Raw genomic sequence first — 71399 nt, forward strand, 5'->3', positions numbered from 1 at the left:
GGACACATGAGACGGGAATGCCGCGAAAGGCAAACAGATGAGAAACAGTTTCGGGACTAGGGGTGTCAGGGGCTCTTCTTGCTGGGGAAAAGAGAAACAACGGAGCCCCTGGTAAAGCTTAAAATCGGTCCCCAGCAACAGGTATACGAATTCCTTGTGGATTCGGGTGCCGAACGATCTACGGTACAAACTCTCCCCAAAGGATGTAATTTGTCTGCAGAAGGAGTGCAGGTAGTGGGAGCTAAGGGGGAACCCTTTGGTGTACCTATGATAAAAGATGTGGTAATTGAAGGGCCTTCTAAAATAGGAATAGGGTCCTTATTGTTGGTCCCATAAGCCAATTATAATCTTTTGTGGCAGGACCTTATGATTGAATTAGGAATAGGGATAGAGATAATTGAACATAAATTAAGAGTAAAATTATGCCCTTTAAGGATCAGTGACGAAGAAGAAATTAACCCAGAAGTTTGGTACACTCCAGACACTGTAGGCAGATTGGATATTTCTCCTTCGAGGTAACCATTAAAAATCCCGAAATTCCTATCAGGGTAAAGCAATACCCCCTATCCAGCAAAGGGAGGAAGGGATTAAAACCAGAAATGGAACGGCTATTGCAGCAGGGGTTGCTTGAACCTTGCATGTCACCCTTCAATACTCCCATACTACCTGTTCAAAAATCGGATGGGAGCTATAGGTTAGTACATGATTTGAGAGAAATTAATAAAAGAACAGTTGAAGGTTCCCTGTGGTAGCTAATCCATATACCTTACTCAGTAAACTGGGGCCTGAACACAGATATTACACAGTGGCAGACCTTAAGGACACATTTTGGGCTTGCCCACTTAAGGAAACATCACGAGATTTTTTTGCATTTGAATGGGAAGACCCAGACACACACCCCAAGCAACAACTTCGATGGACAGTATTGCCCCAGGGATTTACAGAATCCCCTAATCTGTTCGGACAAGCTTTAGAACAGATCCTGCAGGAATATCACCCCAAGGAAGGGACCACCTTAATTCAGTATGTGGACGATTTGCTAATAGCAGGAAAAGAGGAAGAATCAGTTAGAAAGGGAAGTATAAAGCTGTTAAATTTCCTTAGTCTAAAAGGGCTAAAAGTTTCAAAATCTAAATTGCAGTTTGTAGAAAAAGAGTTAAAATATTTAGGACACAGGTTAATTGAGGGAACAAAAAAGTTGGATCCTGACAGGGTCCAGGGTATACTCTCCCTTCGTGCCCCAAGGAGTAAAAGGCAAGTTAGACAACTGTTGGGGCTATTTGGATATTGTAGACAGTGGATTGAAAATTTTAGTAGGAAAACCAAATCCCTGTATGATAAGCTCACAAAGGAGGGACTAGTTAAGTGGTCTAAAGAAGATGAGGAACGACTGGACACATTAAAGACGGAGCTGGTGAACGCTCCGGTTCTCAGCCTCCCAACCTCAGAAAGCCTTTTTATCTGTTTGTCAATATGGATGAAGGTATTGCATATGGGGTATTAGCACAAAATTGGGCAGGGAGTAAAAAGCCTGTGGCATATCTTTCCAAATTATTGGATCCTGTTAGTCGGGGATGGCCAACTTGTCTCCAAGTAATAGGGGCAGCAGCGCTATTGGTGGAGGAAGCCAGCAAGGTTACCTTTGGAGCAGAGCTGCATGTACCATCTCCACGTAATATTAGGGGAGTTTTACAACGAAAGGCTGAAAAGTGGATCACGGATGCGAGGCTCTTGAAATATGAAGGGATACTAATAGCATCCCCAAAATTAAAATTAGGCACTACATTCCTTCAGAACCCAGCCCAGTTCCTTTACGGGGAACCTGAAGAAGAACTCATTCACGACTGTCTGCAGAACATCGAGGAACAAACAAAAGTTCGCCCTGACCTAGAAGAAGAGGAGTTAGAAATGGGAGATAGGCTGTTTGTGGACAGATCCTCTCGAGTAGTGGAAGGGAAAAGGTCAGGGTATGCAATAGTGGATGGCAAAACCCTTTCAGTGGTAGAATCAGGACCCTTGAGCCCTAGCTGGTCAGCCCAGGCATGCGGACTCTACGCTGTCTTACGAGCTTTGGAATGGCTTAAGGGCAAAACCGGAACTATCTATACAGATTCTAAATATGCGTTTGGCATCGTGCACATCTTTGGAAAGATTTGGGAGGAAAGGGGATTAATCAATTCCCAGGGCAAGGGGTTAATTCATGAGGAACTAATACGATGAACCCTTAAAGCCATAAGAGGCCCTGCAGAGATAGCGGTCGTGCATGTTAAGGGCCACCAAACAGGAATTGGAGCCACTACCCGAAGGAATAATTTAGCGGACCAGGAAGCTAAAAGAGCAGCTTTGATGACACTCCAAGAACGTAGTATTGTAAGATCTAGAGAAAATTGTTCTACATGTGGTAAAGATTTAGAGGAGACCGCCTGTTATGCTTGCTGGAAGACTTTTGGGACCGAGGCTATAAGGTGTTCTTGTGACAACCCAGAGAAAATCCATTGTTGGTATCATGGCTCAAAATATATCCTAACTTTCTCTGCAAAGGAACAGGAAAAATTAAAGCAGATGGGAATACAAGAAAAAGAAAGGAGTTGGTTGTTGCAGGATGGGAGGGAAGTGGTCCCAAAGGCCTTAGCCCTAAGAATACTCCAGGCAATACATGAGAAAACACACTGGGGCACACAAGCATTAATTGATCAGTTTGCTATAAAATACATGTGTATCGGGTTACATAACTTGGCAAAGCAGATTACTCACCGGTGCCTCACCTGTCAGAAGGTTAACAAACAGCACCAGAAGTCCCGGGTAATGGGAGGAAGGGAGTTGGCCCATAGACCGTTCTCCCATGTACAGACAGATTTTACAGAATTACCTAAAGTAGGACGATACAAATACTTATTGGTCCTGGTAGATCACCTGACCCACTTTGTAGAAGCCTTTCCCACTGCTCAAGCAACAACTCATGTGGTGGTTAAAACAATACTTGAGGAAATAATTCCTAGATATGGCTTAATTGAAGTAATAGATTCTGACAGGGGCCCTCATTTTGCTTCCAAGGTAGCAAAAGAAGTTTTTACTGCTTTAGGAACACAATGGCAATATCACACCCCATGGCACCCTCAGAGTTCAGGCAGAGTAGAGAGAATGAATGGAGAAATAAAGAGACAATTGACTAACATAATGATAGAAACAAGAATGTCCTGGCTCAAATGTTTACCACTGGCCTTACTGAATATCCGTACCCAGCCACGGACAGATGTAGGGATTTCCCCATTTGAGATGTTATATGGAATGCCATATGACATGGAGGCACCGGCAGATCATCCTTGTCTGGAAAATGTACAGATAAACCAATATCTAACCCATTTGATGAATAGGAGAAGGGAGCTCCGGGATAAAGGGTTACTAGTGCAGAGACCCCCTTTAGATGTTGCCCTCCATCAAATCAAACCTGGGGATCAAGTGTTGATTAAGACCTGGAAAGAAGCTTCCCTAACACCTTGTTGGGAAGGTCTGTATGTGGTATTGCTTACCACAGAAACTGCCATTCGAACGGCTGAGAAAGTGTGGACTCATGCTAGTCGAGTAAAGGGACCAGTTGAATCTGAGCGCACATGGAAAGTAATGAGTCAGCCCGGAAATCTAAAGGTTCAGCTCAAAAGAGACTAGTCCTCACCTAGATCAAGAGGACCTTTTGGTTCTCCCCAGCAGGAACTGCAAAAAGAAAAAAAAAACCAAAACAAAAAGCCAGGAACCAGCATAGTGAATGTGTTGGACAGATTTCGGCCAGTTTGGCTTGGACTCTGAATATTAAGACATTGTACCCTAGAGACTTTGAAACAAAACAACCATATGGACAAATGGAACTACCAATGTGGCAGCCTGCCCTACTTGATGATAGAGTGTGTCCAGAGGCACGTGAGAGGGAGCAATTTTGCTGGAATCTCTTGGAAGAACGAATCCTCCAATGGTGTAGGGATATGCTATCTTTAGAGTCTGAAAGGGTAACCCTTCAAGATATACAATCAGAATATTTTACAAAACAATTCAAAACATTTAAATATTTAAAATGTACAAAATGCACCTTTGTACCTCTTGGATCCAGTTCGAATGTGGTAAATGTAGAGCACTAAAATGGATTTATGCTAGACGTTTATTTTATAATTTATGTGCGGAGTTATCACGAACACCGGAGGAACTCTATGTGGGAAAGACAATTAGAGTGGTTTATTGGTGGGCCCAGGTCTGTTCAGAATATACATCAATTATTCGAGAACAGAGAACAGGCTTACCGGGCAGTCAACGCCAACGAAATCTGCACATATGTTACTCTTTTAGTTTATTGTAAGAAATCACACATAATCACTTTTGAGTGTGATAAAAACGTATTTGTGCCTTATCCTTATTCTGTACTTAGCATTAAGTGGTATGCCGAGAACGAATATTGGCACCATCGTCGTCTACGGGTTTATTCCCGAAGACCAACAAAAAATTATGGATGCTAGATATATTGCAGAATTTGGGGGTGGGAATGTTATCCTTTTGTATGCCTTTGTTTGCAGGATTTGCCAAAAACGGTGGTGGGTCCAATACCGCCGAGAAAGGCCTGAGGCTGGTATTTATAGAGGGTGTTAAAAGGGGAATTAACAGAAACCATTCTAAGATTAGGGGAGCTTTGGGGGAGTGGGTAAGATATGAATTTTTACAGGCTATAGGGAATCTTTACTAAGGGGTCTAAATTCAGAGGCATGTTGCTCTCATGCTAGTTAACCCACTCCCTTTGTAAAAAAAAATACTGCTGGAAATAGATGCCTGGTATTATTGCAGTTCTCCTTTGAAAAAGGAATTGGGAACCGTATCGAGAAAGGCAAGAGCAAAAGGGATCCCTGAGCAAATACCTCTGCTGCTGAGAAGATGGTTCACCCCGTGGCCCGATGCAACCGGATTGACGGGTGAGGCAGAGAGGAAAAGGTAAAGGGACCTGCGACCCACAGTGGAGCGTGCTTACTGCCTCTCGAATACTGAAGTTCCCTTGAGGACTAACACACTCCGGGAATCCAAAAGGACAGCTCTCCACTCTCCAGGGAAATCAAAGAGTATGTAAAATCTTTAGAATAGAACCTCACCCTTTTTGGCAAATCTGTGATAGGGAACATAGGAATAAGTAACTAGAAATATAGAGGGGGGAGGAGAACATCTAATTCAAGTAGATACGAGATTCACTTAAATCTATTATAAGGGTTTTGTTTGCAGGACTGGATTCTTGAATGCTCCCACAACCCATATATCCCAGTTTTTTTAAGAAAAAGCAGCCAATCATCAAGCAGATCAGCAACTTTCAAGGAATCTTACAATAAGATCCAAGCGGCAATGGTACCTCTATGTGATCTTATTTTCAAAATTAATCAGCAGAGGGCAGACTGATACAGAATACGACCCTTACCAGGCATTTAAGTGGGTTCTACACCATCTTTCAGACGAAATTGTTATCAAAGAAACTATTACATCAACCGACCCATCTTTTGAATTTAGATTAAAGGACATTTTTCCCCTGCGACTGGGATTTCCTCGTTTTGGAGAACAAGCACTGCACCAAACCTATTGGTGTCCTGCTTCTAACCCAGGCAAAAGTTACTGTAATTATCCTGGATACGGGTACTGTGGATATTGGGGTTGTGAGACTATTGTAACAAGTAATAGATGGCAACCACACAACCTGATAAGTTCCTGCAAGTCAAGTACGCTCCCCGTGGCTGTCGCGAACCACTGTTCGATAGCAGCAAACAGATACATACGCCCCGGGATGGGAGAAAGCACACTTGCACGGGTTATACTATGACAATTCTGCAACCAACCCATAAGAGTTGGGCCACGGGAAGAGTATGGCCGGTATTTGTTCGCGCCTTTCGTGATATTTGGGTGAACTTACAAATTGTCCAACTTTCACCATCGATACCCTGACCAATTGGACCCAATCCAATTCTTACAGCAGGTGGGCCCAAAAAGGGAGCCACGGCTAGTCACAATGTTACTTTTAATAATCCCTTAGAGACTTCAGCTTTTTATGATCTGTTTCTTAATGTATTAAATGCTCCCTTTTTATCACTGAATCAATCTAACCCAAACCTTAGGAAATCATGCTGGCTATGTTATGATGTGAAGCCCCCCTTTTATGAAGGTATCACCCTCAATATCCCCTTTAACTACTCAACAATGGAGAATCCACATCAGTGCAGGTGGGACACTCCCCGGAGAGGAACTACCATAAGTCAGGTCACAGGCCAAGGCAAATGTTTCGGTAATGCAGCCTCAGCAAGGCGGATGGGCAATTTCTGCACCAAATTTATCATGCCTAAGAGTAAGAACTATAAATGGGCAATTCCGGCCACATCAGGAATGTGGGTTTGCCAGCCATCTGGGGTAAGCCCCTGTATACTCCTTCATAGATTCGATAATGCTAACGACTTTTGTATTCAAGTCTTAATGGTCCCAAAGGTCCTGTACCACAAGGAAGAGGAGATGTATCACCCCTTAGAAGAACCAGACCGAATCCAAAAAAGGGAGGTAATAACGGGAATAACCATAGCAATGCTCCTCGGTTTAGGTGCTACCGGCGCAGCCACAGGTATCTCAGCCCTTGCAACTCAACAGCAAGGGCTCTCTCAACTACAGGTGACTATTGATGAGGACCTACAGAGAATAGAGAAATCAATTTCCTTCCTCAAAAAATCTCTCTCTTCACTTTCAGAAGTCACCCTGCAGAACAGACGAGGGTTAGACCTCTTGTTCATGCAGCAAGGAGGGCTATGTGCCGCTCTAAGAGAAGAGTGTTGTTTTTACGCGGACCATACCGGAGTGGTCCGAGACTCAATGGCTGAATTGAGGGAAAGGCTGGCACAAAGGAAGAGAGAAAGAGAGGCCCAACAAGGATGGTTCGAGTATTGGTTCAACCAATCCCCATGGTTAACCACCCTACTCTCTACAATAGCAGGACCAGCAATTATGGTAATTCTTGGGCTAACTTTTGGACCCTGCATATTTAATAAAATACTTAAGATAGTGAAAGGAAGGTTAGAGGCAGCCCATCTCATTTTAATCAAGACCAAATATGAACCAGTAGAAAATCTAGAATTGGGAGAGGAAGCCACCTTGAGTCAACTTGCATTAAGACGATTTGATGAACAAAATGGGTAAAAGAAAAAGGGGGGAATTGTAATGAGTTAATGTCTTAGTTTGTTCATCAAGACTATACTATAGAAGGGGGAAAAGCCAATAATAGAAAAACCGCAAGGATAGATGTAACCAGCTAATATGTTGCAAGATGAATATAATGGGCTAATATATTGCAAAATAAATGTCATAAGGCTTAAACCGCAAACTGTCAGAAGCTAATATGTTGAAAGGCTAACTAAGCAAATGTGTAACTATATGTAGCTATGTGCCTATATATGGTAAAGGCTATTGTAAGACCTCGAGGAAGAGGACGGGAGCCTTCGTCCAGATGACCACCAGAAGGCAGAATAAGACCCCCTAGCAACTATCGGCGCAGACGCAGAGAACACCGGAAGGACACCCAACAACAACAGATAAAAAGGAGGACTGAACTGCGGAGTGGTGTGGGCCAAAGGTGGAGTGGTGACTCCCCGGCTACACCCAGCACTCCCAGGTGGGTGCAAGCCTTTTGTTGACTTCACTCAGTGCTGTAATTTGCCTATTATCGCTTGCTTTATCAATTAATAAATTACATTTTATTTGGACTCCCTTGTCGGTGATTGGTTCCTCACCGCAACTTATAACAGTACACAAAGCCAAAGGCCAGCTGAACCTGGGATCTCTGAATGGCTCTCCACATTCTTCCCAGGAAGATGAATGGCAATCACTGTTCTGCCAGGGAAATTGCATCTGCTGGGAATGTGGTGTAGAAAATGTGCTTTCTGCTCCTCTCAGAGCCAAAATTCCTACACATTTCTTGTAAGTCCTTCTTAGATAAGGACAATGTTCAGCTGAGTGACAGTGAAGCAAAGTGGCAATCCAGGAATAAATGTTCCTGTTCACAACATCCTCCATTCACATGGATGGTTTCTCACTGGCACACAAGAGCAAGGGAGGAACCCAAATGCATCATTGTACACAAAGTCAGACATGTTGAGGGGTGAACAGATCTCCCAGGGATATGGAAACCTGCCCTGAAAAGCCAGTCCAGGGAGAGCCTGAGGTGTTTTGTGGTTCCAGGCATGAAGATGCTAAGGAGCTTCCACAGATGCTCAGGATGGTGCCTGGATCTCGCTCTGGCAATGCCAGTGGCTCAGCTGAGAGCTGTGGCAATGATTTACACTGCACTGAGAGGGGCCACAGTCCTGCAAGGGTCTTTCATCAGGAGCAAACAGCAGCCTGGAGGGTGGGGAATGCTGGATCTGTACCAGGGCTCATCCTTCACCTTCATGTGGAGCTGCCCCTAAAGTTGCCATGGATCACTTTTTATTTTTCTCCTGTTGGGTATATTTTGGAGCAGCTGTTAGATGTGGCTTTTTATGGTGATCCTGTGGGAAGCAGCCATTTGCCTGCTGTGATATCCTCACAACTAATACTAACTCCTCATTCCCTTTGGTTTTATTTGGGGTTTTTTATCTGTTGGATTGGTTTGCATGGGTTTGTTTCTTTGGGTTTTTGTCTGTTTTGGTTTGAGCTTTTTAGTTGCTTTTTTATAAATGACTGGTTAAGTTGGCATAGCCAAACTCAAGAAAATGTAAACCAGGCTCAACTTTCCAGAAATTCCTTTTGCCTGTGTTTAGCTGCACCCCTAGGCTCAGGATCACCAGTAGATTTGCAGGTTTTGCTCTGCATCATCAGCCTGTCCAGACTCTGCTTGGTGTTTCAGAAATGGAGAAGACAGTGGACATTGTGCCAAGCTTCCTTTCCAACAGAAAAACCTGGGTCAGCATGACAGAAAAGAAGAAAAAAATAAAATAAAATAAAATTCACCAGTTAGAAGAGAACAAGTGTCCCACAATTTCCCCCTCCACTGTTATTAATTTTGTACAATTTAGAGGCAAACCTGGGTCTAAAGCTTCCATCTCTCAGTTCCTGATACTATTTGCTACCCTTCAGCCTTGACATGCCCTGATCTGACTGACTGCTGTCCAGCTGGGGCTGGGGATGCTCAGCCTGGAAAGAGCCTGGGAGGCCTCACTGTGGCTGTGCAGGGCTGGAAGGGTCCCACAGGAAAGAAGGGGACAGAGTGTTCAACAGGGCCTCTGCTGACAGGACAAGGGGGATGGCTTTCAAGTGCAGGAGGCTGATTGAAGCTGGATCTAAGGGAGCTGCTGTTTTACACTGAGGGTGGTGAGGCACCGGCCCAGGCTGGGCACAGAGGCTGTGGGTGCCCCATCCTTGGCAACAGGGCTCCCCCAAGGCCTGGGGGAAGATTGCTCAGCTTGGAACAAGATGATCTTCAGGGTCCCTTCCAAGCCCAACCATCCAGGGATCCCCACTGCCCACTTCAGTTGGCCCTGGACTCCTGGGAACTGTGATGTCACATCCCCCGTTCCAGGTGGAACTGCCAGCACCCAGCAAAGAGCACAACTCAGCCACTGGCCCTTGTGTCAGCCCACGCTGCACTCTGCTCCTGTCCACCCCTGTCGCCCTTCTTGTCACCTGCTCCCTCCATCAGTCCTGAGAGCTCCCTAGTGCCTGGATTTTGTCATCCACCACTGCAGGATGCTTATGTTTGTCCTGAGGAAGGTATGGTGCCATTCCATGGAGGGGGACACCACCAGCTGCCCTGGTGGGGTGCAGCTCTGTGGCCTTGTGTAGGACAGGGACCCCACTCTGAGGTTTTGCCACCTCTGCAGGCTGTCACAGACAGAGAGGAAGAGATGGAGGTGGATATCCAGACTCAAACAAAGGAGGACGTGGAAATGGAGGAAGAGACTGGAGAGGAAGAGATGGAGGTGGATATGGATGTGGAAGAAGAAATGGAAGTGGATGTGGATGAGGAAGAGGAGATGGAAGTGGAAATGGAAGAGTACATTGAAGAAATGGACATTGATGAAAAAGATGAGGAAGAGCCTATGATCTTGGGATGAAGACCAATGCCAGCAGCAGGATAGGCATGTGGTCCCCACAGGCAGAGTGGGTCCCCTGCTGCCAGGCTGGAGCTGGGCTGGTCCCTGCTCAGGGACGTGGCACCCCGTGCGCTGGAGTCAGGTGCCATCCGCAGCCTGTCCTGTGCTTGCTCTGGGCCACACGAGCTCCATCCCAGACCCAGCCAGGCTCAGCTCTGGCAGCAAAGTCCGGCTGTGCCAGCATGTGCCAGCCTGGGGGCACATGGAAGAGTCCTCTGTGCCTGACTGTAGTGACCATGGCACACTTGCTTTTCGTCCAGGACTGATGGACATTCCAGACAGGGATGCCACCCTTTTGTACATATGTTTTACAGTTTGTCGTCTTCAGGAATAGGATTTAGGACTTTTTTTTGTCTTCTGTAAATACGTTTCATATATTTTTACTAGATAGGTTCTTATGTATATACGTTCCATGGATTGCTGTTGTTAGAAATATTCTTACGTTGTAAAAGTGTTCGGTATTGTTGCTGTTCTTCCAGAAATAAACCAATTTTCTTTTTCACATCCCAGTTCTCTTTGCATTTACTTTGGGCACAGGCAGCATTTGCAAAGTTGTGGTTTCCACTTGCTCCAGGTTTCCAGGGCTGGAGGTCCCTGGAGGAGCTGGCACAGCCACGCCAGGAGTGAGGGTCCCTGTGCACAGAGGGGTCCCACTGACTGAGGTCACCCTCTGCCTGCAGTTTCTCTGGACACACTTGGGAGCTGCAGGGGCAAATCCCAGCGTGTACTGTGCCATGGGATCCCATGTTGGAGCAGGGCTGAGCCTGCCTGCTCCTGCACAGCCTCAGCCATGGTTCTTCCCTGGGCAGCCCCAGGGCTAATGAGGGTGCACTGCAACCCCTGTTCCTGAGCACCCAGAGGGGCTGGAGCAGCCTGCAGAGCCTCAGCCCTACATGGACCAAGATTGCCCTTGGAAACCCCCTCTGTCCCCAGACTCTGGTACAAGCACAACAGGAATTGATCCTCCCAGGTAAAGGTGTTAATTGGCAAATATTTGTCCCTTGGACTTTCTAGCACAGCAAATGTCAGCACTTGGAATCCCTGTTCTGCACTCCCTGGTCAGGCACCAAAACATCTGAACCTGACAGAACATCTTGAATTAGCACCAACCTGCAGAGAGCTATGGGGGAGAACCTACCCCCAAGCACCCAGAGAAACACTTGACATTGTTAGTCTGGGGCAAGAGCTGAAACTAAAGCATTCTAATGCCAAGAGAGAGGATTTTTATTGCTGAATTCATTCTCCAAGAACAGTAATGAAAGCTTTTGGTGTCCTCACCAGCCACAGATGTGTACTGCCAAGGTTTGCTTCTGGGTTATGATTGATTTTTATTAATCTGCTCAGAACTCTGATGCTGTTCCTGGCTAAGGTGTAGAGATGATATTTCAGAGCCAGAGGAGCTCAGCACAGCTTCTGCAACACACAATTTCCAGACCCAGACATTCAGGCCATGCAAACTGATACATTTCCATCTCTGTGCAAAGATCAGTATTAGGACATCACTGACGTACCACACACTTCTCAGAGCTCTCCCTTTCATCCAGCTCTCCCCAGTCACTTCACAGACTTCACTCCAAGCAGTTTATCTCTGAGAGAGTTCAGTGGCACATGGGATTTAATCCTGGCTTTTCTTCATCTTCTCCTGAGCTGTCTCCAGACACGGTGTGTGGGCACTGTCTGACAGCAGCAGCATTAACGTTGCCACCTCCCTGACACTGAGGTTCATGTCACAACTTTTCATCCAAAGCAGCAAATCAATGATTCCCACTGTGTCCCACACAGCTCCATGGGGAGTTTGTGTGGCTGCAGTTCCAGCACCAGCCCTAATGCACAGGAATTTCAGAAGATACAGAAGGAATCAGCCATTCACAGAGAAAAACATCAGTTTGCACGGCCCAGATCCCCACAACACTGCAGACTCTGGTAACCCAGAATCTGCATTTACACTTTGGTCTCTGGGCCTTACTTTTCCTCTCACTAAACTTCTCCCATTTTCCCCTCTTGCTCAGGTTCCCAAGATAATTAAAAGCAGCATTAGGAGCAGGGATAGGTAATGGGAACTGTCCCAAGGCTTGACAAAATTTCTCTTTTCAGGCCTGACAATTCCAGCCAAGGAGAGAGGAAAAGCCCGCATGGAAGAGGTGTGAAATCAAAGCAGTAATCAAATTTAGGTAGAATGAGAGAAGCTGAAGAGGTTTTCAATGTTCAGAACAAGATTAGCAGCTCCAGGCACAGGAGGGATGCGACATTTTCCCCGCTGTAACAACTCTGTGATGCAAATTGCATCTCAAATCCTTCTCCCCAGCTCTGGGACCCGTTCAGCCACAAACGTGGTGCTGAATGTTTTAAAGCAAAGTGGAAGCTGGTCAGAGAGGTGGTTTGCAAATCAAAACCACAGAGGACAGCTTGGAAGCACCAGCTGGAGCAGAGAGAGGCAGAGCCTGGCCCTGAGGTGCAGCACAGCCTGAAACTCTAACCAAATAAAGAACTTGCCACTTGTTTTTTTCCCTCAGGAGCTACAGAAGGTGCTTGATGGAATCCCTGCCTCCTTCACACTGCATCAGCATGAAGAGGAGCACAAGAATGAAGATTACAGCACCTTCTGCTGCTGCTTCCATCTCCTGACTCAAATCTCACCAAAATCTGTCACTACTGGGCCTTCCCAAAGCCCCAGATTCACTCAGTCCTTGCAGAATTTCAGTTCTGAGGAGCAGGAAGGGAGATGAAGGCACTTGCAGACACCAGAGATGCAATTGCTGCCTGAGGTGCATTTCACTGCCCAGCTTAGTGCCTCTAAAACCATCAAAATCAGCCCCTTTGAGAGCACCAAGCCAACAGCAGGACATCAGGGCCTGCGCATGGTTGGAAATGGCATTTTTTATTATTCCTCTCCCAGTCTCTCAGTTCATGGTGCCATTGCAGGGCTTAATCCCATCATTCAGCAGCAAGTCTTGGCAATGAGCTTCAGATGGATTTTTAGTGCTCAGCAAATAAGAGGCAATTTTACTTTGTCTCCAATGAATGAAATTTCACCTAAATCGGACAAACTCTGTGTTCTGAGGCTGGCCAGGCACCAACCACTGCCAGGTCCCCAACCTGGATGTCACACTGCTCTAATATTGAAAAGTTAAATTTATTTGGCTTTGTGTACAAGATTATTCTCTCTCAAAAGAATTGGAATCCGTATCATTGCATTTCCAAGCACTAACCTCAGACCAGCCACAAAGAGCACAAGAGACAAGAAAAGAAATAGAGATTTCTAAGGAGATGGAAATTGAATGCTGAGGTTTTTCCCATGATAGAAAGTTTCATCAATTATCACCTGCCAGCTCCTTGCCTTCACTTGTGTGGCCACCACTGAATACACTCGCAGATAAGAAAATGTTTGTCCTACTGAAAACTGCCACTAGAAGCAGAAAAAGGCTCAGATATCTGGATTCAAAGACAACATAATGAAAAGAGCTGCCTTATAATAGCAAGGTATGATGGACAGCAGGAATGGCTGAAGCCAGCAGAGAGAAGTCCATGAACTATTCATGCTACAAAGATTTCTGACAAAACCCCCAAGAACCCAAATGCAACATTTTGTCTGGCAGAGCTGACAGGAACCCTGTGCATTTAATTCAGTCATTGGCAGCAAATAGAAATCAGCTTGAAGCTCCTTTGGTCCACTACTACTTACTTTTTTTCACCCAAAAATGGAATTACATCTACTTTTTGGGAAGAAATTACTGCTTTGAGTGGTTCAATGCAAAGAGTTTCTTCCCATACCCACTCCTAATCAGTCACCAAGAGAAATCTTTTCTAAAAAGATCTCTTCCAAATTTTGGAGTGACTTTCAACATAAATCACTTGGTTATTTTGCTCAAAATGCTAAGGGAATTGAATTGGGCTCCCTCATCTTAAAAAGAAGTGTTTCTTCCTAGCTCTTCACAAAGAGGAACAAAACACTTGGTTGCAGCAGACTGAAGGGAGGAAGAGGTTTCTTTCCCCCTGAGCTGCACAATAGGAGACAATTTTGTTGCCAAGAGGCCACAAAACCCAGCCAATTCCCAGTTCTTTTAGTGCAAGAGAAAAGTTCTGAGGATCCCAGCTGTGGGAGACACAGAGTGGCAGGAGCAGGGGATCTGCTGGGGGGTTTGGGGTGGGGGGCAGATGAAAGAAATGTTCAAGCAAAACCTGTGGGAGCTCAAGACTCCATCCCTCAGAGGAGAAACTGGATTTGACCCAAATGCCATTCAAATCCAGAAAACATTGAGGCATTTCCCCAAGCTCTGCTGGGCCGTCAGGTACAACCCAAATCCCTCTGTGGGACCAGGGCAGCAGATCCCTGGCACTGGACAGGGATGCTCCCCTGGGAAGCCACCTGCATTGCCCATGGCACTCACAAGACCTGCTTCTAAAGACCCAAACATCCATTATAATTGCATGGATTTGGTGCTGGCTCAACACTCAGAATGTTGACAGCACAAAGTCCAGTTCTCACAGTGACTTCTCCAAGTTTTGGACCAAGCCTGCAAAGAAGGAAACACAGCAAAGAAATTCCAAACAGGGGCCCTAATCAAGGTAATAAAATGCCACGTGCCTGTGTTTGCTGCAGGGAAGAATAGTGCTCCTTATTAAATCATTACAAACAAAGCAGCAGAGGGGAGGAAGACAGAGCTTTTGGGGCAAATTTGGAGACCTCATCTATGGGTGGATGGAGCACCTAGGATTTTCCCAATTGCTAGGAATGGTTCCCCAGGTCCTTGGTGTAAAATGTGGCTCCCCAGCAAGTGCAGATCTGCAAGACAAGAAACAATTTAGGCAATTGGTGATGCATCTTTCTAAATCGCTCTCCTTTCTCTCTTACCGTACTGATTTAGATGCACTACCTTGCTTGTTTTTGCTTGTTACTAAAATCAAGCGCACATTTTTTATTTTTATTATCATCTTACATTGTGGTTCGTTCATATTCCCAGTAAAAGAAGACCATTATTTCCAGTGATGTGTCCTTTAAATCACCTCAGTCAATTGGCAGAACACCAGGAGGCCCCTGAGGAGCAGGGGCACTGGGAAGCCCTGAGGAATTGGGTGTCAGAGGGCACAAGCCGCCCCCAGGCAGCCGCCTTGTCCCTGGCACCCGGCTGCTCTGGTGCTTCCCCAGAGCGTCTCCCAGGCCTGCGGCAGAGCCCTCCAGGCCGGGCCTCAGCAGGAGGGTGGGGGCACCCCTGAGGTGCCCAGGCTGGGCTGGCTGGGCACAGGGAGGGCAAAGCTCCCCTGCTGGGGCATGGGATGAGACAGTGGGAAGCCAGAGAACCTGAGATTTTACCCCCAAATGTTCTGTCTTTGCCCTAACATTGACCTCAGGTTTTGTCACAAAATGATCTCTATGTGCCCTCTAGAAATTACTCAGACTTTTCCTCAAAAGTTATTTTTTCCTAGAGATCACCTCAAATTTTCCTGCTCAAATATTTACTACATGTACTCGACAGTTCACCTCTGATTTCATTATTCTCACAGTCCAGTGATTACCTCAACTGGAAAGTCCAAATGTTCATTTCATGCCGTACAGGAGGCACCAGGTAATTCCAGCATTCCTGTGCTATGAAGTTCTCTCCCTGGAAGCTACTGCAGCTTTACCCCTGGCCAAGTGAAACACTCCCTGGTGCTGAGGCAAGCCTGGCCCATGCTCCTCGGTGTGTATGAGCGCAGGGCAGCCCCAGGGCAGCTCCCCCAAGGCTTCTGCAAGGCCGCCCGGCGCCCGGCCCCCCGGGGCGGCCCCAGCGGGTTCGAGTTGCCGCCCGCGGCTGAGGGGAGCGGCGGGGCGGGGCCGCCCGCGCCTGGGAAACGCTCCCTGCGGCGGGGAGCGGGCGGCGGCGGCGCAGCGGGAACCGGCCCGGCCCTGCCGTGTCCCTCAGGGCGAGCCCACGGCCCCTCAGCGGCCCTGGCGTCCCTTCAGCCAGCGGCAGGTGCGCTCAGCCACACGCGGCGTGCCCGTGTCCCCCTCACTTTCCCTCAGTGACACCGCCTCACCCTGAGGGACAAGACAGACACCCGCCTCCCCTCAGGGACTCTCGCTGGCCTCAGTGGCATGCAGGGCATCTGCATCCCATTCAGAGACTGTCATGACACCTCAGCGACCCACGGGGCATCTGCCTTCCCTTCAGTGACAGAAAGGCACCTGCAACCTGCTGGGGAAGCCTCAAGTCTGCTCAGTGACCCCATGTGCCCTCAGCATTGGGACACCCACTTTTCTTTCAGTGACCCTCACGTCCCGTCAGCAAATCAAGAGGCACCAGCCATCCTGTGGGTGACTCAGAGCGAGTGCAGTGGGTCATGGTGGCCAGGGGCAAGCAGCAAGCAGAAAGCCAGGGCTGGGGAAAAGGCTCTGCTCTGCTTACAGCATGGGCTGAGGGCCGGGAGAGCTCCATTTCCCCCTTGAGATGTTGGAGACAGGGCCTTTCACCCTCCTTCCAGGGCTGCCCCTCACTGCAGGCAGCCAAAGGAGCACGACGGCAAAAGGCCAAGGACAGCAAAGCAAAGAGCCAGCCCTGCACACAGGGAGGTGACCCAGTGCAAAGCCAGCATGGCACCCAAAGGTGCCTGCCACTCTCATGTGTCCCTGCCCTGGGAATGCCAGCAATGCCCTTTGTCCAGAGGGCCTTTCTGTGGCCCCTCTGGGCTCAAAGCTGCTGCTCTTCTGGCTCAATGGGGCCTAAAGCCACAGAACTCGGCCTCCACCATAGCAAGAGGAACAAGACTCAGAGAGCAGACAGTGGAGCTCCATGCCTAAGGCTGAGGGGCCGGGGGCTCCAGTCTGGAGCACATGTAGGGCACACGCCCAGCCCCACAACTCCTGCCCTCACAGCCCTGAAAGGCGGGGACCAGGGTTCCACGCCTGATTCCAGGGGGTCCCTCACACTGCCCACTGAGGAAGCGCCAGAGCAGCCGGCTGTCAGGAGCAAGGCGGCGGCTGCCAGGGGGCTGCTTGTGGCCTCTGACAGCCCATTGCTCAGGGCTTGCCAGCGCCCCAGCCCCTCAGGCCCTGTCCCAGCCCGGCCAAGCTGCCCGGCAGCAGCGCCGCAGCCCCACAGCAGCTCCAGAGCAGCCTCATCCAGAGGCACCTGGGAGCCCTCAGCAAGGCAGCCAGCAGCAGACGGGCAGGAGGACACGGATGGCGCTTCCTGCCTGGCACAGGGCTTGTGGCCATCTCCAGGCACCGCTCTGGCAGGGATCCCCGCAGCTCCGGCCCCTGCCCAGCCACTCTGTGGGCAGCACAAAGGCTTCAGCAGAACCACCAAAGGCCAAGGGGCTTCTGGCCATTTCCCCTTGCCCACCGCATGCCTGGGCAGCTGGCTGAGCACAAGCACCCTTTTCCCCCTCTTCCCCTCTGCCCTACAGGCCCTGGGCAGCAAAAAAAGTCTCCTGAGATTCTTTGTATTATAACACAGTCTATATTTACATAGGGTAAAAAATGGAATGGAACAACAGAAAAATCTTAAAGAAAACTAAAAATCCCCGCTGGCTCAGGTTGCCGCAGCAAAGAGAGCCTCCCACATCAGCTCTCCTCAGAGCTCCAGCAGTGCAGCCAGCCGAGCTGTGACAGACGAGGCCGAGTCATCCATGCCCTGCGCAGCTGATCGTGCAGCCTCTGGAAGATGGAATATCGCCCACTGGCTGTTGCTCGGAGGACATGCAGTGTTTGAAATGCCAGCTCTGACACAGCACTGCTCATGTCCTCTGTCAGGCTTTCAAGGGCTGCAAGAGAGAGGAACAGAGCTCTGGTAAATAGGTATGATTTGTGCTGACAAAATTGAAACAGTAATCAATATGGATGCAGTATTTAATATTTGGAAGTAATAATAAAACAGGTAAAAGTTGTAATGCCAAGAAAAAAGGGAGAGGAGGGGTTCCACCCCCCCCTCCCTGCAGATGTTCAAGGACAGGAGGAAAAAGCAAGAGATAACAGTTACTAAAAATTACAGAAAGAAGGGAAAATCTGGTTGGGTCCCAGGAAAATGCCAGCTGTAAGAGATTTATTGCTTTGATGCTTAAATGTAGTAATATGTTAGTTTTGGATTACATTGTACTGGCTTGGTGCGCATGTGTAACCCAAAGGTGAATTAAAGGACATCAAGGAAGAGGAGAGGCCTTCATCAAAAAATGACCCCCAAAGGCTTGTGCGACAACCAAAACGAGCGGTGGAGCATGCGCATTAAAGGTGGTGATGAGGGCGCAGGTAGAAGTGTGATGAATCGAAAATGGGAAGAGATGACATTGACACATGGCATAAAAGGGGGGAATCTTCACTTGGAAAGCTCATACATGACGTGGCAAGGGTCCTGCACTCCATGGCCCGCGGTTATCCTTTGCTTATGCGCTATTATTACAACCAGATTATCCCTTATTTTTAATCAAATTATATTGTCAAGATATATTTTCTGAACTATTCAATTGAAATTGCTGCTATCTCAAATATTGTTTGGTTTTTTATGATGGGATAATTGGGCAAACAGAGCCAAGGTCAGATCCCAGATCTGTGGGGAGCCAAGGAGAGCCCCCTGTCTGGGCCATCGCAGCCGGCTCCTGCCATGGCCAGGAGGGAGCAGGGAGCAAGGGGATCAGCCCGAAGCTGCTGGCCACAAATGGCCCACGTGGCCCTGAAATTTCAGGGTGCTCTGGCCCCGGGAGCACAGCCCTCCACAGCCAGGGCAGGGCTTGCAGCTGTCCCCGGCAGCCCCTGCTGTCAGCCCGCTGGCCTCACTCACCAGTGCAGATCAGCTGCAGCTCTTGCTGCTGCCCCCTCAGGTGCCGCCCGGCCATGCCTGTGAACACAGAGCCTGTCAGGGCGCCAGCGGCACAGCTCCCTGCCGGCGGCGCTGCCGGCGCTGCGGCCACACGGGCTGCTGGCCCGGCAGGGCTCAGCCCGGGCCCTTGCCGCACGCTGCCGCCCCAGGGCACGGCTGCCAGAGGGCGGCAGCAGCAATGCCCAGGCCGGGCGGGGCTCCACGGCGCCGGGCCCGGCTGGTGCTGCCAGGGCAGCAGGCAGGGCTGGGGCCGAGCTGCGGCGGGGCGGGCCGGGGGGGGGAGCCCGGGCTCGTGGCTCACCCATGAACCTGATGGCCGCCTCTCGCAGGGGCTCCTGTGCGCTCCGCAGGTAGCGCAGGGCCCGGCGCAGGTGCTCGGCCGCTCTGCTCCTGTCCTCTGCCAGCTGCAAAGAGCGGCAGGAGGGAAGGGTTGGCGCGGGCTCCGCCCCTGGGCCGGGTGCTGCCTGCGCCCAGCCCCGGCCTCCCCTGGCCGCACAGGCCTGAGGCGCGGCCTGCAGCCGCTGGCCAGGGGCTCCCGAGGGCAGGGGGCAGAGGGCCGGCTGCTGCCCGGGGAGCCGCGGTGCCGTCCCGCAGCCCCGCCGGGCCGGGGCTCCATGGGCACCCGGCTGGGGCTCACGGGAGCCTGGAGAAGAGCCCGCGCGGCTCTGGCTGCAGCAGCGGGCAGGGGCACAGCTGCCCGGCCCCGCACACTGAGCACCGCCCTCAGGAGCCTTCTCCAGGCTGAGCCTGGGGGTTCTCGGCTCCTCTTACCAGGCACTCGCCAAACCTCCATGTCTGATCCACCTGGAGCATTTCTTCGAGATTCCTCCTCTTTAGGAATCTGGCTGAAGAATGCAGTACTACACAGGAGGCCTGGAGAGCAGCAGAGAGGCACAGATGGCCCCACAGGCCAGGGCACAGGAGCATCCCAGTGCCCCAGCCTGAAGGAGGTTGCAGCCCGCAAGGTGCCAGGGCAGGAGGCAGCCCAGTCCCCTCCCAGGTGGACAGCAGGTGGCCACAGGTCGTCACCTTAGCAACAATCTGATTCTCATCATGGCAGTGCAAGTAGAGTGGCACCAGGCTCTGGCGCACATGGGACTTCAGGGCCTTTCTTCCATCTTCTGTTAATAAGTCCAGCATCTCTTGAAAGACACACATGCAGTTCAGCTGCACCTGGATATCACCCTGTATGAAAGGAAGGGCAAAAGACCTCAGCATCAGCTGCTTCAGGCCCCCCAGGGCACAGGCCTGCATCTGCACAGGGCACCAAGTGTCCGGGCAGCAGCTGGTGGCCGAGGCTGTGGGCACAGAGCCTTACGTGGTCAAAGAGTGGCAGGAGCGCCTCAGCCAGCTGCAGGGCAATGGGGGTGGCTATTGGGGCACCATTATCCAGGAGCAAATATCTGAGTAGAAGAATGGTCATCCTGATCATGTCGCTATGATTTTCCTGCAGGAGCTCCACAAGACTTTCAGTCAGGCTGCCCATTTTTTCAGCCTGTGCGGAACACAAGTTTGTGAAAGGCCAGCCTGCTGCCGCAGGGCCCAGAGGCCAAAGGCCTGTCCCAAAGCACTGGGGCAGCTGAAGTGAAGCGAGAGGCAGGAGAGCTGGGAGCAGCTGCCCCAGCGCCCCAAGCCCAGGCAAGGCCAAGCGACTGCCTTGCCCGGCCCCATGCTGCCTGCACGGCTTCAGCCACTGCCCCCTTCTCACCATCAAGGGATTCTTGCCCAGCACTACCAGGCCTCTGAGTGCCAAGTAACGCCTGGCCCTGTGCTCACTCTGCAGGTTCTGTGCCATGATCTCCAGAACACTGTCACTGCATTCCCTCAAGTCCAGGCACTCAAGGACCTGAAAGGCACCGGGCATTGACAGGGAGCCAGCCGGCAGGAGCCCGGAACTGCACAGGGCTGGGCCCAGGCAGCAGCACAGGGCACGGGCACCGTCCTGGCAGCTGTGCCTACGAGAGGGTAGAGAGCTGGGAGGCAGCGCTGGCCTTGAGGCTCACCTCCACAAGGAATGCCAGGGCAGGGAAATCCCAGGATGGCATCTCTTGGCCGAGCAGGGCGAGCAGGTAGAATGCAATCCCGGAACAGAAGTGTACGGCTGACTGGCAAATTTCTCTAAAGAGAGGAAAAAGGAAACAAGACCCTGAGCCAGTGGGGCAAATCTCTGCCAGGAGTGACTCTCAGAGTTCTCATCTTTCCCCACCACCTTTCCAGCAAGGGGACGTGGGCCATTTGGGAGTTGGTCGCTCATGGGCACCCTCCTCTGCCAGCCTTTTCCAGTCTGCTTGGCCGTCCTTCAGTGACAAGGCCCTCTGGCCCATGATCATGGGCAGTTTGGGGGACACCTGGGCACAGAGCACAAATGTCAGAGGCAGTGGGGAGAAAGGGCTCTCACCTGGCCAGCAGAGCCACGGCAAAGTGGTGGGTGTCAAGAGAGAGCAGCGTGTCCCAGCCACACCTGCGTTCCATTGCCACCACCACATGCTCACAGCGGAGAAGGCAGAGCAGGCACTTCCGGGTGCGCACTGCAAACCTGTGTGCACAGCAAAGGCCAGGTCACGCTGGCAGCACTGGCTCCTTGGCAGGCCACGTGGCAGGGACAGGAGGAGTGGGATGGAGCACCTGTTGGGGCTGGTGGCAAGGCCGTGCTCTTGCTGACATCCCTTCCAGAAGGCATCGACCTCCTCTGGCATCTCTTCTGTGCTGGAGAACACTTGGAAGAGCAGATGCACAAATAGGCGGGGGAAATACACCTTCAATATCCGTGGCAGACAGGGCACCTGCAGGATCTTCCACATCACCACGGTTGCCTGCAAAGGACAAAGCCCCCCGAGACAGCGCTCAGTGCCCAGGCGTCCTTGTGGCAGGGCCTGAGCGTGGCAGGGAGTGGCCCGGAGAGAGGCAGGGGGAGCACGGGGCCAGCTGGGCCTGAAGCTGCCCCTGGGCCAGGTTTCAGGCCTCTGCCTGAGGCAGGCAGATGTAGTGGGGGAAGGAGGATGGAGAGCTCTGGAGAGGCGGCCTTGGGGCCAGCAAAGGCCACTTGCAGAAACTCACAGCCAGGCCAAAGACACCCGTTTGGTCCCCATCGGAGGTGCACGTGCTGTACTCTGGCCAGCTCCCCAGCACATCCAGGAGGGTCAGCTGTGCCAGCTCCGCAGTCCTGGCTGAGCCCATGATGGTCTTCCACATGGCCATGGCAGCTCTGCAGGGTCAGAGCTCTGTCTCAGGGGGTCTCAGACACAGCACCGGGGGGAGCTGAGCTGGCTGCCAGTTCTGCCTCTGCCCACTGGCCCTGGCCAGCAGCAGCCAGGCAGCCCAGGCCTGTGGGGACAGAGCCCTGAGGGGCAGGGAGGGAGCATGGCAGCAGGTTTAGGGGCCGACGTGCCAGGGCTGGGAAAGGCAGCAGCCAGAGGGCCCTGGAAGTCTCTGTTGCTCAGACACCTGCGGCAGGCTGTACAGGGTGATGGGCTGGGGAGGCCTGAGCTCTCTGGGCAGGTGGGCCCCATACCTGTCACAGGACGGGGCCACACGCAGGAGCGTCAGGACTGCGTCATCTGGCTGTGCTTCTGTCAGATCCAGCAGGGCCTCGTCCAGCCTGGGCTCAGCACAGTCATTGGCCACGAGCCACTGGTGGATGAACCTCACCATGGCGGGCACCTGCAGAAGGCACAGGGAGACTTGGGAAGCTGCCAGAGGGAGCAATGTTCCCAGCTTGCCCAGAGAAGTGCTTCCCTTCCCTGCGCACTGCCATGTGGCCTCAAAGGCTCACAGCAACCAGCATGCGTGGCTTGGGAGGCCAAGCAATTCCTGGCAGGATCAAACCCTGCCCACAGGCTGCTTACTTGGTCGGGATAGTAGAAATCTTCCTGTACAAGCATAGACAGGAGGGCAGCGCTGGTCTTGCTTTGGAAAATGGGCGAGTATGCTTGGAGCCCAGTGCCCATGGCGATGGTCACTTCCTCCTGCATTCTCCTCATGAATTTGCAGATGAACTGTAGGAGAAGGGCAGGAGGCCGGGGATGTTGCATGGAGTGCTGCACTCACGGTGCTGGGCTGAGCAGGGACAGCAGGCCCAGCCCAGCTGGGGGTGGCTGCAGGTACCTGCGCTGTGCTGCGGAAGCGGCCACGGCTGGATTCCTGCTCTTGTGTGCGCTCCAGGGCTGCATCTGGCAAAGAGCGAGCACAGCCAGAGCTGAGGGGCTGTGGGAGAGGCCGGAGAACACAGCCCAGCCCTGCGCTGCCCAGGCAGGGAGAGCCCCAGGATGCCCCAGGGGATGGAGCATGGCCACTGAGGGGTGTCTGCCTGGGCCCTCTTCCGTCCTGTCCGTGGGCATTTCCCCAGGGGATTGCATGGGATGGGATGGGATGGGATGCATGGCATGGAATGGCATGGCATGGCATGGCATGGCATGGAATGGCATGGCATGGCATGGCATGGCATGGCATGGCATGGCATGGCATGGCATGGCATGGCATGGCATGGCATGGCATGGGGCCAAGTTGGCTGCAGGCTCCAGCCCTGCAGCCCAGCTCTGCCACTCACCCTCCTGCTGTGGATGGAATGGCACCACCTCCTCAGTCTCCTGTGCTGGGGCAGTTCCAGGGCCTTCTTCCTCCTCCTCCTCCTCCTCCAGCCAGGCCATCTTGGGCACTCTCGGGGGTCTCTGCTCCATGTCTCTGACTGGAGCTACTTGCAGGAGAGGTGCCCTGGGAAAGCTCCGGGGCACCAAGTCCCACGCTCTGCCCTTGAGGGCAGCTGCAGAATAGAAGCCTCGCAAGGCCACGGGTCACCGAGTCCTGTGCTCTGGCCTCGAGCTCAGCTGCAGGAACAAGGCTGCGGAAAAGCTCGGGCTCAGACGGGAACGAGCGTGCTGTGTGGGGGCTCCTCACGGCACCACACTGTCCCGTTGTGCCCTGTTGCGTGCTCCCAGCTCCCGGGCAAGCTTCTATTTCCCACGTGTCACAAAGGGCCCTTGGACACCGGGTTCCGTTCCATGGCACGGTGACCGTGCTGCAGCGTGCCACCCAGGGCCCTTGCACACACTGCCGCCTGCCCTGGGGCCGCTCCCAGCCCAGCCAAAGTGGCCCAGGCTGGAAGGAATGCCTGGCCCCAGGTGTCTAAGGCAGCCCCACAGGATCTTTAGGAAGGGCTCAGAGCATCAGCAAACGCTGCCCTGCTCTGCAGGCTCAGGGCAGCAGAAGGAGCCCCCAGGGCTGCCGACGCAGCCACGCTGGGAAGGGCCCGGGGCCTTCCAGGGAAGCTGGCACGGCCTCCTTGGGACACGTCCTGGCCCGTGGCCATCCTAAACCCACGGGTGTGACACGCACAGGGAACGTGTGGGCCCGGGCACAAATGCTGCTCTTAGCCCTGGGGCCCGGGCAGCGCTGACAGCAGCAGCTGTGGCAGAGTCCCTGCCCAAGCAGAGCTGCCAGCCCCGGAGCCCTAGCAGCGCTGGTGCCCGTCTCCTGCCCCAGAGACCTGTGCCCCCGGGGGGCTTCTGTGCCACAGGGAGCCAAAGCCCACCTGCATTGGGGGCTATGCTCCTTCCTGCAGGGGCTGATGGGCAGAGCACCTGGAGCAACTGCTGGCAACACTTGGTCTCTGTCAGATGATATTTCTCCTTCCTGAAATGTATTTTTTTCATGGAAGGCATTCGCAGTAGCACCACAACACCATCCATTTCTGAGTTTCCCAGGGCAATTAGATTGCAAAGTAATACTGTCATGTTTCCTTGTGCTTTTCTGACTCTCTTTCCTCCATTCTGGGAAAAATAGAATCTGCTCTGGCTCTGATATTCTCGGCTTCAGTTGCTGCCTGTCTGGCTGTGGCAGCTCATGTCCAAACAAAACTGTGTCCCTGCTGAGCACAGCAATGGGTGGCCACAAATAGCAAGGTTCTCCAGTGAACATGAAGGCAGACACGTGGAAGTACAGAGGATAAGGATAACTCTGGGAGGAGAAGCTGTTCAGTGTCTCTGATTATGGTGCCCGCACCCTGAAGCAGCAGCCAGGAGAAGTGCTGTAAGCAGACAGGTGCAGTTTTGGGCACCACAATATAAAAAGTAAGCCATTAGCCAGAATGCAAAGGAGGACTGCAAGGATGGAGTGTGGTCTGGAGGGGCAGCCCTAGGTGCAGCTGAGGCCACTCTAGTCTGTTCAGCCTGGAGGAGAGTAAAGGGCATCACTGTGGTCTCCAACATCCTCCTGAGGGGAATCAGAGGGGCTGCTGCAGCTCTCGTCACTGTTGGGAGCAGTGACAGCACTCGAGAAAAGGGCAGGGAGCTGGGACAGGGCAAGTTTCATTTCCATATCAGGAAAAGGTTTTTCACCCAGAGCACGGTCAGACACTGGCACAGGTTCCCCATTGACGCAGCCCAGCGGAGCCCGGGCCGGCTCTGGGGAAAACTCCGGCGCTGTGCCAGGAGTGGGGAACGGCCAAGGCGTGGGCTCTGCCTGCGGCTGAACCTGATGAGCCACTGCTCAGTGGCTCAGGATCTAATAACTGCGGCATGGAGCAGGCAAAAGAGAAGGAGGAGGCTCCTCCATTGTGAGGTTCCACAGGCAAAGGTTTATCCCAAGGGAAGGATTCAGAAGCAAAGAGCCACCAGCACTTCTGTGCACGGCATTTTATAGGGGTACAACTCAGGGGGTGGATACAAACCATTGACCAAGAAGGAATCTGCAAGGCAGGAGCGAGGGGATTACATCAGGGGCTTGGGACTAATTAGGACAGATGGGAGGAGAGGGTAGGTGCCATGGATGAGTGGGGTTTCCTGCAATAGGGGAATTCCAAAGGGGTGGTGCAGTCAGGGATTGGTCCAAGACAAAACTGACAGGGAAGGTTCAGGAATAAAGAGCTGGGTTACCCTGACAGGCAGGGAAGGAGCTGGAACAAAGAGTGGGGAATGGCATGAGGGACAACTTTGAGGGAGGGCAAAACCTAGGGGTAAACCAACTTGGGGAAAACATGGGGTACATGAAAACAAACTATTATAAGATAACTGATAAATAAACACAAACTGCAACACCCCAGGGAAATGGGCACAGCACCAAGCCCATCTGAGGTTGAGAAATCTTTGAACAACATCGAGCAGTCACTCAAGCTTTTAGACACTACATCAAAAGTCAAGGGTTGTGAACTCTAGGTTTACATGAGTATATACTCCTGAGTTTTACTTTAGGCAGTGTTTTAAGAAACTTGTTTTATGTCCAATCATAGCCCAATTCCTTGTAGATTGTGTAGAATGTGTAATCCTTTTGTTTTCATTGCTTGTTAGGACTATAGAAAAGAATATTGGTGCTGGGTGACTCAGAGACACCCAGTGTGTGTTAAGTGCAGTATACAGGGCATAAAGAGAAGGAAAAGAGAAGAAGTAGTAATACATACTGGTAAGTTTGGAAATTAAGATAGCATTAAGAATGAATAACACAAGAAGTAAAAATGTTATTAAAAAGAGTCCACTAGAATGTATTTTAGCACATGAGAAAGATTTGGGAGGAATCCCAGAGGGTAATTTTTCAAAGAAAGGTAATCTGATTAAATACTCTACCCAATGGTAGTAGCCTTGGTATCAGTTAGAAAGTGGTGAAAAGTGACCCCCTAATGGAACTTTAAATTATCATACATTGTGACAGTTGATGTTATTTTTATGAAAAGAAGAAAAATGAGATCATGTGATATATGCAGACGTGTTTTTTACCCTGGAGAATAAACCTGAGGGGCAGAAAGAATGTGGCTTTGATTTGGCCCCACAGGACCCTTTAGTCCTAACCTTGGAAAGAAGTAACAGGCAGAAAATAAAGAGATGCTGTTCAGCATGTAGCATAGGGCAGAGATGTTTGAAATTGGCTAAAAAGCATGAGGAAGATTGTGTTCTAGGTGTCCAAGAGTTACAGCCGAGTTACCCCAGGCCAGCTTGGGTACACTCCCCCTCACCCAACCACTCCGCACCCTGAATGAAACCCAAATGGCAGTGAGGATGAGATGAATAATCCTGGGGAGGGGACAATTTCAGAGACCCCAGTGACAACCAACACAAGGAATAAAACCAGGAAAGCTTTTCCTTTAGTCACCCCTTTAAGGCAAGTAGTGGGTCCCCAAGGAGAAGCCATGTGGGTGAATTTCTGCTTTTCTACTAGTGATCTGAAGAGTTGGCAGGAAAAAGTTAAAATTTCTAGAGAAAACCCCAGCAAAGTAGCAAAAATATTTGAGTTCATAGTCAAGAATCGAGACCCAGACTGAGGTGATACTGATTTCATGCTGACAGAGCTAAGAAAACCAGCAAAAGAGTTGGTGATAAAGGTAGCCAGAGCCCATGTGCAGGGACAAATTGCTAGTGGAGCCTGACAAGGTACAGTGGACCAGCTGTTTCCTACTGTAAACCCTTTGTGGGACCCGAATGATGCAGGCAGCTGTGCAATGTTAGCCAGATACCAGGAACTAGTCAAATTTGAATTAAAAATGCCATTCCAGAAGCAATAAATTGGTCAGTAATATATAATGTTACACAGGGACAGCACGAGTCACCCACTGACTTTGTGAACAGGCTCTGAGCAGCTGCACGGAAACGCACAGCCCTGGATCCCTGGTCGGATATGGGAAAGCAGCAGTTCCTTTCCCTGATGTTTGGGCAATCTAGCCCAGATGCCAGGCAGGAACTTCAGAAGCTGAAAGAGCCTGTAAAGAGAGACTTAAAGGCATTAATGAAAAAGCATAGAAGGTGTATGATAATAAAGACAGAGAAAAAGAAAAAGAACTCCCTGCAGCCATGGTGGCAGCTCTGGATCAGCTCCAGGGAGAGGACGTGGGCGGGGATGAAGCAGAGGCAGGGACCAAAATACCAGAGGCAGAGGAGGTTCAAACCAGCCACAGGCCAAGCTGGGGCCAAATCAATGTGCATATTGTAAGAAAGGACACGGGAAATGCCAGTGCCCAGAGTTAGCAGACACAGTACACAAAACTCTTGTAGCCACTCTAGATGATAAGAAATGACCAAGACTGGCAGATCTTACCCTAGCAGGCCCACTGGTTAAAATACAGCTGAAGAATGAGAAAGAAGTTGAATTTTTAGGAAATACTGGAGACACATTTTCACTCTTGAATCAAGCATTGATACCCAAAAGTGAAAACTGTCTTCAAGCAAGAGGAGCCACTGGCCAGCCAGAACAATGCATTCTTCTTAAACTGCTTAAATGTAAAATTGAGAAGAAAATGGGAATACATCAGTTTCTTGATTTACCAAACTCACCCAAATCTGCGCTAGGCAGGGATTTGCTGGAAAATTTAGAAGCGACAGTTCAGCTTAAAAAAAGAAAAATGAAATTTAAGGTACCTGAAGACAAATTGGTTTTAGCATTAGGACAGACAATTGACACAAGACCAACAAACAATAATAACTCTTTAGAGCAAGTACTGAATCAGGTGTACCCAAGAGTAGGGGATACCGATAGGCCAGGAAAATCAAAATGAGCAGACCCTGTAAAAATCAAGCTACAGACAAGAGTTAGGCCAGCAGTCAGAAAGCAATAGCCTTAAAGATTAGAAGATAGGAAAGGAATACAGGCAACAATCATTAAATTCCTGACATTAGGATTATTGGAAGAATGGGAGTCCAAATTTAATACTCCTAGATTGGCAATAAAGAAACCTAATGGAACTTAGAAACTAGTGCCAGATTTACAGGCAATTAATGATTTATGCCCGACTACCTTACTAGCTAAGCTTTGAGATGATTTAATTTGGTTTCCAGTGATAAATGTGAAAGATGCTTTCTTCTGCCTGCCACTTGCAGAAGTGAAAATATATTTGCTTTCGAATGGGAGAACCTAGCACAGGCAGGAAAAACCAACTTAGCTGGGCAGGATTACCTCAGGGGTTCAAAAACATTCCCAGTTTTTGGGAGTCAGTCGGCTGAAGAATTAGAGCTATGGCAATCACTGCCTGGGGAAGGAACACTCCTACAGCATGCAGATGGTTTGTTAATTGCTACTGACACTACTAAAGAATGTTTTGAGTGGGCAGTGAACCTTTTGAATGTTCCTGGACTGAGTGGTTATCGAGTATCTGCCCAGAAAGCCCGGCTGGAGCAGCAGCTGTGGCTGTGCCCCTCCGAGGGGGCGCTCGCAGTCCCCGGCTTGCCCTGGCACAGCGAGCGGCGGGGACACTCTCCCGCTCCTCGGGAGGCCGCAAGAGCGGCTGAGGCTTTCGCCTGCTGCGGACGAGACACCGAAGCCACGCTGGTAGGAGAAGGAGAGGGGACTCCAGCTGGGGGCACTGTCCAGCTTTATTAGAGAGCTCCAAGGAGATCTGCAACCCAGGGGATCCAGAGAACTGGAGACAGAGAACTGGGCTGTGCAAGGTGTTATAAAGGGCAGAGTGAACAGGGGAGGGGATGGCCCATCTGCCAATGGAATTCCAGGAGGGCGTGGGGAGCAGGGAAACAGACATGTAGGGGAACCAATGGGGGTAAACTGGGGAGGGGCCCCGGTGCCTGAGCCTATCACTCGACACCCTTGGGAGAAGTTTCTGGAGGGAAGGGATGGGCTGTGGAGTGACAGGCAGGACACAGGGGAGGGGTTGAGGGGATGACAAGGCAGTTTTCAGGGAACCAGGGAAGGAGGCAGCGAGATTGACATTAAAAAGGAGGGAGGAGGCAACGGGGGCAGGACTGTTATAAGTTGCAGTGAGGAACCAACCACCGACAAGTGAGTCCAAATTAAATGTAATTTATTAATTGATAGTGCAAGCGATAATAGGCAAATTACAGCACTGAGTGCAGCCAACAAAAGGCTTGCACCCACCTGGGAGTGCTGGGTGTAACCGGGGAGTCACTGCTCCTCCTTCAGCCCACACCACTCCGCAGTTCAGTCCTCCTTTTTATCTGTTGTTGTTGGGTGTCCCTCCAGTGTTCTCTGCGTCTGTGCCGATAGTTGCTAGGGGGTCTTATTCTGCCTTCTGGTGGTCGTCTGGATGAAGGCTCCCATCCTCTTCCTCGAGGTCTTACAATAGCTTTGACCATATATAGGCACATAGCTACATATAGTTACACATTTGCTTAGTTAGCCTTTCAACATATTAGCTTCTGACAGTTTGCGGTTTAAGCCTTATGACATTTATTTTGCAATATATTAGCCCGTTATATTCATCTTGCAACATATTAGCTGGTTACATCTATCCTTGTGGGTTTTTTTTTATTATTGGCTTTTCCCCCCTCTTATAGTCTTTTTAGCAACTTGATGAACAAACTAAGACATTATCTCATTACAATTCCCCCCTTTTACTTTTACCTATTTTGTTCATCAAATCGTCTTAATGCAAGTTGACTCAAGGTGGCTTCCTCTCCCAATTCTAGATTTTCTACCGGTTCATATTTGGTCTTGATTAAAATGAGATGGGTTACCTCTAACCTTCCTTTCACTATCTTAAGTATTGTATTAAATATGCAGGGTCCAAAAGTTAGCCCAAGAATTATCATAATTGCTGGTCCTGCTATTGTAGAGAGTAGGGTGGTTAACCATGGGGATTGGTTGAACCAATACTCGAACCATCCTTGTTGGGCCTCTCTTTCTCTCTTCCTTTGTGCCAGCCTTTCCCTCAATTCAGCCATTGAGTCTCGGACCACTCCGGTATGGTCCGCGTAAAAACAACACTCTTCTCTTAGAGCGGCACATAGCCCTCCTTGCTGCATGAACAAGAGGTCTAACCCTCGTCTGTTCTGCAGGGTGACTTCTGAAAGTGAAGAGAGAGATTTTTTGAGGAAGGAAATTGATTTCTCTATTCTCTGTAGGTCCTCATCAATAGTCACCTGTAGTTGAGAGAGCCCTTGCTGTTGAGTTGCAAGGGCTGAGATACCTGTGGCTGCGCCAGTAGCACCTAAACCGAGGAGCATTGCTATGGTTATTCCCGTTATTACCTCCCTTTTTTGGATTCGGTCTGGTTCTTCTAAGGGGTGATACATCTCCTCTTCCTTGTGGTACAGGACCTTTGGGACCATTAAGACTTGAATACAAAAGTCGTTAGCATTATCGAATCTATGAAGGAGTATACAGGGGCTTACCCCAGATGGCTGGCAAACCCACATTCCTGATGTGGCCGGAATTGCCCATTTATAGTTCTTACTCTTAGGCATGATAAATTCGGTGCAGAAATTGCCCATCCGCCTTGCTGAGGCTGCATTACCGAAACATTTGCCTTGGCCTGTGACCTGACTTAGGGTAGTTCCTCTCCGGGGAGTGTCCCACCTGCACTGGTGTGGATTCTCTGTTGTTGAGTAGTTAAAGGGGTTATTAAGGGTGATACCTTCATAAAAGGGGGGCTTCACATCATAACATAGCCAGCATGATTTCCTAAGGTTTGGGTTAGATTGATTCAGTGATAAAAAGGGAGCATTTAATACACTAAGAAACGGATCGTAAAAAGCTGAAGTCTCTAAGGGTATATTAAAAGTAACGTTGTGACTAGCCGTGGCTCCCTTTTTGGGCCCACCTGCTGTAAGAATTGGATTGGGTCCATTTGGTCAGGGTATCGATGGTGAAAGTTGGACAATTTGTAAGTTCACCCAAATATCGCAAAAGGTGCGACCAAATACCGACCATACTCTTCCCGTGGCCCAACTCTTATGGGTTGGTTGCAGAATTGTCATGGTATAACCCGTGCAAGTGTGCTTTCTCCCATCCCGGGGCGTATATATCTGTTTGCTACTATCGAACAGTGGTTCGCGACAGCCACGGGGAGCGTACTTGACTTGCAGGAACTTATCAGGTTGCTGTGGTTGCCATCTATTACTTGTTACAATAGTCTCACAACCCTAATATCCGCAGTACCTGTACCCAGGATAATTATAGTAACTTTTGCCTGGGTTAGAAGCAGGACACCAATAGGTTTGGTGCCGTGCTTGTTCTCCAAAACGAGGAAACCCCAGTCATAGGGGAAAAATGTCCTTTAATCTAAATTCAAAAGATGGGTCGGTTGATGTAATAGTTTCTTTGATAACAATTTTGTCTGAAAGGTGGCGTAGAACCCACTTAAATGGCTGGTACGGGTAGTATTCTGTATCAGTCTGCCCTCTGCTGATTAATCTGGAAAATAAGATCACATAGAGGTACCATTGCCACTTGGATCTCATTATTGTAAGATTCCTTGAGAGTTGCTGATCTGATTGATGATTGGCTGCTTTTTCTAAAAAAAACTGGGATATACGGGTTGTGGGAGCGTTCAAGAATCCAGTCCTGCAAACAAAACCCTTAGATTTAAGTGAATCTCGTATCTGCTTGAATTAGATGTTCTCCTCCCCCCTCTATATTTCTAGTTACTTATTCCTATGTTCCCTATCGCAGACATCTTTCATGAAAAATCCTTTCTTAGGATTTTTCTTTGTGAGAAGCTGCAGTTTCATCAACCAAAAGTAAACAGTGGTTTACTGCTGCTGTGGAATGCAACAGGTAGACCTGGGATTGGTCTCCTGTGGATGTTTGGATTTCCTGACCACTCATGGCAGAGCTGGCTCTTGCTCTGTCTGAGACACAGATCTTTGTTATTCATTCTTGTCTATTCTTAGCTTAGCAAGCTTCTGAAGAAACCTTTTCCTTTCTATTTCTTTTTAGTATAGTCTTAATGTAACATATATCATAAAATAATAAATCAACCCTTCTGATCATGGAGTCAACATTCTCATCTCTTCTTCATCCTGAAAACCCTTGTGACCACAGTCACATGGAGTTGCTGGGACGCGGGAGCGCGACCGTCCCAGCGGCCGCAGCGCTGTCAGGCAGTGCCTGCACGCTGGGCGCGCTTCCGGTGGCTCTGGTCTCCCCAGAAGCGGGGAATCAGGCAGCCCCTGCCTCAGACCCAGTCAGAAACCCAAACAAGTGAGACCAGAGGCAGGGGCCCCTTCCCGTCCCTCTGGGGCACGGCTGCAAAACAGCCGCTGTGTCTTCCTGCGCCTGTGTCTGGGCTGTGCTGAGCCCAGAGCCGGCCAGCTTGTGCTCTGCTGTGCCAAGAGCGTTCTGGGCAGGCAGGCAAAAGTGCTGCGTGCACAGTGGGGAAGGGGCTCACGAGAGCCTCCTGTGGGAACAGGGCTCCGCTCCCTGGCTGGGAACAGCCTGGTTTTGCTGCCGTGAGCGCAGGCAGGAGTTCAGGCACTTGAATGGGCAGCGGACACCTATTGTTTCTAGGGGGCCTGGGGCTGCGCGCCACAAGGGACACGAGGAAACAGACTCGGGAGAAGGAAGGTGAGCTCGATCTGTGCAGTGCCTGTGCTACAAGGTGCAGAAGTAATTCAGCCTTGCCAGGGTTTCCTAAGTGTGTGTTGGTGTTGGCCGGGAAATGCACATATTTGGGGAAATGGAGACATTTGGGGAAATGCCTTTGGAAGAGAGGGGCTTGCTTCTCAAGCAAAGTGCTTCCCCAGGAGCCCCCAGTGAGGTAGGTGCAGGCTGTCTCCCTTTGGCTCCCTGCCCCCCTTTCGTCCTTGAGGCCCCTTGCACTTGGCAGAGGGACGTGGGAAGGGAGAAGGCTGTGAGGAGCAGCTTTGGCATCTGCCTGGGTCTGCAGAGACCAAGCCAAGCACCAGTGGCGGCAGGGTGTGTCCCGCCCCTTTCAGCACGGGAAAGAGAGGGATGATCTCTGTCCAGCCGAGAGCCCCAAATGCCTCTCAGAGAGCTGTGAATTCAAAGGCCTTTATGCACACATTGATGCCATCTTCCCTATCTGCTGTGTTTGAACTCTTGGCAAGATGCGTTTGCCTCTTGCTTGCTGGAAGCTGCTCTGCTCCAGGGCCGGCACCGAGCTGGGCTGTGTGGGCACCGTGGAGCACTTGGCAGGTCGTGGTGTGTCCAGGGCTGTATTAGACACTCGGGGCAATGGATTCCTTCCAAGCGGGGGCACCTAGGGTGGGGAGGGGGTGGCCCTGGGGCACGTGGCAGCATGTCCCTTTGTGACACGGTGCAGTGGGGTGACCGTGGAACCGAAAGGGACAGCGTGTCTGAGCAGCCCTTTGTGACACACGCTGACATACGGGCTGGCATGGCGCAGCCACACCACAGTGCTCGGTGCACGCACGGGACAGGAGGTGACAGAGCGGTGCTGTGAGGTGTCCCCACACAGCCGGCTCGTTGGTTGCTGACCCGGAGCTCTTCCGAGGCGTTCCTCCTGTGGCTGGCCTCACAGCCAGACCTCAGGATTCGGTGACTTGGAGCTCTTCTGAGTCATCTCCCATCCCTGCGGCCGGTGCCCTCGTGGCCAGGCCGTGGGACTTGGTGACCTCCATCGTTCACCAGGTGTCTCCTGTCATTGTGACAGGAGACCTCGAGTGCAGGACTTGCTGTCCTGTAGCCTTCCTGAGGCTCCTCTGTTGCAGGTGCCCGCAAGGCACAACTGCAGCATTCGCTGACTCTGGCCTTGGCCGAGGCATTTGAAAGTGCCCTCGAGGTCAGAGAGCGGGATGGCGGGCAGAGTGCTCAGCCTGTTCAAGGGGCTGCGGGGCAAGAAAAGCAAAGGCCCTGCAGCTGCCCCAGCGCAGCAGCCTGCAGAGCCGGAGCAGTTGCAGCCGCTGCAGGACGGTGAGTGGCAGAGCCGGGCCGCAGGGCCGGTGCCTGCAGCCGGCCTGGCCCCATCCCATCCCATTCCATCCCATGCCATGCCATCCCATGCCATGCCATCCCATGCCATGCCATGCCATGCCATCCCATCCCATCCCATCCCATGCCATCCCATGCCATCCCATGCCATGCCATGCCATGCCATGCCATGCCATGCCATCCCATCCCATCCCATCCCATCCCATCCCATCCCATCCCATCCCATCCCTGTCCTGTCCTGTCCATGGATAGGACAGAAGCTGGGCTGGAGCACCTGGCAGCTGTGCTCCCTCCCCCGGGGCATCCTGAGGCTCTCCCTGCCTGGGCGGTGCAGGGCTGGGCTGTGTTCTCTGGCCTCTCCCGCAGCCCCTCAGCTCTGGCTGTGCTTGCTCTTTGCCAGATGCAGCCAAGGACCCGACAGAGGAACAGGAAGCCGCCCGTGGCCGCTTCGGCAGAACGGCGCAGGTACCTGCAGCCATCCCCACCTGGGCTGGGCCTGCTGGCACTGCTCAGCCAAGCAGCAGGCTTGGAGCGCTCCATGGATTCTCCCTCCCTTGCTGCCCTTCTCCTGCGGACCCTCTGTGAATTCATCACGTGCCTTTGGCAGGAAGAGACCGCCGGTGCGGGCACGGGCATCTTGGAGAACCTTCCATTCCTCGATGCCGAGACCGGTGCTGCCATGCTGGATTTGCTTGTGGAGAAGGGTGTCTCCAATCCAGTGCGAGTAAGCAGCCTGGGTCAAGGGCTCATTGGCCCCAGCAGTGGTGCGGCGCCTCGAGACGGTTCTGCTGGCCTCCCTCGGCCTTTGAGGCCCGGCCCGATGCGTTTGGAATGGAAGCACTTCTCAGGGGAAGTTGCTGCTCTGGCACCTCTGCGAGTCTGCCCGTGCCTTCTGCAGGTGCCCGCCATGGTGAGGTACATCCACCAGTGGCTCACGGCCAATGAGGCTGCTGGGCACAGGCTGGACAAGGCCCTTCTGGAGCTGACCGAGGAATACCCCAGTGACGTGCTGATCACCCTCTTGCGCTGGGCCCCATCGTGTGACAGGTGGGGCAGCCCCACGTGCCTTGAGGGCTTGGGCTTCACCGGCCCGTCACCCTGTAGAGCCTGTCCCTGCTGACTGCCAGACAGGCAGGGAGTTGAGGGATCCTCTGGCTCCTCTGTTTTCCAGTGCGGCCATGGCAGCTCCTGAGCCTGGTGCCATGCTCCCTCCCTGCCCCTCGGGGCCCCTGTACCCACGTGGGCTGGCTGGCCGCTGCCGGCCAGGGGCAGTGGGCAGAGGCAGGGCTCAGGGCCAGCGCGGGCCCCTGCAGCTGCCCAGGCCACGGCGCTGTGGCCGAGACAGCCCTGACACAGAGCTCTGACCCCACAGAGCTGCCGCCACCATGTGGGCAACCATCATGTCCTCGAGCAGGACTGCGGAGCTGGCGCTGCAGCTACTCCTCGATGTGCTGAGTGCCTGGCCAGTGAGCAGCGTGTCCACCTCCGATGGGGATGACGCAGGAGTCTTTGCCCTGGCTGTGAGTTTCTGGAGCTGGCCTTTGCCAGCCCCTAGGCCAGCACTCCAGCAGCCAGCTCTCTGTCCTCCCGCCAGCTGCATCCTTCTGCCTCAGAGAACGCGCTGAATCCTGCCTTAGGGGCAGGCTTCAGGGGCAGCAGGCCGGCTGTTTCCCCCCCTTGTCTCCCCCAGCCTCTCCCTCGCATGCTCGGGCCCTGCCACGTGCATGTCTTGGCCACTGAGCCTTGTCTCTGGCTCTTTTATTTCTTGCAGGCAACCGTGGCGCTGTGGAGAGTCTTCAATCTGGCCTGGCGCTCGCCTGTCGTGCTGGAGTATTTCCCCAGTCTCTTTCTGAGTCTGCTCTTCCAAACGTACATCAGCATGCAGGAGATGCCAGAAGAGGTTGAGACCTTCTGGAAGGGATGCCAGGAGCAACACGGCCTCTCCGCCAAGCCCAACAGGTGCTCCATGCCAGTCCTCCCAGCCTCCCCATCCCTCCCATGCCCCCAGGGCAGGAGCCGGGGCTCCCAGCGTGACCTGGCCTTTGCTTTGCACACAGCTTTGCCCTGCAGACCCTGAAGGCCCTGCTCTGCCAAATGCGCTATGAGCACGCGGTGCTGTCCATGGAACGCAAGCGCGCCTGGGACACGCTGCTCCGTGCCGACACCCACCACTGCGCAGTGGGTCTGCTGGCCAGGTGAGACCTCGTTCTCCCCACCGCCCCTCTCCTTTGTGCCCGCAACGCCCCACACAGTCCCCGTGGTCATGGGCGGCAGGGCCTTGTCACCGAGGGAGGGATGAGCAGACTGGAAAAGGCCGGCACAGGAGGGTGCCCGGGAGTGGCCGCCTCCCAAAGCGCCCCCGGGGTGCTCGGCAGGAGACCAGAGCTCTGCCAGTCAGCCCTGGGAGAGCTTTGCCCGGCCGGCCCAGGAGCAATGGTGCCTTTTTCTCCCTGCCAGGGAGATGCGCCATGTCTCCATCATCTGGTGTTGCGACATGGCATCCCGCCTCTTTGACCTGCTCAGCCAAGGCATTTCAGACTGGGAACTGCCCGCCCTGGCCTTCCTGGTGGAGGTGAGCCCCGTGGCCAACGCTGCCTGGCTGAGCTGCCTCCCAGCCCTCTGCCCTCTCGTAGCCGCAGCTGCCTGGGACACTGCACCAAGCCCTTTGCTGCTGCCTTGGCTTGGCCCTGTGCCCTTCTGAGCTCCTGCCAGCTGGGCACCTCTGTGCCTGCTCTGTGCCTTTCAGGTCCTGGATTGCCTGGACTTGAGCCAATGTGGTGAAAAAGTCCTGGAGATCTTGACAAGGCACCTGCAGAGCGAGTCCAGGCAGATGCGTCGCGTGGCGCTGCGAGGCCTCGTGGGGCTCACCTCGATGGTGAGAAGGAGGCAGCAGCTGAAGCTGTGCTGCCAGCGTGGGGCTGGGGTAAGCAGCCCCTTGGGCTTAGCTGGGCTTTGGCAGCTGTGCCAGCTGCTCCCAGCTCTCCAGGGTCGCTGTTCAGCTGCCTGAGTGCTTCGGGACAGGCCTTCGGCCTCTGAGCCCTGCAGCAGCAGCAGCAGCAGCAGCAGCAGCAGCAGCAGCAGCAGCAGCAGCAGCATGGGGTTGCCCAGCCTTGTTTTGCACACAGGATCCAAGCATGTACAGCCTGACTGAAAGCCTTGGGAAGCTACTGTGGGATAGAGATGAAGACATCGTTGAGATGAGCCTCGTTGTGCTCAGCTTCCTGCCGCTGCAGAAAGACCTGGCAATAGCCAGCCCCATGGCCCTGCAGCTGGCTGAGGCGCTCTGGCACCTCTTTGACAATGTGAGGCTCTGTGCCCCCAGCCACGGGCACTCGGGTGGCGCCTTGGGCCTGGGCACAGGGGGGCCTGGAGCAGCTGATGGGGAGGGCTTTTGCTTCCTTTCCAACAGGACAAGAGCCTTGTGCGGCTGCTCTCCATTGGCCTCTTCCAAGACGTGATCACGCTGGTAGTGGCAAAGGGAGAAAAGGCCCTGAAGAAGCACGTGAGCCAGAGCCTGCTCCCACTCTTCTTCCAGTGCCACGATGAGAACGGGCGTGTGGCACAGGTGAGACCTCCTGGGTGTCCCCATGGGAGGGGGCTCAGCTGTCTCCCCAGCCCCTGGCACCTGAGGGGCTCCAGCCTCCTCCTGGCCTTGGCACAGAGATGCGGGTCCTGTGCCCTGGGCTGCGGTGCCATCTCTGGGTCTCTGCTGCTCTGCAGGCCTCTCGGGAAACACTGCTTTCTGCAGTTAGGTTCCTGAAGAGGAAGGATCTCAAGCAGCTGCTGAAGACGGATCAGATGTGGAGATTTGCCGAGTGCTTGGTAAGGACAGGCTGCAATGCCCAGCCCGATGCCTGGAGAAGCCGCCTGCCCCGGCGCCTGCGGCTGCTGGCCGGGCCTCAGGGCTCCGTGGGCGGGGCGTGAGCAGTGCCGGCCGTAGGGGGCGCCCGGCCCAGGGGCAGGGCCCGCATCAACCCTTTCCCTCCGTGCCCTGCCGCTCTCTGCAGCTGGCAGAGGACAGGAGCCGAGCGGCCGAGCGCCTGCGCCAGGCCCTGCCGTACCTGCGGAGCGCACAGGAGCCCCTGCGAGAGGCGGCCGTCAGGTTCATGGGTGAGCCCCAAGCCCGGCTCCCGCCCCGCCCCGCCCTGCCCCGCCCCGCCCCGCCGCAGCTCGGCCCCAGCCCCGCCTGCTGTCCCGGCAGCAGGATCCGGGCGCGGGCAAGTGCAGCCCCCGCTGGCCTGGCATTCCTGCTGCCGCCCTCTGGCAGCCGTGCCCTCGGGCGGCAGCGTGCGCCAGGGGCCCGGGCTGAGCCCTGCCGGGCCAGCAGGGCCTGTGGCCTCAGGGCTGGCAGCGGCCGTGTGCGGCAGCTGTGGCTCTGAAGGCAGGACACGCTCTGTGTTCGCCAGGGATGGCCGGGCGCTACCTGACAGGGCAGCAGCCGGAGTTCCGCATCATCTGCAGGGGTGAGTGAGGCCCGCGGGCTCCCGCCGGGGGCTGCCGCTGGCACCTGCGTTCCCTGGCCCGCCCGCCCACGGCTCCGCTCCCTGCGCGCCCCAAGGGCAGCGTGGCCACAGCACAGACACCTTGCAGGGGCCTGCGGGACATTCCTGGCCAGCAGCTGCCAGCTCGTCCTTCTTGTCTCCTGCTTCCTCCAGGCTGCCTCCTCCAGGCTGTGGCATGGACGAGGCTGGAGGCTCTCCCCAGCTGTGCGCAGATCCAGCCTCTGACTGTGCCTCTGTTTCTCTCTCTGCAGCCCTTCAGGACATGACGGATGACTCCAGCCCAGCCATCTCATGCCTGGCGCTTCAAGCTCTGTACATCCTTTTAGCTGTACAGAGCGTTCCCTCCTCCCGACTGCAGAAGATGCGAGACCAACTGCGCCGCCTCTGGCAGTCGCGGCCTTTCCTGTGTGGCTGCGGCTGAGTGTCCTGCCGCGGCGCTGCGGAGAACTGATCTGGGAGGCTGCGTCTGCTGGGGCCACCTGAGCCTGCGGGGAACACCTCTCCTCTGCCAGCACTTCCTTTCCCTTCACCCACTAGAGGAACATTAAATTGCTGTTGTTGGATAGCTGGCTGTCCAGGAGCTTTCTCTCGGTGCAGAGTGTCTTCAGGCCAACCGGGAAGAGGGCAAAAAGGCTGCTTGCTCTCAGCCACTTGCCCAAGCGTGCGCTGTGGAAGGGAAAGTGGCCAAACGGCCCTTGGCCTTTGGTGGTAAGGCTGAATGACTTTAGGTCCTTTCAGGACAGGCACTCCAGCTCTAGCCCGTGTTCCCCCATGTGAGTTTCCAGGTGCAGGTTCAGAGGTGCAGCCCCAGGCCCTCCACAAACACAAGCTGCCCGCTGTCTCTTCACCTGCCTCAACTCCTACCTGCGCTCACGGCATCTAAACCAGGCTGTTCTCGGCCAGGGACCAGAGCCCTCTTCCTGCAGGATGCTCTTGCCAGCAGCTTCCAGGTCTCACTGCTGTGCACGCAGAGCTTTTCATGCCCGCTCCCAACAGGCTTTGGCATGCAGAGCACAGCTTGGCTGGCTCTGCCACCAGCAGAGCCCAAACGCAGGCGGAAGAAGAAGCTGCAGGGGCTGTTTTGTGGCCATGTCCAAGAGAGACTGGAAGGATGCCCTCCCTCTGCTCTCCCTTGGTTGGCTTTCTGGCTGGCTCTGAGCCCGGGGCTGCCGTTCCTCACTTGTGGGGAGCAGAAGCACAGCCGGGATCCCGGCACTGCCTGGCAGCGCTGCGGGCACCGGCACGGCCACGTGTCCGAGTCTCGGGCACCGTGCTGCTGCTTCATTTGCCCTTAGGCACAGACAGAGCTCCCTGCTAAGCCCGGATGCTCTCTGCTTCTGCCGTCTTCCTCATCCTGTGCAGGGATGGAGCACTGCTGTGCTTTCAGGAAACCATTCTTGAAAACTTCCAGCATTCCAAGCTCCTTTGCCCTCCGTGGATGCTTGCCATGGAATCCCTCACAGCTGGGTTCAGAGCATATTCAGGTTGCCTCTTCCAAAATCCTGGGACTCCCAGGTGCTCAGCAAGATCTGGAAGTGCACGGTGCTCTGGAACTTCACCTTCAGCACAGGGACCTTTCCAGCCTGACCTGCCCTCGTTCCTCTGGCTCGGTGCACAAAACACGGCCTGGCAGAGAACAGCAGCAGGGGCCTGTGTGTCCCAGGGCCCTGGGTTTGCTTCAGCTCCACAGGGATGCAGGCAAAGTGAAGAAGCCAAACTGTTCATTAATGGAAGGCAAAGCAAAGGGATGAGCTGGGAGGGAAAAAGGGGATGGGCAGTGTCTGAGGGCTGGAGGGAGGGAGCTGTCAACAGGGAGGGAGCGTGGAGGGAGAAAATGGTGATGGACAGGCTGAGGGCAGAGCTATCAAAAGGGAGGAATAGTGGAGAGAATAAAAGGTGATGGGCAGTGTATGAGGGCTAGAGGGAGGGAGCGTCTACAGGACAGGCAGGGAGAGGGCTGAAGCCACAAGAACTGTGCCCACCATCAGCTGTGCCAGGACTTCCAGCAGCGCTGAGCGGTGATGTCGTCTTTAGTGTCTCCTGGTGCTATTCTTGGGATACTGGTTCACTGGATCCAGAAGATGTCCCTAATTCTTGAGCTCTTTGGGGAAACTGGGCTTGATTTTCCAGGTCAGAGCATGATGGGCTGGCACGTTGCCTCTGGGCTTGAAAGACTCAAAGAGAGAAGACCAGAGCCATGGCAACAGCCCAGATCTGCGGGAATCCTACAAGACCTTCTGAACAGGGCCATCCAAGCCAGAAGGGAGTAGGAGACATTGGAATCAGCTGGGAGGTCTTGCTGGAATAAATGAAAAGGGCAGGAGATTTTTTCTCCTTTTTAGTGCCTTTATTAAGGTCAGCTTGGGTGGGGGCTCGATGGGTCGTGCGCACGCCGCCGCCACTGCTCCCAGGAGTGGCAGGGAGGAGGAGGATGCAGCTCTGTCCCCTGGTGTGCCGGCAGAGCCGGGGCTTCCGTCCTCGCCAGAGCACCAGGAGATTCCCATTTTCGATTTAACATTTGAGGTCTTCTTTCTAGCTGACATCTCTGGGTTAGGGTGAGAGGTTCAAAGGTCTTAGCAGACCCTGGATTCAGTTGCTTATCCTTAGACATCACTTAGATTGTTTAATTCAGTGCTGGCTCGTTGTTTGAGGGGTTTTTCTTTGCTTGACTTGGCCAAGTGTTTCTACATTTGCATCCAAGCTCTGACGTCACTCCCTCCTCACAGTCCCGGGTGCCATTTTCCAGGAAGCAGCAGGGGTGATACCCGACGAACGGGGATTTCTAACAATTAAACTATTAACAACAGGTAATTAAAGAATAAAACTATTAACAACAGGTAATTGCAAAATGAAGCTATTAACAATAAATAATTAAAGCTCTAACTTAGTAGCAATTGGTTTAACTTGTTGACTCTAAACCTTTTAAAAATGGACAACTTTTTACTCCTTACACTCAGGACAAAGAAATGGCTGGGGTGGGCAGAAACCTATCCCTAAACTCTGGACCACTCAATGTGCCTATTGTAAGAAAGACGGGCATTGGAAGAGAGACTGCCTGCAACTCAAAGCCAAGGTGGTTGAAGAACTGAATCAATGCAAGGGTTGGCTGGAGGGCATCCCCCAGAAAACCCTCTGGTCAAAAGAGAACTGGGGGAAAAGATGAGGCAAATGAAATGTCTGGTGAATGCGGCTGCAACACATTCTGTATTAAAGTTGGAAGAAATTGATCCTGGTAAAGTTGGGAATGTTATTGGAGCCACAAGTCAACAGCAGAAGCTATCCTTTCTAAAACCACGATCTTATGAACTGGGAAACACAGTAGGAATACATCAGTTCCTATATATGCTTACGCCCCCAAAACACCTCATTGGAATGATTTGTTGGAGACATGAGAATGTTGTAACAGGTTCCAACAGGCTGAAATGTAGTTTAGCCCTGGAGGAGTTCAGATCAAAGTCAATGACCAACAAATAATCGTGTTCTAAGTCTAGCTCTCATTACAGCTTTGTCCAAATCAGAAGAGACACAGAAGAAGTTCTTAGTCAGCTTTGTCTTAAAGTCTGGGTGGATGGGACCCCTGGTAAGGCCAAAGCAGCACAAGCTGTAATCATTAGACTTAAATCTGGAACATGACCAATAAGAATGAAACAATATCCACTTAAGGTGGAAAACATAAAAATTGCTAAGCCTATCATAGACAATTGTCTAAAATTTGGGCTGTTACTGGAATGTGAATCTGAATAGAATACACCCATTTTACCCATACAAAAGCCTGATGGTTTGAACTACAGTCTGGTTCAATACCTACAGGCTATTAACAAAATAGCTGGAGATCTCCACCCAGTGGTTGCAAATCCATATGCTTTGCTAAGCAAACTAAAAGATGAATATGGATGGTTTACCATTTCAGATCTCAAGGATGCTTTCTTCTGTATACCCTTGGACCCTGGCAGCCAAAACCGGTTTGCCTTTGAATGGGGAAACCCAGAGACTGGAAGGACAAGTCAATTTACCTGGACTGTAGGGCCACAAGGATTCAACAACAGTCCAACCACATTTGGAAAACAGTTTGCTGAGGACCTTGAAAGTTGGGTAAGCCCGTCCACAAATGGAATTGTGTTACAATAGGTAGATGATCTACTTTTAGCCACTGAAACTTAAAAAGACTGGAATGGACAGTAAGCCTATGAAATGACCTGGGACTAAGTGGATACAAGGCATCCAGAAATCAAGCTCAAATAATCAAACAGGAAGTCATTTACCGAGGCTACAAAATATCCCAAGCGCAGCAGGGACTAAGACAGGACGGCAAAGGGACCACCCACGGAACCCCACTCCCTACTAATGCCAAAGAACTGAGAACCTTTCTAGGAGTGACTGGATGCTGTATTAACTGTGGTAGTGGCTGTGGACTGCTGGTTAAGCCACTGTAGCAGCTCTTAGAAGACAATCCCAGAGACCTGAAATGGACACCCCAAAGTAAGAAAGCCTTTCACAAGCTGAAGGAGGAATTGAAAAGAGCACCTGCTCTGGGCTGGACAGATGTCTGGGAAGCCTTTCAGCTTTTCTCTTAGGAGAGGCAAGGGATGGCATTAGGTGCACTAGCTCAAACAGTTGGCCCATAGAAGAGAGCAATAGCATCATTTTCCAAACAACTGGATGCAGTCAGTAGGGGACAGCCTGACTGTAAGCAGTTGCTGCTCTTGTTTCAGACATCCAAGGAGCCTGGAAATTCACTCTAGGTCAACAAATAATTGTGTTTATCTCACATCCAGTAGCAGCAATTCTTGACTAAAAGGGTGGGCATTGGCTTTCACCCTCCAGATTCCTTAAATATCAGGCAATGTTGGTGGAACAACGCAGCATTACAAAACAAATCTCTTCTCTAATTCATCCAGCAGCATTCCCAGCTACTCACTAGACAGACAAGGAGCCTTTGTAGCATGACTGGATCAAAACCATTCAGTCCACTTTATTCCAGCTGCCCAGATCTTAAAGAAACCCCAATTCCAAGAGCAGAATCTCAGTACACAGATGGGAGTGGCTTTGTAACAGCAGATCAGTGAAAATCAGGATATACAATTAGCACGGAGCAATAGGAGATAGAAGCCCTGCACAAGTCAGCTCAGAAGACAGAGATAATCACTTTAACCCGTACCTTCTGACCAGCCTGAGGAAAAAGGATCAATAGATGAACAGATTCCAAGAATGCCTTTAGAGTAATAGACGCCCATAAAGCAGTTTAGAAAGATAAAGGACTATTGACCGCTCAAGGAAAGCAGTTGAAGCATTCAGAAGAAATCTTAAAATTGCTGCAGGCAGTACTACTGCCTCAAGAGGTTGCAATTCTGCACTGAAAAGGACATCAGAAAGGGGAAACCGACCCCAAAAGAGGTAACAGGTAGCAAAAAGAGCAGCAGAACAAAGCCATGCTGAGATTCAGGCACTAATGCCCAAAGGTAAGGAACAATATGACAGTGATGTATGTCGTATAATCAGAAAGATCTAGAATTAGCAAAGAATTTGAAAGCAGAATGAAAACATGTTTTTTCAACTCCTCAGGGATAGACAGTTATGCCAGAAAGAGCATCATGGAAATTAATTAAAGATGAACATAATTGTGTACACTGGGAAGGGGATGCCTTACATAATTATTTGATAAGGACAACAGTAAGATGCAACCTGTACTCTAGTGTAAAGCAGGTAACCCAAGGGTGTGAAATAACGTCTTAGAGCCAATCCACAAACCAGGACTAGAGTTGAGCTTGGCACAGTAGACAAGGGACAATATCCTGGACAGCACTGGCAAGTTGACTTTTCTGAATTGCCAAGAAAAGGGGGGTAGAAATACCTTCTGCCTTTAACTGATACCTTCTCAGCATGACCTGAGGCATTCCCAACCCAAACAAATAAAGCCAAAGTTTTCAACATTTTGGTAAACAATATAATGCCCTGGTTCAGAGTGCCTTTAGACATCTCCTCTGACTGAGGACCACGTTTCCTAGCAAATATTGCACAGCAACTTTGCAATAATCTCCAAATCAACTGGCACCTACACACACTGGATTGGCCCCAGGCCAGTGGCCAGGTGGAAAAGATTAATTATCCAGTAAAACAACAGATAGTCAAAACTGTACCAGAGGCCAACATACCTTGGCCCCAGGCCCTACCTTTGGCTTTATAATGGATTTGATAAGACCAAGAACAAAAGAAAATCTGAATCCCTTTGAAATACTGTACAGAAGACCATATAAGCAAAACTAGCAAGGGGAAGATACTGCACAAGTTGGAGAGGGGTATCTCCAGAACCATGTTGTCCAACTAACACGACAGCTGCAGAAAATAAACCAACACATTTTGAGCACATGAGCAAGAGGATGCTCCTCTCCACAAATCCAGCCTGGGGACCAGGTAGACCAGGTAGAAAGCCTCTTATCCCAAAATTAAAAAGGAGTCTATTTAGTACTTTTAATCACTTACACAGCCTTTAAAGCTTAAAGCATTCATCTCTTGGATACATTATTCCAGAATTAAAATGCTTTGCAAAAGGCAAGTGGAGTCCAAAAGTGGACCTCAGAAAGAACAGGAGAAACCAAGATGCATTTCACACCATCATCGTCTTCCCGATACTTCTAATCAGAATGCAAGCCACAGCAGACGACTGTCACTACCATAATGATCTCCTTGGCCTGTAAGATCCTGGTAGATGGAACACTCAAACATATTCAGGACCTAACTGGCTAAAAGAGATTAAAAAGGTAAAAGCACTTTATGCCCTTTTAAGGACTAATGACCGAGTAGTTAAAGATTGAGGAAAACCTGACTCCATGCCTGCCTTTCTTGTCCCACCTGAAAGCAGGATCTCTGTGGCTTGTAAATTTGAAACTCACAAACCTCGTTCAGAGAAGATTGCTCAAGTGATCATGCGCATCTGCGACCTTTCTAACAAGCAGTGTGTGAATTCATTTTCATGTGAATCCTATCAGGATTTTTGCGCTATGCAAATTAAAATGGGAGACTATAACCTAGCACAAGATAGTTGCCTTCTTCTGCGGCGCACAGGTGGGGTGGGAGGACCATCATCACACAGAGATCCAGGAATTGAGCCCACCAGGAATCCGACCCAACAAATATTGTTTCCAACAGGCAGCTCTTGTGCGACTAGAGTTAGAAATTGTCCTGCTTGTACGCTTAGTACATGGAACAGGTCTCATACAGGATCTGCTTTTGAGAATTGAATTTCACTCTTGGGATATTTATGACCATCAGAAATAGTAACCAATCAAGCTGGAGGGGTAGCCAGGAGCACAATTATCCTGTTAGGGTATATCATGTCCAATTTCACGACCACGTGATGGCAACCCAGATATGCATGGAATCCAATAGCACAGCTGCATCCTCTTATGGGCTGAGGTACTCAGAATACTCAACTATTTGTAGTGGGAACTTCGTAAAGCATCCTTTGTAATACTACCAGGGGCCAGTGCAAGGTTTCTGAAGGTTTCTGAAATGCTTGCCTACAGGCAGGCAATGTATCTGAAGAAACCAGTTACCATGCCTTGGGTACTCGACAAGGAGCGAAACGGAATGGGTCACACAACAGACATTTAAAGTTAAAATCAAAACAAACAACTTTACATCAGCAAACAACTCCGTAGAACGGGACCCATAAGTGAAATAATATAGTCTTTCACTCTGGGGTAAGACAAACAAATGAACAATTGTTGCCTCTAAATCCACAGTACTCTCTGAAAAAGCTGGAGGTAAAGATACATGCTAATGTCTCCAAAATTTAACAGCAATACTGCCCACTCATACAGCAAAGCCTAAAAGAATGGGAGCTGTGCATGCATTCCCAGACACCAAATGATAGGTGTAAAAAAGACTTAAGGGAATGGCTTGGGTCTGAACTGGGAGTATTAAATTCTATTGATCAAGAAGTCTTGCTCAAGAAAGTAAGCACTGTGAGCTCTTATATTGGACAGATACAAACTCCTCTCAGATCAACCCTGCTATCACTTGCCCATACCCAAAGCCTGGCAGCTAACCTATTAAGCACCCTGGCCAACAATACACAGCAGGATTTTCAAGCAGTTGGTGTCTTTATGGGAAAACTACAGGGTGACATTTCTTTGCATTTCAATGTACACAAGCTCATCTGTGTGTGGCTATGGTCTGTAATCTCAGGAGAACTTTAAAAAAGGAGAGCTGGGGAAATTGCCACAAGAATGAACTAAATCATGGCTAAAAATGAAACCACAAAGCAATTTGAAAAAGACTTCCACACTTGGTTGCAATTGGCCAATTTCACACAGAATGAACAGAACCCTGCAGTCTTTTGTATTAACCATTAAGAATGCAACAAAATACCGTGTCATTCCAATTTTGGCCCTTGGAGTTATAAGAACTCACGTAACTGTCAGACCCATTCAGCATCATGTCTGGGCCATTTTCAACAAGAAAACTAGAAGCTGGCAAACTCTTAGTATCAAAGCATGTGTACCAAGGGATGCGCTGAATTTTGTGTGCAAAAATGCGGTGCTTGAAAGAGAGGATGGGTGTCTGCATGCTGAGGGCAGCAATTGTATTTTTGAAATGAGCCCAGTTACTCATGCACTATCACAGGTGTGTTATGTGGGAAGAGGATGTGCCTGTGTGAGATCTGCTTGCACAACTATTACAATCGAGTCTTTTAATTAAACTACTAATGGTACTAACTTCTCTATTTGTAATTTCACAACCAAAAGTGGATGCAACTTCAGCTGCACCACACAAGAACTTCTCTAGAGATGCTGCAGAATGCACATGATGGGTATCAGCAAGCGCCCAAATTCCAAACTGGACGGGACGCTAACGTTCTAAAGCAAATGCCATACCAGCCTGATATAGAATGGCTAGTGGCAGGAGTCCAAAATGCATCTCACAGAGCCTGATGGACACACTCAAATCCGGTATCAAAGTTGTTACCAAAATCATCACCAAAATAGAGAAAGAAAGAGAACATCATGAGTCAGGTGTCTTCTTGTGATGGACAAATCTGGAACCACCAACAGCTCCTCAGATTTTTAGCTTCCTCAGCAAACCAGTTCTAATTTTAAAGAAATTAACCCTCCTCTTAAGCATCATAAACCTATGGATGTGGTAGAAAATTAAAACAGCAGCAGAACAGTACATATGTACTGTGGACTGTCCAGAGGATCTTGCAAAAGAATTTGCATCAGGATAAAGAGAAGGGGAGAATGAAACAAGGCCTTTGTTTGACATAAGCACAAGCAATTCCCATAAGTAAACAAGTACTTAGCACAGACCTACATAGGCACTTAGCACCAGTTAGCATAAGAAAAACCTGGCTGGCCTAACTTGACAGGAGAGGGACTTGACAAAAAGCTTTAGACACATTCTACCAGAAGAACTAAGGGCAAGTGTAAAATGAGCCCTGTGCAGGGAAGCCATGAGGAAGAAGTGCTGCTTTAGGGCATGGAGGCCGCTCCTGGCCATTGCCTGGACATTAGCTTCAAGTACAGGAACTGACAGAATGTATTTCTAACCCCCTGCCTATCGAATCACCTCAGCAGAGTCAAGATGGATGGTATTTTTGAGATACATTTCTGACATCATCCCACTGAAATTTACATGTGGCAGAGCAGCATTTTAGCGGCTGCAGACCCCTGCCCTCCTGCCAGCTCAATAAAAGGGCTTTTGGCGGACAATGCATTTGTCTGCCCATTTCTTTGAATGAGGAAGGTCCCTGAGGACTGCTGTTGGCCATCCCCTGTGTGTGGCCATCCCCTGTGTGGATCTGCAAAAGCTTCAAATCAGCTGCCTCAGCTTCCAGGGCCTCTCTTGGCCAGCATCCTGACATGGGTGCTGGGCTGCTGCCAGGCACTGCTGGGACCCAGCGGGACAGGACCGGCTGTCTCGTGTCCACGGAGCAGCCCTGACACAGCCAGGGCCATCCCGAAAGCAGACAAACGCTCATGGGTCAGCAGAGAGGAGCAAGGAGCACTGGGCTGCGCTCAGGGTATCTCAGCATGGTGCTCCAGTGGGAAGGGCAGGCAGGCCTCCCACATTCAGGGCATCCCCTGCATCAAAAGGACGGGCATTTTGTCCTTTCATCCCTCCACCACAGAACCAGGCCTGACATCTCCTCCTCTGGAGTGGAGTTTTTCTAGTTACAAGGTCATCTCACGCTTGGCCAGTGTGTGAGATGAGGCTGCAGTGACCTGTGATACCACCTCCATGCCAACCACAGCTCCATTGTGCATCGTTCCTCTTTCACAGGTTCACTTCCCATCGATTGACCAGTCCATTGTTTCCCTGAAGGGTCAAATTCCCACCAGTTAAACCATAAGGTTTCCTTCATTCTCTGCTCTGCATTCTCTTGTTGACATGCACCACAGGGGACCAAATATGGCAGGGCCTTAGACACGACTTTGGTCCCTGACACACACAGGCTCCTTGTCCCACTGCTGGCCTTCAGTGTGCTCAGCAAGATGTGGAATTGCACGGTGCTGTGGAAGTGCACCTTCAGCACAGGGACCTTTCCAGCCTGACCTGCCCCCGTTCCTCTGGGTCTGTGCACAAAACACGGCGTGGCAGAGAACAGCAGCAGGGGCCTGTGTGTCCCAGGGCCCCGGATTTGCTTCAGCTCCACAGGGATGCAGGCAAAGTGAAGAAGCCAAACTATTTATTAATGAAAGGCAAAAAAAGGGATGATATGGAGGGAAAAAGGGAATGGGAAGGCAGGGTCTGAGGGCTTGAGAAATGGAGCTATCAAAAGGAAGAATGGAAGGAAATCATAGGAATAGGCATGGTCTGAGGGCTGGTGAGATGGAGCTGACTAAAGGGAGGGAGGGTGGAGGGAGAAACGTGGATGGACAGTGTCTGAGGGCTGGAGGGAGGAAGCTATCTACAGGCAGGGAGAGGGCTGAAGCCATGCGAGCTTCCCACAGGCTCAGCCATACCAATCATCAACTATGTCTAGAGCTCCAGGGGCAATGGGAGATGCTGTCCTCTTCAGTGTCTCCTGGTGCTGTTCTTGGGACACTGGCTCACTGGATCCAGAAAAGGACCCTATTTCTTCAGGTCTTAGGCCTAATTTAGCATGACTTTCAAAGTTAGAGCAGGATGGGCTGGCATTGTTCTTTGGGGATTCTAGGCCTGGAACAGAGAGAAAGAGAGCCATGGTCAGAGCCTGGATCTGCAGTGACCTGAGGAAAGCATCCAGCCAGGTCCACCCCACCCAACTCTTGCCATGGCTGAGAGAGAGGTGTTGCCAACAGGATCAGCAGCAAGCTGCGGGCCAGGAATTCCGCCCGTGTCCCTGAAATCTCTGTGTGCTCTGCCCACGCCACCTCTTGTCAACACATGGAAGGAAGCCCACTGCAGCCAGGGCAGGGATTGCAGCTCCCTGCTCAGGCATTGCAGCTGGCCTGCCCAGGCCACTGCCCTCACTCACCCTGACTGAGATCCTGGAGCTCTTGCTGCTGCCCCCTCATCCTGGGAAACCCGGCCATCTCTGAGAACAAAGAATTCATCTTGGCCCCAGCGGCACAGCTCCCTGCCGGCGGCGCTGCCGGCGCTGTGGCCACACAGGCTGCTGGCCCGGCAGGGCTCAGCCTGGCCCTTGCCGCACGCTGCCACCCCAGGGCACGGCTGCCAGAGGGCGGCAGCAGCAATGCCCAGGCCGGGCGGGGCTCCACGGCGCCGGGCCCAGCTGGCGCTGCCGGGGCAGCAGGCGGGGCTGGGGCCGAGCTGCGGCAGGCCGGGCCGGGGAGGGAGCCCGGGCTCGTGGCTCACCCATGAACCTGATGGCCGCCTCTCGCAGGGGCTCCTGTGGGCTCCGCAGGTAGCGCAGGGCCCGGTGCTCGGCCGCTCTGCTCCTGTGCTCTGCCAGCTGCAGAGAGCGGCAGGAGGGAAGGGTTGGCGCGGGCTCAGCCCCTGGGCCGGGCGCTGCCTGCGCCCAGCCCCGGCCTCCCCGGCTGCACAGCCCTGAGGCGCGGCCAGCAGCCGCTGGCCAAGGGCTCCCGAGGGCAGGGGACAGAGGGCCGGCTGCTGCCCGGGGAGCCGCGGTGCCGGCCCGCAGCCCCGCCGGGCCGGGGCTCCATGGGCACCCGGCTGGGGCCCACGGGAGCCTGGAGAAGAGCCCCCGCGGCCTCTGGCTGCAGCAGCGGGCAGGGGCACAGCTGCCCGGCCCGCACACTGAGCACCGCCCTCAGGGGCCTTCTCCAGGCTGAGCCTGGGGCTTGCAGGCCCTCCTTACCAGGCACTCATCGACCCTCAACGGTGGCTGCTTCTTCAACAGCTGTACGAGCTTCCTCCTCTTCAGGAACTCGGCCACATGAATCAGCGTTTCCCGAGAGGCCTGGAGAGTAGCAGAGACCCAGAGATGGCCCCACAGCCCAGGGCACAGGACCCACATCCCTGTGCCAAGGCCTGGAGGAGGCGTCAGCCCAAGAGGCACCAGGGCAGAAGGCAGCCAAGCCCCTGCCAGAGATCCACCAGCATCACAGGAAACCTCACCTTTGCCACGTCCCAGTTCTTATCATGACAGTAAATTAAGAGTGCATACAGGCTCTTGCTCACAATTGTCCTCAGGGGCTTTTTTCCCTCATCCACTACCAATTCTATCACCTTGCTGAAGAGTTGAATGGAGAGCACCTGCACATGGCTGTTGTCCTAGAGGAAACAAAAGACCTACATCAATTGCTCCAGTCCCAGCTGGGCAAGGCCTGAAAATCCAGAGGGCACAAAGTTTCTGGGAAACACCTGATGCCTGTGCCTCAGGATGCAGAAGCTTACGTGGTCAAAGAGCAGCAGCAGTGCCTCAGCCAGCTTTGGGGCAGTGGTGCTGGATACCAGGATGCCTTTTTGCTGGAGCAGATTTGTGAACACAGAGAGGGTCATGCAGACCACCTCTCCTTCTGCATCATCCAGCAGCTCCAGAAGGCTTGGAAACAGACTGCACATTCTCCTGGCCTGTGTGGAACACAAGGCTGTGCTGGGAATCCATGGATGGCTGCACCGCCAACACCGCCCTGGCACTGCAAGGCCACCCTGCTGCTGCAGGGCCCACAGGCCAAAGGCCTGAGGCAAAGCCCTGGGGCAGGTGAGGCAGGAGAGCTGGGAGCAGCTGCCTGAGCTCCTGAAACCCTGCCAGCCCATGGAGCTGCTTTCCCCAGTGCAGCTTCAGCGGCTGCCCCCTTCTCACCATCGAGGGATCCTTGCTGAGCACCACGAGGCCTCTGAGTGCCAGGCGATGCCTCTCCCTACACTTGCTGTGCAGGAACCTCAACAAGACCTTCAGGACAATGCCACCACATTTCCTCAAGTCCAGGCACTTGAGAACCTGCAAGGCACAGGGCAGTGACAGGGAGCCAGCCAGCAGGAGCCCGGAGCCACACAGAGCCGGGCCCAGGCAGCAGCAGCAGCAGCACAGGGCACGGGCACCGTCCCAGGCAGCTGTGGCTGTGAGAGGGCAGAGAGCTGGGAGGCAGCGCTGGCCTTGAGGCTCACCTCCACAAAGAATGCCAGGAAGGGCAGATCCCGGTATGGGTCCTGAGTGCTGAGCTGCCCGAGCAAGTGGAGTGCGATGCGAGAACACAAAGGGACCAAGGTACGGCGCATCTCCCTGGCAGGGGGAAAAAGGCACCAAGACCCTGAGGTGGAGAGCAAACCTTTCCCAGGTTTGCTGGGACTCACAGAGGTCTGGTCTTTCCCCAGCATCCCTGGAGGGCATGTGGGTGCTCTGGGAGGTGGCCCCTTCTGGGCACCCTCCTCTCCCAGCCTTTTCCAGTCTCCTTGGCCGTCCCTCAGTGACGAGGCTTTCTGGCCCATGACCACAGGGACTGAGTGGGGCACAGGGCACAAATGCCGGGGGCAATGGGGACAAGGGGGTCTCACCTGGCCAGCAGACCCATGGCATAGTGCTGGGTGTGAGCACACAGCAGCGTGTCCCAGCCACACTTGCGCTCTATAGCTACCACCTCATTGTCACAGCACAGTCGCCACAGCAGAGCCTTCATGGCCTGCACTGCAAACCTGTGTGCAGGGCAAAGCCCAGGTCACACTGGGAGCACTGGCACTGGCCACAAGGGCATGGGAAGGACAGGAGGACTGGGACCTGTTAAGCTTGCTGGGAAGGCGGTGTTCCTCCTGGCATGCTCTCCAGAAGTTAGTAGCTTCCACTGGTGGCATCTGCTGTGTGGTGAGGACAACATGGAAGAGCAGAGCCAGAAACAGGCGGGAGGAATAAAGGGTCATGGCCTCGTGGCACTTGGGCACCTGGACAATCACCCAGAGCGCCAGAGTTGCCTGCAAAAGAAGCAGCCCAAGACAGCGCTCAGTGCCGAGGTGTCCATGGGGCAGGGCCCAAGGGCAGATGCAGGAGGAGCAGCGGGCCTGGTGCCCCCTGAGCCTGCCCCTAGCCCAGGGTTCAGCCCAGTGCCTGAGGCATGGAGAGGACAGAGAGCTGCTAGGGAGGTGACTGAGGGGTAAGCAGAGGCCAAATCCAGAAACTCACAGCCAGGGCAAAAACGTCCCTGTCGTCCCCATCAGAGGTGCGTGTGCTGTGCAGAGGCCAATCTGCCATCACGCAGAGCAGTGTTGGCAGCACTTTCTCCACTGCTGGTCCCGATGACCCTATGGTTCTCCACATCATTTGAGCAGCTCTGAGGGATCAGAGCTCTGTGTCAGGGGCATCTCAGTCCCAGTACCGTGCCCTGTGCAGCTGTGGGGGCCCAGGTGACAGAGCCCCGGTGCCCTGAGGGGCAGGGAGGGAGCATTGGCAGCAGGCTCGGGAAACAGAGGGGCCCCAGGGTCCTGGACCTCTCTGCCTGTCTGGCAGAGCCCAGAGCACAGGCTGTGCAGGGCCATGGGCCCCAAAGGCTGGTGAGCCCTGAGCTGTGCAGGCACGTGGGCCCCGTACCTGTCACACGTTGGGGCACAGCGCAGCAGGGTCAGCACCACGTCCACAGGGTGTTTTTCAGCCAGCCTCACAATGTCACTTTTCAGCCTGGCATCCACAGTGCCAAGGGACACCAGCCTCTGGTGAATGCTCCTTACAATGGCTGGCACCTGGAGGAGGCATGGGGGAGATTTTGAGTGCTGTCCAAGGCAGCAACTTGCCCAGCTTCCCCCAAGAAGGGCTTCCCTTCCCGCCACATTGTGCTGGACTCAAAGGCTGAGGGGGCCCAGTGACCATGGCTTGAGGGGACACACGATCCTGGCAGGCCTCCAGGCCTGGCCTCGGGCTGCTTACCTGCTGCTGAGAAGAAATAGCACTCTCGTTGAAAGAATCCTCAGTGGGAGCATGAATCCCATTGGGAGCTGGCCTGGTGCCAGTGTTTGTGATGCCCTGAGTCATTCTGGTGTCAGTGTTTCTGATGGCCATGTTCCCAGTCATTGCCATGTGAACAGCCTTCACCCTTTGAGAATTCATTGCATGATTTCCTGAGTGTGCTGTCCATTCTGGGCCGGCATGAGGCTTTGCCTGGAACTGGGTCGGCCTGGAGTCAGGCTGGGCTGGGCCCTCAGCTGCTGAGGTGCCGGTCTCTCTGCGCTGAATGCGCAGGAATTTGCGGAACCTCTGCAGGAGAACAAAGGACAGGGAAGGCAGGGACATTGCATGGCGTGCTCCAAGCGTGGTGCTGGGCTGAGCAGGGACAGCAGGCCCAGCCCAGCTGGGGGTGGCTGCAGGTACCTTCAGGGTTTGGCGGAAGCGGCCAGGGCAAGGTTCCTGCTCTTGTGTCTTGTCCAGGGCTGCATCTGGCAAAGAGCGAGCACAGCCAGAGCTGAGGGGCTGCGGGAGAGGCCAGAGAACACAGCCCAGCCCTGCGCTCCCCAGGCTGGGAGAGCCCCGGGATGGCCCAGGGGATGGAGCATGGCCACTGCGGGGTGTCTGCCCAGCCCCTGTTCCATCCTGTCCATGGGCATGTCCCCAGGGGATGGGATGGGATGGGATGGGATGGGATGGGATGGGATGGGATGGGATGGGATGGGTGTTACCTTCTTGTGAAGGCCACGGCGACCTGGTTTCAGGGGTCCAGCACTTCGATCTCCTTTGTGGGATCCCTTGTGGCCAATAACGGACGCTGACACCAATGTGGTGGATGGTTAAAGGCGTTTATTGAGGGGTCTTAAGGGTATTTATGGACTAAGGGGTCTCTCTACATCAGACAGGGGTTTGGCTATACTTTCTAGGGTTAGTATGGAGTGGAAAGTTACTGCCATGCATAGGTTAGGGGGGCTACACGTCTGGCTACATTCCAAGGGTGATCCTTATCTATGGGGAGGGGGGTAGAAGGATTCCTGTAACTTTCCGTTACAGCCCGAAATCTTCCGAGCGCCTGTCCCTGGCCTACCACAGATGGGATGGGATGGGACCAAGCTGGCTGTAGCCATCAGCCCTGTGGCCCAGCTCTGCTACTCACCATCCTTCAGTGTCTGGATCTGTTCCAGATCTTCAGGCTGTTGTGCTTGGGCGGCTCCAGGGTCATTCTTTTTTTTCCCCCTGAACACTTTGAAAGGGCTGAGAAATCTGTCTGCCATTCCACCACCCAGCCTTGATGGCACCTTCTAGAAAGATGCCTCAGGATATCGCCAAGTCAACAATTGCAGTTGTGCCTTCGAGGCACCTGTGACAGGGAAGCCTCAGGAAGGCTGCAGGACAGGAAGTCCTGCACTTTGGTCTTTAGGGCTCCTGCCACAATGACAGGAGACTCCTCATTAACAATTTAGGAGACCAGATCCCACGGTCTGGACTTGATGGCACTGACAGTGAATGGGAGATGCCTTGGAAAAGTTCTGAGTCACGAAGTCCCGCAGTCTGGCCTCGCAGTCAGCTGCAGTAACAACGCCTCGGAAAAGCTCCGGGTGGGACACGAACGAGTGCGCTGTGCGGGGGCTCCTCACGGCACCACTCTGTCCTGTTGTGCCCCGTTGTGTGTTCCCAGCTCCCGGGCAAGCTTCTATTTCCCACGTGTCACAAAGGGGCCTTGGACACCGGGTTCCATTCCATGGCACGGTGACCGTGCTGCAGCGTGCCACCCAGGGCCTTTGCACACACTGCCGCCTGCCCTGGGGCCGCTCCCAGCCCAGCCAAAGTGGCCCAGGCTGGAAGGAATGCCTGGCCCCAGGTGTCTAAGGCAGCCCCACAGGATCTTTAGGAAGGGCTCAGAGCATCAGCAAACGCTGCCCTGCTCTGCGGGCTCAGGGCAGCAGAAGGAGCCCCCAGGGCTGCCAACGCAGCCGCGCCGGGAAGGGGACGGGGCCTTCCAGGGAAGCTGGCACGGCCTCCTTGGGACACGTCCCGGCCCGTGGCCATCCTAAACCCGCGGGTGTGACATGCACAAGGAACGTGTGGGCCCGGGCCTGAATGCTGCTGTGAGCCCTGGGGCCCGGGCAGCGCTGACAGCAGCAGCTGTGGCAGAGTCCCCGCCCAAGCAGAGCTGCCACCCCCCGAGCCCTGGCAGCGCTGGTGCCCGTCTCCTGCCCCAGAGACCTGTGCCCCCGGGGGGCTTCTGTGCCACAGGGAGCCAAAGCCCACCTGCATTGGGGGCTGATGACAGGAGCACCTGGAGCAACTGCTGCCAACACTTGGTCTCTGTCCAAAGCTCTTACTCCGTGCTGGAATTATTTTCTCATTGAAGTCATTTGCCGCAGGACAAAAACATCTTTACCTTGAAAACACAGAAGAATCTGGCATTAAAGGATCCTCGCTTCAGGAAAGCTTTACCTCTCATTGCTCAACTCGCTCGAGTAGTTCAAAAAAACTGCATACTTCCCAAATTAATTGAGATGCCCTAAGAACATTGTGAGAAACAAGGCTCACTTTTAAAATTTCAAAGGTTTATTAAACCATAACAAAAATACAACAAAGAGCGATTAACGAAAAATTACAAGATTGCGAGTCTCCATCAAAAGCCACGTGCTCATCTACAAAATGGATGCTCTGCCTTTTATACCCTTAGCCCCTCTCAAAGTTTTGTCAGTCAACTCTTTCCCTGCTATCCAATGGTGGAAGTCACTTTCTTACACCTTGACTGGAGGTCAGGTGTTGCCATGCTCTGCCTCCTGGTAACAAGCTCTTCCTCCTCTAAATGCCCCACTAGTGACAGCAATAAGGGGGGAAGGGAAAGAGTACTATGGAGAGAACATGCAAAAATAACATAACTGTACAGCTATAAAAATTCTCTTACCATACACATAATATTCATCTCTTAATTGTGAGAGCCAACCATCTCCTCATTCATTTATAACAACGTGAAAGGTTTTCAAGGTTGCTTCCAACTCAAAGCAGTAACTCATTTGCCTTAATGTCAACCACTGAGAGTCACTTTAGAAAACCTAACACAGAAGCAAAAAAAATGGCCATCCATTGGTTTGCAAATGTTTTTCTGTGAAGGGATGATAATACCATAATTCTAAAGGAATAAAAGCCCTCATGGAATGAAAGTCCAGTCAGTGTTACAAAAGGAAACTGAATAAATGAGTAGATTCCAAAAAGGTCAGTCCTCCCCCGGCAGAGATAACTTAGTGGCCAATAAAGTACAGCTCTGCCTTCTTGTTCCCTGCGGGAGAATCACGACCTGGGGGCCACGTTTGGACACTTTGGCAGGACAGGGACTGGCTGTGGTATACGGTGTGTAATAAAGAGAGGGAGAACAAGGAGGAAAGAAAATCCAGGAAATGCAGATTGTTGGTGGAAGATTAGGATTTTCTTTGAAGGATTTTGTTTGGTTCACTGGAAAGACGAATGGCTTTGAGCTGCAGAAAATGAGTACCCACCGGCACTATCAGGGAGGACTAGAGGAAGGGCAGAATATGTCCCTGGATGAACTGCTTAGAAAGATACAGCAAGTGTATGTAAAAAGGGATGCTGAAAAGGAGAAAGCAAGGACAAAGGTGATGGCAGAATTTTTACAGCCCCCGAGGGCCCCAGGACCCAAGTGGTTCCCCATAATAGAAGGGACAGGGTCAGCTACAAGGAAGTGGCAGAAGCATTCCCTCCTCAGCAGGGGAGAGCCAAGCCAAACAGCAGCTGGGAAAGAATCAGTGTGCTATCTGCTGGGCAGAGGGACACTGGGAGTGGGAACGTTCTCAAAAACAGCTGGACCCTCAGGAGGAGGAAGTCCAGGGGATAATGGAGATGGATTATTAGATGTGTCAGGGGCTCCCATTGTAGCAGGGACACACCACACCAGAGCCCTTGTTAACTTTTAAAGTGGGTTCAGATGGAGAGGAGGTGTGTTTCCTAGTAAAGACAGGGGCCTCTCCATCCACCTCAAATTTTCTCCCTAAAGTGGGAGAATTGTCAAAAATATCTTCAATTATTCAAGGGGTTGTGGGAATTGTAGTTTATTCGGTAGGCTTGGAAGTTTGAAAGCATCTTTCTCTGAAGGAATTGTGGATATTGTGGTCAATGGGTTTAGGGATTTAATTCCTTTGTCTATGTGGGGTTTTGTGCAGAGCTGACAAGCTCCTGTTTGGAGGGGACCCATGCCCCTGTGCTTTTTGTGTTTTGTTGTTAAAAGCCAGAATTGGCAGCTTTCAGTCCTGAAACCAATTCTGCAACTCCACCAGTCTGTGGTTTGTTGTGGAGAACTAGAATTGGCAGTTTTAGTCCTGAGGCCAATTCTGTAGCGGCTGCCTTGTGGAGATGGTGTTGTCCCTATGCAAACCTAGGTATTTATCATGCAGCTTCCTCTGTGGGGGCTATAGGAAAACTTCAGGGGAAAATATTTTGTTATTCTTCCTCAGTTAATTTAGTAGTTGCCTCCCTACACCTGGGGTGGACTTGATGAAAAAAAAAAAAGGATAAGGGGAAATTGGCTACTGAAAAGATGATTGGTTATTAAAAAAGTGATTGGTTGTTAAGAAAGGCTCTAGGCAGTGGCATTGCTTGCTGCAGAACTTGATCATGTCCAAAAGGCAAGTCAGTGGAATAAAAGGAGCAAGCTGCTAAGGTGAACTGCTCCAGGATGAGAAGCAAAAGCCTGCTAAAACCCTGAAATAAAAGCAACTCAGATGCTTAATTCACGGACTGCAGCTCTTGCAAAACATTTTAAAAGAAGTCTCACTCCCTCCGCTGAACAATCTATTGGAGGAAACCCCACTGAACACCTGTGGGAAACAACAAAAGGTGGAGGAGGGTGGGGAAGAACACACGCTCATCCCTCTCCCCACTCCAGGCACGTTAACGTTACAAAAGCTAACCCTATAATAAATAACCCTGCATTTACTGCCAACTCTGAACCTGGAGATGTCTCATTCACTGATACTTCAGCCCAAAACACTGATGGTAAAAGTATAGAGCTGTTACACCCCAGGTTGCAGCTTAGCTTATTGAGTTTCTTATCAGTTGACCAGAGTGTTTTGTTACTTTTGACATGTAGGGGTCATGCCAGGTCTGGATGGTTTTGTTTAAGCCTCAGCTGGCACTGGGAACACTGTGTGGGCACTGGGCACTGAGAATACTGTTCCACATCTTTCAGGGCAATTGCCAGCCTCAGGTTTGTGCTGCAAAAAACAATTTCCATTGTGCCTTATTTCACAATGTAACCATTGATCAAATTGTGTGCTGTGGATCAATTTTTATCTTGCTGACTTCTGTCAGCTGCTCCACTTGATCATTCTATGATATTTGTAAAATCTGATAGTCCGCATGGGTTTTAACCAATCCTAGATGGATTTGTTAGGATTGAGTTTGTAAAAACAACCATTCAAATCCTCCCTTTGCCAAACCTCTTTTCCATTCACTTGCCAATGAACATTTCCCCTGACAAAATCACTGTGTGGCACCGACTGGGCCAGGGCTCCATGGGCACCCGGCTCGGGCCCACAGGAGCCTGGAGCAGAGCCTGCGTGGCCCAGGGAATAGAACAGCTTGGGTAGGGGCACAGCTTTTTATTGAGTGTAAGAAATGTTTCAGTCTGCTAAAACTTCAGGAATTGCAAGCTCAGTTTCTAAGGCTGCCTTCTCAGAATAGTTTACATTAGAAAGCTTACATTACTCTTTAGTATCATTTATCCTTAAAGGAGACCAAAAAAAATAATCTGTGCAGAATGACTGAGGAATGACTGTTATTTTCTTAAGCTAATGTACAGTACCCAGTGCAAAGGGCTGCAAGTGTTGAAGGTCAGGATATTGCCAGTACCTAGACATTAATAACTCATGTTAATATTAAGACTACAAGACAGCCATGTCTACCCCCAGCTACTACTTACAAGAGAGTGACATGTTTTTATAGGGGCAGGTGGGAGAACACAATTGGGATTTCCTCGCTAACAAATTTTCAATCCAAAGTACTAAGATAAATTCAAGAGCCAGAAGCACATAGTCACATAAAAAATAGAGAGATACAATTAGGAGCAGCCACAGTCTTAATCTGCCATTAGGTATCTACTGCAGGCCCTAAATTCCAGTCAGGAAACTTATGTGAATTGTGTTTTATATGATGGTTTCACTTCCTCATCTCGTACAGCAATAGAATTGTGTGCATTGTAACTGCCCAAGAGCACAGAGAGTGCTCATCATGGTCTTTCTCAGCAGGAAATGTGGGCACGTATTGAAGAAAAAACTGATGTGAATGTGTAACAGACTATATCTATATAAATGAACTACCTACAGTTTGCAATTCCAAAAGAAAAAAAATTAAACACATCAGGGAAAATAAAAAGCAAGGCCAAAAGCAGAGTGCCTTTGAACGAAAAGCAACTATTAACTTCCTTTTTCTATACAAGGCTTGACACCAATCATGATAGATTCACCAAAAACTTTTCCATCTTTGCTTAAGGCTTTCCAGGCTTGAAGCTTACACTGATATCGAATATGCATCCAGTTTCCTGTGTTGGACATCTGAATGAGATCAAGTGAAAATTGTGAAATGTAGTTTTTTAAATGCTTGATTCACAATGTTTTCTGACGTAAGTGTCAAACTAAGACATACCACATGCTTGAATATGCTTCCATACTGAGCAAACTGTAGTAGAATATAGGAAGCTGATGCTTGAGGAAATCTGAAAGACAGAAAAAAGTACTCATCAAATTGAGTGGTTTAAGAATTCAGGTGTTAAGATACAACCCTATGAAGCATTTACAGAAATGCAGAAGAGAGCACTGTAATATCAGAAGCAGTGACTTGAGAAATACCACCTTCTAGGCACTTTAGCACACACCCCAACAGCAGAATGGTGCTTTTCTAACTAGAAAAAATCATGTGTAGCTCAGTTTAAATGGCTAACTGAAATGTATGTGTTTGCTTGCTTTAACCATAGCTGTACTTGCAGCACATACCAATGCCAGACAACATCAATTCCCCCAAGTATTTTTCTCGTATGCTCTAAAGACTTCCCCCAGGTTTTTCCAATACTTTGGAAATCAACTTACCCAAATATAGTTACCCATGTGTCATCAAGTTGATCTTCTGAAGGAAGGGAATCCCCTTGAGTATCAAAAGGATCCAGCTGAGCAGGAGATAGAGTAGTCTTCTTAGGCTGCCCAATACTTGCAGGGCTGAACATGCTTGAAGAAGCTGTTCAATTGAAATGATATTGCTGAACAGATTTCTTTTGCAAGACAGAGGTTTATTAGAAAAGAATAAATTCAGTGTCAAGCATTTCACTTGGATGTGGAAGAGTTTGATGGGGATTTACTCACGGACAGAACAAGTAAGTCAATCATAACTTCACATCTGCAAACACACTAGGAAGTTTTTAGGACTAGCAACCTAGTGTTCTCTTCAACTTCAAAACACCAATAGCTTAATACAGTTGCCAAATAGGAACAGGCCAACACAATAAAGCTTAGCAAGAAGCCACCAGTTCATACACAAGATATCAAACCTTGTGAAGATGGAAGGCAATCCATCAATCTCAGCTTCTTCACTCAATTACAACCACCTCTGTGCTCAGTTCAACACCACATTTGGAACAGGGAACAAGAAAAGCTGCTTGAAACTCAGTCTCAGAAGAAATAATTATTTCCTACTCATACCCACATACCTTTTGAAAAGCTAACAAATACACCACCTCTTCATAAACTAGCAAGGAACTGATGTAGCTTGAACAGTGATGCTTTTTCTGTATTAAAGAAAGCAGTAAGAAAAGAGAACAGAAATTTTGACAGGACATCTACCTGCTCCTGGAGTTGATGGCAGAATTCCAGTGGATGGGCTCTGTGATAAAGTAAAGCTGGCCTGTATTAATATACAGAAAGTAACAAATTATTCTTATAGGTATACTGCTCAGATCAAGTGATTTAAATATTCAGGTAATAATATTAATTATTTGCCTTAAGTTATTCTTAACTTTTTAGAGAACAGATATTTGCATGTATATTTAACCAAAGATTACCAAGAGCTATTAATGAAAAGTTATTTGACAGCATATTTGACATATGCTTTGTGAAACAAAGTAGCTTGAAGTATCAATAATCAGAAACCTTCTTAGAATAGTTCAATGCACTACTGCTGCACTGTAATAATTCACACATTCATATGCATCCTGATGGGAAGGATATTAGTATCCTAATTTTATCAGCGTTTTCACTGCCTAAAGGGTTCAGAAATCATGGGAACATAACCTTCCCTTCTATGGAAACTATTACTAGACTTACTTTCCTGCTCAACTATTTAGTGCATAGAAGGAAAGAATACTTTGTGTTTTAGATGGTAGCACTTGTTTTGGTTTTTTTTTTTTTAACATACGATTTCAGCACTCAAAACAATTTTAGTCTACTTTTAGCCTGAATTATGGCATTTCTTAGATTCAAGATCAAACAGCCTGGAGATACCTGTAGACCTAGCAACACAGGTTCTCTGTCGCAGACATCTTTCATGAAAAATCCTTTCTTAGGATTTTTCCTTGTGAGAAGCTGCAGTTTCAGCAACCAAAAGTAAACAGTGGTTATCTGCTGCTGTGGAATGCAACAGGTAGACCTGGGATTGGTCTCCTGTGGATGCTTGGATTTACTGACCACTCATGGCAGAGCTGGCTCTTGCTCTCTGTCTGAGACACAGATCTTTGTTATTCATTCTTGTCTATTCTTAGCTTAGCAAGCTTCTGAAGAAACCTTTTCCTTTCTATTTTCTTTTTACTGTAGTCTTAATGTAACATATATCATAAAATAATAAATCAAGCCTTCTGATCATGGAGTCAACATTCTCGTCTCTTCTTCCTCCTGAAAACCCTTGTGACCATGGTCACAATTGGTGACCCCTCGACTGAGGAGGACAATCATCACTTGGTCAGACCACCAGAGGAGCATTGCTACACTGGGTAAACCCCGAATGTGTGGCATTGATGGTTGCTTCACAAGTGACCACAGAAGTGGATTCTAGCCAGGACCTGAAGAACTGAAGATCCGAATTTGGACAGAGTTCTCAGCAAGGCTGACCACAAAGAGAACCTTCTGAAAAGCCTCCAGGAAGATGTTCAGAAAGCTCAGCAGCACCATGCAGATAGCCAGAGAGTCCTGGACACTGTCACAAGGTACTGTTGGTTTTTCCCCTCCTAAAGATGAGGCCATTCGCAGTTTGTGGCTGCTCATCTGGAGGACTTCTCCCCTAGAGGATGAGGTTCCATTCTCCCCTTCAGAGGAGAAACTTATTGCCCTCTGGAAAAAATGGGGTGAAGAGGACAGAATTCTCCTGTTGGAGACAGATCTCTGAGTTTTTTCGATGGGCAAAGCTCTTTGGGTTTTTTACGAATGTGCTATATGCCCTCGATATGTTCGTCTGGGAGTGTATGGGCTCCATTTTCCAATTCTTTTTGGACCGTGGGTTCGGATGCCCCTCGATTTATCCAACCTTTTTGTTGCTCTTTCTAGTCTTGAAACGGAGAGCAGCTGTTTTTCCCTGGATTGCTAACTGCAAGGGGAAAGCCCCGTTCCCCCCAGTTCCAGGGGAAGACCCTTTGGAGGGGGACGCTCTGCTGCTTTCCAGCCCCCCTGAACCACAGCGGGGGGGCGAAGTTTTGCCCGCAGCCAAAGTTTATTTTACTGCGTCTTCGGAGCATGCTCAGACGGAGCCGGTTTTTCCCCCCTCCCGTTGCTCTCAGTGGGGAGGGGAGTAGGCGGTGCCGCCCCGCCCAGCGCCGCGAGCACCGCCTCAACCCGCCCCGCAGGTGTGGGCGGTTCCCTGCGCGGCCCCTCCCGTGGCCGTCCCTCCGGCAGAGCCTGTGGGCGCTCCGGCCGCGGTTCCGCCAGCTTCCCTGCCTGCATCTGAGGCCTCAGAGACACCGCTTCCCGCAGCTGCACCGATATTGCTGGGCAACAGCGATCCACCGCTCCCCCCGGCCGTCCCGCTGCCTTCTGCGACTGCGGTTCCGCGGCCGATGTCCGCAGCAGAAGATGCTGCCGACCCTGTGCTGCCCCCACCGCCCCCGCCGCCTCCCCAGGTGGCCCCGCTGCCCGCCCCAGCAGTTCTGCCGCCTGGGGGGACTCCGTCCTCCGTGTCTGCGTCAGAGGCTTCCCTGGAGCCGGCGGCAGCTGCAGCGGCACCTCCTGCATCCAGTGTGACTTCCTCCCTGAGTTTTTCAGGTTGTCCTGGGACTGCCCCTATGGGGGGAGCTGGGACAGGGGAAGAGGGCGTCAGCCTGTCCTTCCGTGGAGGAGGCATGGCCCGACAGCTGGCTGTGGGTGCGGCCCGGCTGCCTGTTTTCAAGATCAGCATTTTTGGCGGGTTGGGGGGTGTTTGGTCCGGGTTTTCCCCCTGGGGGATGCGAATCTCTCTGCTGCCCCTCGCGCGCCCCAGTGGCGAGGGGGAGGTGGGTCCCGAAAGTTCTGCCCCTGGTCCCCAGCCCAGAGGGGGTGGAGGTGGTGCCGGGAGACAGATGGGAGGAACACCTGGTGCATTTGCATTGCAGAGGCAGAGGGCACAGCAGGAAGCGAGCATCGCTTGTCTGCTGTGGGGAAAGGACATCCCCAGACCCGAGACGAAGTTTCTCGGGACAGCTTCTGTCTTCCCATTGCCAGCATGCCTCAGTGATTTTGGGGAAAGGAAGCATTTGGTCACCCCTTCTGCCATTGTACTGGCAGCAGGGTGCGGGTCTGTGCCAATGCAGAGCCTGCCTCGGGGGCTGGGCCCGGGCTGTCTGGCTTGGTTGCTTGGGCCAGGGCCACCTCCCAGCCTCCTGTTGGGTTTGGGGGCTTTGCTTCCCCCTTCTGGTCCTAGGCCACCTTTCAGTGGGCCAGGTCTGGGGTTCCTGATGCTTCCACATGGGCCAGGGCCCCCAGGGGCCTCTCTCTGGCTCCTCTGCTGCTGCTGCTCTTTCCGACAAGACAAAAAAAAAAAAAAAAAATTGAATTGAATAAAAAAGCGTGAAAGAGCTGGCAGCAGCTCAGAGGCATTGAGGAGCCAGGGATTGGCTTCAGCCAATGTTGTTCAATAAAGGGCTGTGGCAAGACATTTCAGAAATTTTCTCAAAATTGTTTGAAGACTGTCAATGGACTTTTGATAACTATTGATGGACTTTTTCTGTAGCAAGCCTGTTTCAGGATCGAAAGAAACTTTCAGATATGGCAAAGAGGAACATCTTCAAGCCATGGACTTTTCCTGAAACTCAGCTGCTTGGACTTGAATTTTCTTTGCATTGTTTTTTCATTTTCTTATATTATAAAATTGTTTTAGTGATATGATAGAATTTATGTTCTACGGGTGAAGAAATTCCAAGTGCATTCCACAGGAGCACTTGAGTGGAGTTTGATTGGCAACAGATAACCTGTCAAGTGTTTGTCTTTTTCTTCGGCATGAGTACAGCAGAGAAAATTACAAACACTTTTCCTTTTAATTTAACTAAAAAAAAAAAGGTGACATGTTGCAGACATCTTTCATGAAAAATCCTTTCTTAGGATTTTTCCTTGTGAGAAGCTGCAGTTTCAGCAACCAAAGTAAACAGTGGTTATCTGCTGCTGTGGAATGCAACAGGTAGACCCATGACTGGTCTCCTGTGCGTGTTTGGATTTCTTGACCACTCATGGCAGAGCTGGCTCTTGATCTTTGTTATTCATTCTTTTCTATTCTTAGCTTAGCTAGCTTCTCAAGAAACCTTTCCTTTCTATTGCTTTTTAGTATAGTCTTAATGTAACATATATCATAAAATAATAAATCAAGCCTTCTGATCATGGAGTCAACATTCTCGTCTCTTCTTCATCCTGAAAACCCTTGTGACCACAGTTACAGGGAGTGCTCCCTGTGTCCAGCTGTCCCTGCAGGATGGCCCCAGGGCAGAGCCCAGCCGGGCTCCCACTGCAGCCCCTGGAGCTTGGGGCAGACAGCGCTCCCAGAGCTGAGGTTCCTGGGGAGCACCTGGAGCTGTGCCTTGCACTCTGTTGCCGTGTGTCACAGTGCAGGCTGGCTCGTGCTGTGTGAATGTACCAGCCCTGGTTTGACTGCCAGGGGCCTCGCCCAGTCACATCTCTCCCAGGGCTGCAGCATTTCACTGGCCAGAATCTGACAAGGCATAGAGATCAGAGCAATGAAATTATCCAGGTGGGGTTTTTCAAAGGCCCTTTAGAAGGAAGGGCTTGAGAATAAATGCTCCCTGTTTGCCACATGAACATCGGGGTGAGTGCTCTCTCTGTCTCCAACCCACTCCCCTTCCAGCCAACGTTACAGCCACCCACTCCCTCACACATCCCCCTCGTGCCTTCCCACTGCCGTGTCCTGTCAGGGCTTCCCAGCCCCTCATCCCTTCATGGCCCCAGCCCCTCAGGCCCTGCCCCAGCCCGGCCAAGCTGCCCGGCAGCAGCGCCGCAGCCCCACAGCAGTTCCAGAGGAGCCCCATCCAGAGGCAGCTGGGAGCCCTCAGCAAGGCAGGCAGCAGCACACGGGCAGGAGGACACAGAGGGCGCTTCCTGCCTGGCACAGGGCTTGTGGCCATCTCCAGGCACCGCTCTGGCAGGGATCCCCACAGCTCCAGGCCCTGCCCAGCCGCTCTGTCACCAGCACAAAGGCTTCAGCAGAACCATCAAAGGCCAAGGGGCTTCTGGCCATTTTCCCTGCAACACTGCACGCCTGGGCAGCTGGCTGAGCACAGGCACCCTCCTCCCCCTCTTCCCCTAAGCCCTGCAGAGCCTAGGAAGCAAAAGAAAGCTCCTGGGAGTCTGTGTATTGTAACAAACTCTATATTGATATACTAAAGAAAAACCAAAAAGAAGAATAGACCAATCTTAGAGAAATAGAAAATTCCCCCTGGCTCAGGTGGTCCCAGCAGACAGAGCCTCTGGCATCAGCTCTCTGCAGAGCTGCAGCAGCGCAGCCAGCCGAGCCTGGACAGACGAGGCCGAGTCCTCCATGCCCTGCGGAGCTGATCTTGCAGCCTCTGGAAGATGGAATATGGCTCACTCTGCAGTGCCTGGAGGACATCCAATGTTGCAAGTGCCACGTCTGACACGGCACTGCTGGTGTCCTCTGTCAGGTGCTGAAGGGCTGAAAGAGAGAGGGACAGAGCCATGGTCAGATGCCGCATCTGCAGGGAGCCGAGGAGAGCCCCCTGGCAGGGCCATGGCAGCCGGCTCTAGCCATGGGCAGGAGGGAGCAGGGAGCAAGGGGACCAGCCCGACGCTGCTGGCCACAAATGCCCCGGGTGGCCCTGAAATCTCGGTGTGCTCTGGCCACGCCGCCCCTGGTGCGCACAGGGAGCAGAGCCCTCGGCAGCCGGGGCAGGGCTTGCAGCTCCCCCGGCAGCCCCCGCTGGCCTCACTCACCGCTGCAGATGAGCCGGAGCTCTTCCTTCTTCCCCCTCAGGTGCCGCGCAGCCATCCCTGTGAACACAGAGCCTGTCAGGGCGCCAGCGGCAGAGCTCCCTGCCAGCGGCGCTGCCGGCGCTGTGGCCACACGGGCTGCTGGCCCGGCACGGCTCAGCCCGGCCCTTGGCGCACGCTGCCGGCCCAGGGCACGGCTGTCAGAGGGCGGCAGCAGCAATGCCCAGGTCAGGCGGGGCTCCACGGCGCCGGGCCCGGCTGGCGCTGCCGGGCCAGCAGGCGGGGCTGGGGCCGAGCTGAGGCGGGCCGGGCCGGGGAGGGAGCCCGGGCTCATGGCTCACCCATGAACCTGATGGCCGCCTCTCGCAGGGGCTCCTGTGGGCTCCGCAGGTAGCGCAGGGCCCGGCGCAGGTGCTCGGCCGCTCTGCTCCTGTCCTCTGCCAGCTGCAGAGAGCGGCAGGAGGGAAGGGTTGGCGCAGGCTCAGCCCCTGGGCCGGGCGCTGCCTGCACCGCCCTCAGGGGGCTTCTCTGGGCTGAGGCTGGGGCTTGCAGGCTGTCCTTACCAGGCACTTGCTGAACTTCCATAGATTCTGGCTCTTCACCAGTCTTTCAAGATCCCTCCTCTTCAGGAACTTGGCCACACAAAGCAGCGTTTTCCCAGAAGCCTGGAGAGCAGCAGAGACGCGGAGATGGCCACACAGCCCAGGGTGCAGGAGCTGCGTCCCTGTGCCATGGCCTGCAGGAGGCTGCAGCCCGGCAGGCGCCAGGCCAGGAGGCAGCCGAGCCCCCTGCCAGGGAGACAGCAGCAGCCCACGAGTCCTCACCTGTGCCACAAGCCGATTGCCATCATGGCAGTGGAAGAAGAGGGGCAGCAGGCTCTGGCGCAGGGGTGTCTTCAGGGCCTTTTTTTCCCTTTCCAGTGGAAGAGTCACCAACGTTTGGAAGAGCAGGATGGAGATCAGCTGAACCTGCCAATTGTTCTGGATGGAAGCAAGAAGACAAGACCTCAGCATTGCGGCTGCACGGGGCTCAGCTTGGCGCAGGTCTGCAAATGCACAGGGCACAAAGTGTGCGGGCAGCAGCCAGTGGCCGTGGCTGGGGGTAGTGAGCCTTACATTGTCAAAGAGTGGCAGGAGCGCCTCAAGCAGCTGCAGTGTGATGGGGCTGGGCATCAGTGTGTCATTGTCCAAGATGATAAAGCTGAGTAGCATGACTGTCATGAAAACTATCTCTCCATCTGCATCCCACAGGAACTGCACAAGACTTTCAGTCAGGCTCCACATTTTTTTGGTCTGTGCGGAAGACAAGTTTGTGAAATGCCATCCTGCTGCCGCAGGGCCCAGAGGCCAAAGGCCTGTCGCCAAGCACTGGAGCAGCTGAACTGGGAGGCAGGAGAGCTGGGAGCAGCTGCCCCAGCGCCCAAAGCCCTGCCAAGCCCAAGCAACTGCATTGCCCAGCTCAGCCTCAGCCCCTGCCCCCTTCTCACCATGAAGGGCTCCTCAATGAGCTCAAGAAGGGCCCTGAGCGCCAGGCGACGCCTCTCTCTGCACTGGCTCTGCAGCTGCCTTGACAAGATTTGCAGGACTCTTTTAGCACCACGTTCACTCAAGTCCAGGAACGGGAGGACCTGAAAGGCACAGGGCAGTGACAGGGGAGCCGGCCGGCAGGAGCCCGGAGCCGCACAGGGCTGGGCCCAGGCAGCAGCACAGGGCGCGGGCACCGTCCCAGGCAGCTGCGGCTGCGAGAGGTCAGAGAGCTGGCAGGCAGCTCAGCCAGGCAGCGCTGGCCATCAGGCTCACCTCCACAAGGAAGGCCAGGGCGGGCAGCTGCCAGCGTGGCTCCTGTGTGCTGAGCAGCCGCAGCAGGTAGCGAGCGATCCGGGAGCACGAGGGGATGGAGACACAGCACATCTCCCTGGCAGGAGAAAAAGGAGCCAAGGCTGTGGGCCAGGGGGACAAACCTCTGCCAGGTCTGACTCCCAGAGCTCTGCTCTTTCCCCAGCATCCTGCAAGAGGCCCTGGGCTATTTGGGAGGCAGCTCTTCTGGGCACCCTCCTCTGCCAGCCTTTTCCAGTCTGCTTGGCCATCCCTCGGTGACAAGGCCCTCTGGCCCACGACTCGGGGACTCTGTGGAGCTCCCTGGGCACACATTTCAGAGGCTGTGGGGAGAAGGGGCTCTCACCTGGCCAGCAGAGCCACGGCATAGTGGTGGGTGTCAGCACATAGCAGCGTGTCCCAGCCACAATGGCTTTCCATTGCCACCACCACATCCTCGTGCTGCATTTGGCAGAGCAGTGACTGCAGGGTCTGCACTGCAAACCTGCGTGCACAGCAAAGGCCAGGTCATGCTGGGAGCACTGGCTCCTGGCCAGGGACATGGCAGGGACAGGAGAAGTGGGATGGAGCACCTGTTGGGGCTGGTGGCAAGGCCGTATTCCTCCTGGCATATCCCCTTCCAGAAGGCATCGACCTCCTCTGGCATATCCAGAGTGCTGAAGAACACTTGGGAGAGCAGATGCACAAAGAGGCGGGGGAAATGCACCGTCACCATATGTGGCAGACAGGGCACCTGGAGGATCTTCCACATCACCACGGTTGCCTGCAAAGGACAAAGCCCCCAGAGACAGCGCTCAGTTCCCAGGCGTCCGTGTGGCAGGGCCCGAGCTTGGCAGGGAGAGGCCCGGAGAGAGGCAGGGGGAGCACGGGGCCTGCTGGGCCTGGAGCTGCCCCTGGGCCAGGTTTCAGGCCTCTGCCTGAGGCAGGGAGATCCAGTGGGGGAAGGGGGATGGAGAGGCGGCCTTGGGGCCAGCAAAGGCCAGTTAGCGAAACTCACAGCCAGGACAAAGACACCCGTTTTGTCCCCATCGGCGGTGCACGTGCTGTGCTTGGGCCAGCTCCCCAACACGTGCAGGAGTATCAGCAGCGCCGGCTCTGCAGTCCTGGGCGAGCACATGATGCTCTTCCACATGGTGAAAGCAGCTCTGTGGGGTTAGAGCTCTGTCTCAGGGGGGTCTCAGACACAGCAGCGGGGCCTGGGCAGCAGTGGGGAGCTGAGCTGGCTGCCAGCTCTGCCTCTGCCCAATGCCACTGGCCAGCAGCAGCCAGGCAGCCCAGCCCTGTGGGGACAGGCCCCTGAGGGGCAGGGAGGGAGCATGGCAGCAGGCTCGGGGGCTGACGTGCCAGGGCTGGCAAAGGGAGCAGCCAGAGGGCCCTGGAACTCTCTGTTGGTCAGGCCAGGCTACAACCTGTACAACCTGGGCCAGGCTGTACAGGTTGATGGGCTGGGGAGCCCTGAGCCCCTCTGGGCACGTGGCCCCCATACCTGTCACAGGACGGGGCCACACGCAGGAGCGTCACGACTACGTCAGCAGGCTGTGCTTCTGTCAGATCCAGCAGGCTCCTGTTCAGCCTGTGCTCAGCAAACTGATTGGCCAGGAGCCACTGGTGGATGTATCTGACCATGGCAGGCACCTGGAGAAGGCATGGGGAGACTTGGAAAGCTGCCAGAAGGAGGAATGTCCCCAGCTTCTCCAGACAAGTGCTTCCCTTGCCACCACGCTGCCATGGCCTCCAAGAGTTCCAGTGAGCAGCAGGCATGGCTTGGGCGAGCAAGCAATTCCTGGGAGGATCAAGCCTGGCCACAGGCTGCTTACTTGCTTTGGGTTGGAAAAGCCTTCCTCTACGAGCATATCCAGCAGAGCAGCACTG

This window comes from Agelaius phoeniceus, chromosome 8, assembly GCF_051311805.1.
Source record: "Agelaius phoeniceus isolate bAgePho1 chromosome 8, bAgePho1.hap1, whole genome shotgun sequence".
NCBI classification, from domain to species: domain Eukaryota; kingdom Metazoa; phylum Chordata; class Aves; order Passeriformes; family Icteridae; genus Agelaius; species Agelaius phoeniceus.